Raw genomic sequence first — 72,089 nt, 5'->3', positions numbered from 1 at the left:
CACCACTTTGTCAACAAATGCGAGAGCAAATTGTTGAACAGTTTAAGAAAAACCTTTCTTAACCAGCTATTGCAAGGAATTTAGGGATTTCACCATCTACGGTCTGTAATATCATCAAAAGGTTCAGAGAATCTGGAGAAATCTCTGCACGTAACATTGAATGCCATGACCTTCGATCCCTCAGACGATACTGCATCAAAAATCGACATCAGTGGGTAAAGGATATCACCACATGGGCTCAGGAACACTTCAGAAAACCATTGTCAGTAACTACGGTTGGTCGCCACATCTGTAAGTGCAAGTTAAAACTCTCCTATGCAAAGCAAAAGCCGTTTATCAACAACATCCAGAAACGCCATGGGCTTCTCTGGGCCTGAGATCATCTAAGATGGACTGATGCAAAGTGGAAAAGTGTTTTGTGGTCTGACGAGTCCACATTTCAAATTGTTTTTGGAAACTGTGGATGTCGTGTCCTCCTGAACAAAGAGGAAAAGAACCATCTACCATCTGTATTGTTATAGGCCCAAAGTTGAAAAGCCAGCATCTGTGATGGTATGGGGGTGTATTAGTGCCCAAGACATGGGTAACTTACACATCTGTGAAGGCACCATTAATGCTGAAAAGTACATACAGGTTTTGGAGCAACATATGTTGCCATCCAGGCAACGTTACCATGGACACCCCCCCCTGCTTATTTCAGCAAGACAATGCCAAGCCACGTGTTACAACAGCGTGGCTTCATAGTAAAAGAGTGTGGGTACTAGACTGGCCTGCCTGTAGTCCAGACCTGTCTCCCATTGAAAATGTGTGGCGCATTATGAAGCCTAAAATACCACAACGGAGACCCCCGGACTGTTGAACAACTTAAGCTGTACATCAAGCAAGAATGGGAAAGAATTCCACCTGCAAAGCTTCAAAAATGTGTCTCCTCAGTTCCCAAACATTTACTGAGTGTTTTTAAAAGGAAAGGCCATGTAACACAGTGGTGAACATGCCCCTGTGCTAACTTTTTTGCAATGTGTTGCTGCCATTAAATTCTAAGTTAATGATTATTTGCAAAACAAAATTAAGTTTCTCAGTTCGAACATTAAATATCTTGTCTTTGCAGTGTATTCAATTGAATGTAAGTTGAAAAGGATTTGCAAATCATTGTATTCTGTTTTTATTTACGAATTACACAACGTGCCAACTTCACTGGTTTTGGGTTTTGTACCAGGCCATCTGCTAAAACCTCTTTTACCGGGTCACATCATCCGCTGCTAAAAACCTTTTACCAAGTCACGTCATCCGATGTTGAAACCTTTTACCAGGTCACATCATCCGCTGCCACAAACCTCTTTTACCAGGTCATCTGCTAAAAACTTCTTCTACCAGGTCATCTGCTAAAAACCTCTTTTACCAGGTCATTTGCTAAAAACTTATTCTACCAGGTCATCTGCTAAAAACCTCTTCTACCAGGTCATCTGCTAAAAACCTCTTGTACCAGGCCATCTGCTAAAAACCTCTTCTACCAGGCCATCTGCTAAAAACCTCTTCTATCAGGCAATCAGCTAAAAACCTATTTTACCGGGTTGCATCAAACGCTGCTAAAAACCTTTTACCAGGTCACATAATCCGCTGCTATAAACCTCTTTTACCATGTCATCTGCTAAAAACCTCTTTTACCAGGTCATCTGCTAAAAACCTCTTCTACCAGGCCATCTGCTAAAAACCTCTTCTACCAGGCCATCTGCTAAAAACCTCTTCTACCAGGCCATTTGCTAAAAACCTCTTCTACCAGGCCATCTGCTAAAAACCTTTTTTCCCAGGCCATCTGCTAAAAACCTCTTCTACCAGGCCATCTGCTAAAAACCTCTTCTACCAGGCAATCAGCTAAAAACCTATTTTACCGGGTTGCATCAACCGCTGCTAAAAACCTTTTACCAGGTCACATAATCCGCTGCTATAAACCTCTTTTACCATGTCATCTGCTAAAAACCTCTTTTACCAGGTCATCTGCTAAAAACCTCTTCTACCAGGCCATCTGCTAAAAACCTCTTCTACCAGGCAATCAGTTAAAAACCTATTTTACCGGATTGCATCAACCGCTGCTAAAAACCTTTTACCAGGTCACATAATCCGCTGCTATAAACCTCTTTTACTATGTCATCTGCTAAAAACCTCTTTTACCAGGTCATCTGCTAAAAACCTCTTCTACCAGGCCATCTGCTAAAAACCTCTTCTACCAGGCCATCTGCTAAAAACCTCTTTTACCGGGTTACATCATCCGCTGTTAAAAACCTTTTAGCAGGTCACATCATCCACTTATAAAACCTTTTACCAGGTCACATCATCTGCTGTTAAAACCTAAGACTTAAATACCTCCGCCCGTATGGTCCACGCCAACTAATGAGCTCTTTCAAATTCAGGTGCTGCTTTTATATAGGATATAGATTGTTTGCTCCTCCATGTGTACATCATTGATTATTTTTATTGTAATCAATATTTGGTCGTAATCTCGACACTGAAGAATCCCTGATGTTCTCCAGCTGGTGTGTCAATACAATTATTGAGTGTGGCACACACTCCCTTGGTGATGACTCATGATTTGTTGCGACTGCAGGTGGACGCCTGGATCAGCGAGGAGTTGCGTCACGCCCCGGCCGGCCTCAGTCACGGCTGGTTTGTCAGCAACTTGGACTTCTTCGACCTGCAGGACAGTCTGTCCGACGGCACCTTGGTCGCCATGGCACTGTCTGTGGGCGTGGCCTTTAGCGTGATGCTGCTGACCACCTGGAACGTCATCATCAGTCTGTACGCCATCTTGTCCATCGCCGGCACCATCTTCGTCACCGTGGGCTCCTTGGTGCTCCTAGGCTGGGAGTTGAATGTCTTGGAGTCAGTCACCATTTCCGTGGCCGTGGGACTGGCGGTGGACTTCGCCGTCCATTACGGCGTGGCCTACAGGCTGGCGCCGGAGTCAGAGCGCGAGGGAAAGGTGATCTTCTCCCTCAGCCGGATGGGCTCCGCCATTGCCATGGCGGCCCTCACCACCTTCATTGCGGGCGCCATGATGATGCCCTCCACCGTCCTGGCGTACACGCAGCTGGGCACCTTCATGATGCTCATCATGTGCATCAGCTGGGCCTTCGCCACCTTCTTTTTCCAGTCTTTGTGTCGCTGCCTGGGACCTCAGGGCGCCTGGGGGCAGATCCCGCTGCCTGCCAAGTGCCGGCCTTTCTCCCGGGGCACCGAGGCGGGTGCCCGAGGGAAGTATCGGCTGGACGCCGGTCACGCGGCTGCGCAACATTATGAGCTGGCGCCGCTGGCGTCCAGTCGGAACGCTGAAGAGGATGAAGAACTTTGGAATAGATTACTTTCCCAGCAGCAAAGTACTCCCGCTTGTGATAGATTACTTTCACAGCAGCCAAATAGTCACACTTGTAATAGATTACTGTCACAGCAGCAAAGTACTCCTGCTTGTGATAGATTACTTACACAACAGCCAAGTAGTCACATTTGTAACAGATTACTTTCACAGCAGCCAAGTAGTCACACTTGTAATAGATTACTTTCCCAGCAGCAAAGTAATACCATTTATGATAGATTACTTTCACAGCAGCCAAGTAGTCACACTTGTGATAGATTATTTTCCCAGCAGCAAAGTTGTCACACTTGTAATAGAATACTTTCCCAGCAGCAAAGTACTCCCACTTGTAATAGATTATTTTCACAGCAGCAATGTAGTCACACTTGTAATAGATTACTCTCAGATCCGCAAAGTAGTTCCACTTGTAATAGATTACTCTCAGAGCAGCATTGTAGTCCCACTTGTAAAAGATTACTGTCAGAGCAGCAAAGTAGTCAGACTTGTAATACCTTACTCTCAGAGCAGCAAAATAGTCAGACTTGTAATAGATTACTCTCAGAGCATCAAAGTAGTCAGACTTGTAATACCTTACTCTCAGAGCAGCAAAATAGTCAGACTTGTAATAGATTACTTTCAGAGCAGCAAAGTAGTCAGACTTGTAATAGATTACTGTCAGCGCAGAAAAGTAGTCAAACTTGTAAAAGATTACTCTCAGAGCAGCAAAGTAGTCAGACTTGTAATGAATTACTGTCCCAGCAGCAAAGTACTCCCACTCAGGTGAAGGAGAGCACCTGCTGGTCGGGTCCTGAACAGCAGGCATACAACACAACACACAACACAAACTGCTCATGTGGGGAACGTCCTCCTCAGTGGACGCTCCTGGACTCAAACCCTCAACTGGTGCCGGAGGCAGCACAGCATTGGACGAAGGAGACCTTTTGCACGGAGGAGCTCCTCCCACATCCTCACGTGCACGGCTGTAGCCTGCCAGGAGGAGCGATGCACCCAGAACATGCACTCGCTGCAAACATGGCAGCTGCCTCAGAACCTTTGAGCAACCACCAAGTCCAACCTTGTCACGGTTTACGGTCCGATCAGATGCTCGAAAATCCAAGGACTCCAACGATGACTCGCACAGCTCATCGTCACGGTAACACACACGCACCAGCACAGGTGGACACACGCTGGGAAAGTGCAAATGAAAGTAAAAGTGAAAGTGTGGACAAGCAGAACTTGCCAAAGAAACTTTCCTGTTTGAAAGTGAACTCTGTTTCAGACTTGAATTTGCCAAAGAGTGAAAGGAGTTTTTCTCCAGTTGTAATAAATAGTCGCTCTTCTCAGAGCTTATGCTAATACACATCATTCATAGTAGTTCATCATAATATTTAATCATAGTACACATATTTCATCATAATACACATCATAGTATTTCATCATAATACACACAATTTTTCTTCATTATACATATCATAGTATTTCATCCTAATACACACAATATTTCATCATAATACACTAATGGTATTTCATCATATTACACATCATGCATAGTATTTAATAATAATAAACATCATTCATAATACTTCAACATAATACACATAATTCATAGTACTTCATCTTATTACACATAATTCATAATATTTCATCATAATACACATAGTATTTCATCATAATATACACAATATTTCATCAAAATACACATCCATAGTATTTCATAATACACACATTTCATCATATTACACATCCTTCATAGTATTTCATCATAATACACATTATACACAATATTTCATAATACACATTCATAGTATGTCATCATAATTCACATCATGAATAGTATTTCATCATAATACACATCATTCACAATACTTCATCATTATACACTTCATTCATAGTATTTCATCATAATACACATTCATTGCATCACAATAAAATAATTAAAACATGAACATACCGACTTCCTGTTGAGTGCAAAGTAAACGTCACAAAAGCATTCAACCATGCACATAACTTCCTGTTGAGTGCAAAGTGTCACAATAAAAACATTAAAATGTGCACACACTGACTTCCTGTTTTGTGCAAAGTAGACGTCACAATAAAAGCAATAACACATGCACACACTGACTTCCTGTTCAGTGCAAAGTAGGTGTCACAATTAAAGCAATAACACATGCACACGCTGACTTCCTGTTCAGTGCAAAGTAAGCATCACGATTAAAGCAATAACACATGCGCACACTGACTTCCTGTTCAGAGCAAAGTAGATGTCATAATAAAAGCATTAAAACACACACATACTGACTTCCTGCTGAATGCAAAGTAAGCGTCATAATAAAAGCATTAAAACATGCACATACTGACTTCCTGTTTAGTGCAAAGTATGCGTCATAATAAAAGCATTAAAACATGCACATACTGACTTCCTGTTGAGTGCAACGTATGTGTCATAATAAAAGCATTAAAACATGCACATACTGACTTCCTGTTTAGTGCAAAGTATGCGTCATAATAAAAGCATTAAAACATGCACATACTGACTTCCTGTTGAGTGCAACGTATGTGTCATAATAAAAGCATTAAAACATGCACACACTGACTTCCTGTTAGTGCAAAGTAAGCGTCATAATACAAGCCCCGTTTCAATATGAGTTGGGAAATTGTGTTAGATGTAAATATAAACGGAATACAATGATTTGCAAATCATTTTCAACCCATATTCAATTGAATGCACTACAAAGACAAGATATTTGATGTTCAAACTCATAAACTTTTTTTTTTTTTTTTTTGCAAATAATAATTAACTTAGAATTTCATGGCTGCAACACGTGCCAAAGTAGTTGGGAAAGGTCATGTTCACCACTGTGTTACATGGCCTTTCCTTTTAACAACACTCAGTAAACATTTGGGAACTGAGGAGACACATTTTTTAAGCTTCTCAGGTGGAATTCTTTCCCATTCTTGCTTGATGTACAGCTTAAGTTGTTCAACAGTCCGAGGGTCTCCGGTGTGGTATTTTAGGCTTCATAATGCGCCACACATTTTCAATGGGAGACAGGTCTGGACTACTCGCAGGCCAGTCTAGTACCCGCACTCTTTTACTATGAAGCCACGTTGATGTAACATGTGGCTTGGCATTGTCTTGCTGAAATAAGCAGGGGCGTCCATGGTAACGTTGCTTGGATGGCAACATATGTTGCTCCAAAACCTGTATGTACCTTTCAGCATTAATGGCACCTTCACAGATGTGTAAGTTACTCATGTCTTGGGCACTAATACACCCCCATACCGTCACAGATGCTAGTTTTTCAACTTTGCGCCTATAACATTCCGGATGGTCCTTTTCCTCTTTGGTCCGGAGGACACGACGTCCACAGTTTCCAAAAACAATTTGAAATGTGGACTCGTCAGACCACAGAACACTTTTCCACTTTGTATCAGTCCATCCTAGATGAGCTCAGGCCCAGCGAAGCCGACGACGTTTCTGGGTGTTGTTGACAAACGGTTTTCGCCTTGCATAGGAGAGTTTTAACTTGCACTTACAGATGTAGCGACCAACTGTAGTTACTGACAGTGGGTTTCTGAAGTGTTCCTGAGCCCATGTGGTGATATCCTTTACACACTGATGTCGCTTGTTGATGCAGTACAGCCTGAGGGATCGAAGGTCACGGGCTTAGCTGCTTACGTGCAGTGATTTCTCCAGATTCTCTGAACCCTTTGATGATATTACGGACCGTAGATGGTGAAATCCCTAAATTCCTTGCAATAGCTGGTTGAGAAAGGTTTTTCTTAAACTGTTCAACAATTTGCTCACGCATTTGTTGACAAAGTGGTGACCCTCGCCCCATCCTTGTTTGTGAATGACTGAGCATTTCATGGAATCTACTTTTATACCCAATCATGGCACCCACCTGTTCCCAATTTGCCTGTTCACCTGTGGGATGTTCCAAATAAGTGTTTGATGAGCATTCCTCAACTTTATCAGTATTTATTGCCACCTTTCCCAACTTCTTTGTCACAAGTTGCTGGCATCAAATTATAAACTTAATGATTATTTGCACAAAAAAAAAGTGTATCAGTTTGAACATCAAATATGTTGTCTTTGTAGCATATTCAACTGAATATGGGTTGAAAATGATTTGCAAATCATTGTATTCCGTTTATATTTACATCTAACACAATTTCCCAACTCATATGGAAACGGGGTTTGTAAAAGCAGTAAAACAAGCACATACTGACTTCCTGTTGAGTGAAACGTAAGCGTCATAAGCATTAAAACATGTACATACTCACTCCGTTGAGTGCAAATTATGCGTAACATTAAAAGCATTCAAATATGTACACACTGACTTCCTGTTGAGTGCAAAGTAAGTGTCACAATAAAAGCATTAAAGCATGCACACACTGACTTCCTGTTGAGTGCAAAGTATGTGTCACAATAAAAGCATTAAAGCATGCACACACTGACTTCTTGTTGAGTGCAAAGTAAGCATCATAATCCATCCATCCATTTTCTACCGCTTGTGCCTTTCGGGGTCGCGGGTGGTGCTGGAGCCTATCTCAGCTGCATTCGGGCGGAAGGCGGCGTACACCCTGGACAAGTCGCCACCTCATCACAGGGCCAACACAGATAGACAGACAACGTTCACACTCACATTCACACACTAGGGACCATTTAGTGTTGCCAATCAACCTATCCCCAGGTGCGTGTCTTTGGAGGTGGGAGGAAGCCGGAGTACCCGGAGGGAACCCATGCAGTCACGGGGAGGACATGCAAACTCCACACAGAAAGATCCCGAGCGCAGCATTGAACTCACGACTACTCAGGACCTTCGTATTGTGAGGCACATGCACTAACCCCTGTTTCACCGTGCTACGTCATAATGAAAGCATTAAAACATGCACATACTGATTTCCTGTTAAGTGCAAAGTAAGCGTCACAATAAAAGTTTTCAAACATGCACACATTGACTACTGGTTTAGTGCAAAGTATGCCACAATAACAGCATTAAATTATTCACATACTGACTTCCTGTTGAATGCAAAGTAAGCGTCACAATAAAAGCATTAAAACATTCACACACTGACTTCTTGTTGAATGCAAAGTGTGCGTCACAATAAAAGCACGCCATTATTAATTTAGATTCTACCACAGCAGCTTTGTTAAAGTATAAAATATGAAAAATAAAAATATGTCAATAAACTAGCGTAGTTTGAACAATCCCCTTTCTTCTGCTCAAAATAACAATGTTGGTTATGTCGACAACCACTAATGTCAGCAAGTCTAAGGGCGTCAACTTAAACAGGTTCCATTTTGTTACCAATGATTGTTCAGCTTGTTTGCTATGAATGAAATAAAGATCAATAAAGATGTAACAATTACAAATATATCATGTGGCTAAAAATACATTGCACAATATATGTGATGTCATTGAGAGAAACAAGTACAGTATGTGATCCATAAAATATTATAATTTATATATATATATATATATATACTGTATATATATTTGATTATGATTGACGACACCTGTTGACTTCTCTGAGCCCATTTAAATAGGGCTCATGTGATGCAGTCATTAGACTCGGTTACAAATGCGACAATGGGAAAGTCAAAGGAACTCAGCACAGATCTGAAAAAACAAATCATTGACTTGAACAAGTCAGGAAAGTCACTTGGAGCCAATTAAAGCCGACAATGTTCGTAAGTATAAAGTGCATGGCACAGTTTTGTCACTGCCACGATCAGGAAGAAAACGCAAGCTATCACCTACTGCCGAGAAAAAATTGGTCAGGATGATCAAGAGTCAACCGAGAACCACCAAAAAGCAGGTCTGCAATGAATTGGAAGCTGCTGGAACACAGGTGTCAGTGTCCACAGTCAAGCGTGTTCTGCATCGCCATGGACTGAGAGGCTACCATGCAAGAAGGAAGCACTTGCTCCAGAAGCAACACCTTAAGGCTTGTCTCAAGTTTGCTGCTGATCACATGGACAAAGATAAGCCCTTCTGGAGGAAAGTTCTGTGGTCAGATGAAACTAAATGGAGCTGTTTGGCCACAATACCCAGCAATATGTTTGGAGGAGGAAAGATGAAGCCTTTCAATCAATCAATCAATCAATCAATGTTTATTTATATAGCCCTAAATCACAAGTGTCTCAAAGGGCTGCACAAGCCACAACGACATCCTCGGTACAAAGCCCACATAAGGGCAAGGAAAAACTCACCCCAGTGGGACGTCGATGTGAATGACTATGAGAAACCTTGGAGAGGACCGCATATGTGGGTAACCCCCCCTCTAAGGGAGACCGAAAGCAATGGATGTCGAGTGGGTCTGACATAATATTGTGAGAGTCCAGTCCATAGTGGATCCAACATAATAGTAAGAGTCCAGTCCATAGTGGGGCCAGCAGGACACCATCCCGAGCGGAGACGGGTCAGCAGCGCAGAGATGTTCCCAGCCAATGCACAGGCGAGCGGTCCACCCCGGGTCCCGACTCTGGACAGCCAGCACTTCATCCATGGCCACCTGACCTATGCCCACCCCTCCTCCACAAGGGATAGAGGGGAGCAGAGGAGAGAAGAAAAGAAACGGCAGATCAACTGGTCTAACAGGGGGGGCTATTTAAAGGCTAGAGTATACAAATGAGTTTTAAGATGGGACTTAAATGCTTCTACTGAGGTAGCATCTCTAATTGTTACCGGGAGGGCATTCCATAGTACTGGAGCCCGAATAGAAAACGCTCTACAGCCCGCAGACTTTTTTTGGGCTCTGGGAATCACTAATAAGCGGGAGTTCTTTGAACGCAGATTTCTTGCCGGGACATATGGTACAATGCAATCGACAAGATAGGATGGAGCTAGACCGTGTAGTATTTTATACGTAAGTAGTAAAACCTTAAAGTCACATCTTAAGTGCACAGGAAGCCAGTGCAGGTGAGCCAGTATAGGCGTAATATGATCAAACTTTCTTGTTCTTGTCAAAAGTCTAGCAGCCGCATTTTGTACCAACTGTAATCTTTTAATGCTAGACATAGGGAGACCCGAAAATAATACGTTACAGTAGTCGAGACGAGACGTAACGAACGCATGAATAATGATCTCAGCATCGCTAGTGGATAAAATAGAACGAATTTTAGCGATATTACGGAGATGAAAGAAGGCCGTTTTAGTAACACTCTTAATGTGTGACTCAAAGGAGAGAGTTTAATCCCAGGAACACCATTTCCTACCATCAAGCATGTTGGTGGTAGTATTATGCTCTGGGCCTGTTTTGTTGCCAAAGGAACTGGTGCTTTACAGAGAGTAAATGGGACAATTAAAGGAGAATTACCTTCAAATTCTTCAGACAACCTAAAATCATCAGCCCGGAGGTTGGGTCTTGGGCACAGTTGGGTGTTCCAACAGGACAATGACCCCAAACACATGTCAAAAGAAGTGGTAAAGGAATGTCTAAATCAGGCTAGAATTAAGGTTTTAGAATTACCTTCCCAAAGTCCTGACTTAAACCCCATTGAGAACATGCTGTATCTATACTTTTGACCCAGCAGATTTGGTCACATTTTCAGTAGACCCATAATAAATTCATAAAAGAACCAAACTTCATGAATGTTTTCTGTGACAAACAAGTATGTATGGAAGTAGAATTGTCTCACATCAACTTATATGTATCAATATGATATTAATACATATGAATATATTGATAAATATACAAATACAAATGTGATATACAAATAAATAAACAATTTGTATAAATAAACACATTTGTAAATATATTTTTGAGATTTGAAAATATATACAAATAAAATTTAGAAAATTAAAATCAATCAATCAATCTTTATTTATATAGCCCTAAATCACAAGTGTCTCAAAGGGCTGCACAAGCCACAACAACATCCTCGGTACAAAGCCCACATACGGGCAAGGAAAAACTCACCCCAGTGGGACGTTGATGTGAATGACTATGAGAAACCTTCGAGAGGACCGCATATGTGGGTAACCCCCCCCCCCCCCCCCCCTCTAGGGGAGACCGAAAGCAATGGATGTCGAGTGGGTCTGACATAATATAGTGAGAGTCCAGTCCATAGTGGATCCAACATAATAGTAAGAGTCCAGTCCATAGTGGGGCCAGCAGGACACCATCCCGAGCGGAGACGGGTCAGCAGCGCAGAGATGTTCCCAGCCGATGCATAGGCGAGCGGTGCACCCCGGGTCCCGACTCTGGACAGCCAGCACAAAAAATGTGACATACAAATAAATCAAGAATTTTTATAAATAAACGTATTTGTAAATATATTTTTTAGATTTGAATATAAATATGCTTGATTTTGTATTTGTATTTGTATTGAATTTGCATACATGGATCGCTTTTTTGCTTTTGTGTCGATGAGACATTCCTCCTACAAACCAGATGCACAAATAAATGGGACCTACACACTCCCCTGATCAATCAGCAGAGGGCACTGCAGCCTGATAAGAGATCAGTATCTACATCGGGACAAGGTCATTAAACAGCATTGATACAATAAAATAAGCAGCTCGCACGGTCTTTCAGATTAACTGGATAAATTAGCATTAGCTAATACAGCGCAAAGATTAGCTACCTCAGGCCCATTGTGCATTCTCTCTGTAAAGACGTGGATTGTTTTTGTGCAGAGATCTCCGGGCATTTTGCATATAATGCTCTGTGACCCAGACCGCTCTGGCTGCAGTGCCCTCTGCTGGTTGTTCAGGGGAGTGTGTAGGTCACATTTATTTGTGCATCTGGTTTGTGGAAGGAATGTTTCATCGACACAAAAGCAAAAAAAAAAGATCCACATATGCAAATTCAATACAAATACAAATACAAAATCAAGCATATTTATATTCAAATCTCAAAAATATATTTACAAATACACGTTTATTTATATAAATTCTTGATTTATTTGTACGTCACATTTTTATATTTATAAATTTTATTTGTATATATTTTCAAATCTCAAAAATATATTTTTTGAGATTTGAGTGTTTATACAAATTATTTATTTGTATATCACATTTGTATATTTTATTAATATATGCATATGTATTAATATCATATTAATGTATATAATTAAATGTGAGATAATTCTACTTCCATAAGTATGTGCTCCAAAAAAATAAGAGTTGTAGAAATTATTGAAAACTCAAGACAGCCATGACATGTTTTTACAAGTGTATGTAAACTTTTGACCACGACTGTATATATATATATATATATATATATATATATATATATATATATATATATATACAGTATATATATGTATATATATATATGTATATATATATATATACATATTTATATATATATATATATATATATATATATCCATCTCAGCTGCAATTGGGCAGAAGGCAGGGTACACCCTGGACAAGTCGCCACCTCATCACAGGGCCAACACAGATAGACAGACAACATTCGCACTCACATTCACAGGGAGAACATGCAAACTCCACACAGAAAGATCCCGAGCCAGGGATTGAACTCAGGACCTTCGTATTGTGAGGCACATACACTAACCCCTCATCCCACCGTGCTGCCCTATAGATAGTACAAGAACGTACAGTATATATATATGTTTATATGTATGTATATGTACATATATGCAGCTCTATACATGTGTGTGTGTGTATTAGAGATGCGCGGATAGGCAATTATTTCATCCGCAACCGCATCAGAAAGTCGTCAACCATCCGCCATCCACCCGATGTAACATTTGATCAGAACCGCACCCGCCCGTTGTTATATATCTAATATAGACGATGCAAGGCATTAGTGAGGCATGCCAACTACTCCAGTTTTCCCGTAATTCGTACGGTTTTCATCAACCTATTCCGGGTTACGGTTGCAGTGATAAAAAATACGGTTTTTCATTAATTAAAAAAAAAAAAGGTTGAAAACTACGCGAATTGCACCTTGTGCAGACAAGATTTTTCGATCAGACACGGAGGAATTAGCGATGTAAAAGACCATGTTGGGACAAAAAAACACAAGTCTAATGCCGTTGCTAGCGATACAAGTGGAAAACTTTCAACGTTTTTCGTCGCCCGAACAGATTCTTTGGATGTGATAAATGCCGAAGTTTTATTTACGGAGGCAATAATTGAGCATGGACTTCCAATCGCACTGGCTGATCACATGGGACAGTTAAATGTTTGTAATGCAACCTTTAAAAATCATTACGCGGTGATCGCGGTCCCAAAAATAAACTTTTCTTGCATGATAATGTCCAGAAAAACTCGCTTTATATTACTATAGAGTCCTTTTAACGAATGAGTTTGATGGTTTATCACAAACCTTAAATGAAAGAAGTCCTTTGTTCTCCTGCACGTGCATGCGCTTTGGCCTTGCTTCGTGTTTGGTGCGCAATCCTGTCGGCTGTATTTCACAGCACGTCTTTGACAACTTGAAGTGGCATAAAACATTTAAAACAAAGGGGTTATAGGAACAATCACTTTCAGTGTTTTATGCCACTTCAAGTTGTCAAAGACGGTATGCTGGTGCCCGACTGCCACAAGTGGAAGAAACATTTGAAACAAAGGGGTTATAGGAACAATCACTTTCAGTGTTTTATGCCACTTCAAGTAAACTTATCATAAAGTTACCATATCATTTTTGCAGTATGATCAATCTGATAGAATAAATTTGGATTTTAGCCACAAAAAGGTAATGACACCAATGTTATCTATTGGAATTGTTTAGTACTGTTATACTGTTAAAAGTGTTTATACTATTTATGCTTTCAAGTCCAAGTTGAAGAAATCTTGTTAAATGTTGACAGCATAACTACCAAAATACAGAAGTATGTCCTTAATATTTTTGCAGTGCTATTTCTGTTGAAAAGTTAAAATGATTACATTAGAGATGTGATGTGCCACTTTTCAAGTGTCTGATGGCTTAAATTAATTTTCATTAATTTTTCATATTTTGAATTCTTTTGAAAGGCTTACAAAAAAACTACATTTGAATTGTAATTCCAGGCTATTGACAGGACTATTAATTTTAATGAAGTTAGCTTACCATGTTTACAGTATGATAATTGTGATAGAAATGTGAATTTTAGGCACAGAATATTTTTTACAATTGAACAAGGCAGTAGATTATACAAGCTTGGACAGAAAGTTAATAATGACACCAATTTTTTTTTTTAATGGAATTGTTTAGTACTGTTTTACCATTTGTTTACTGTAAAAAGTGTTTATACTGTTTATACTTTCAATTAACAAATTGAAGTCTTGTGAAAGGTTGACAGGATAACTGGCATTAACTGTCAAAATAATTTCAAACTATTGAAGTTAGCTTACAGAATAAACATGTCAATCAACCCATATGATTTTTGCTGTAATATTTTTGTTTTGAAAAGTCACTGTGACTGATAGAAAAGTGATGGTTTTAGCAACATTTTAACCTGTCTGAATGCTAATAATCATTTTGCGTCGGGGGGCGAAGCCCTGAACCCTCCACCAGGACTTTGTCCTGGACCTACCGGGGCCTGCGGCCCTTGGACCCTGGCTACTAGGTTTTTCTGATTTCAAAAGTTGGCAGGTATGGTGAGGTTATAAAGCTTTTGCCTGTTAAAGAAAGGAGACTGATCCAATGCAGCACAGACATTCGCGTGCCACGCTGTCACGACCCAGACGCACACCAGTGCGCAATCATATGGGAGCCACGCTGAGCGCACCTCCAAGCGCGTCTCGCTGCCGGCGACGGCCGGGTATGGGCCCGACGCTCCAGCGCCATCCATTTTCAGGGCTAGTTGATTCGGCAGGTGGGTTTTTACACACTCCTTAGCGGGTTCCGACTTCCATGGCCACCGTCCTGCTCTCTATATCAACCAGGGTGAGCCCCACCCCTTTCGTGAGCGCACTGCGCGCGGAGTGACCCCTGTTACGCGCCCCCGGCAACAAGGGTGGCGGGCAGGTAAGCTGCGCGGGCGGAGCGCGCGGAGTGACCCCTGTTACGAGCCCCCGGCCACAGGGGTGGCGGGCAGGTAAGCTGCTTACCTGCTGCGCGTGACGCCGGCCGCGGCGAAGGCGGACGAGGCGGGGTGTCGGTGCGGTAGGCGCGGTGGTGACCCTGGACGTGCGTCGGGCCCTTCTCGCGGATCGCCTCAGCTACGGCTCCCGGTGGGGCCCTCTCGGGGGAAGGGGCCTCGGTCCCGGACCCCGGCGAGGCGTCCCTTCTCCGCTCCGTAAAAGTGTCCATCTCTTTTCTTTTTTTTTCTTCTGTTGTGGCATATGCAGCAGGTGCCTGCTCGTTTTTCGTATGTGGGTAACAACATTTAACTATGTATATATATTTCCGAATTGGTTTAACTGCCACCCGCCTGAATCTATTTAAAATCTAATTTTGTTTTATTTCAACCGCCCGACCCGACCCGCGGATAAAATCTAATTTTTTTAAATTTCATCCGCCCGATCCGCGGATAATCCGCGGACTCCGCGGTTGTGCCCGCAAACCGCGCATCTCTAGTGTGTATATATATATATATATATATATACGTATATATATATATAGTACAAGAACATATATATGCATATACTTTTGAATATGTATATGTTTATATTTACATATATGTATGTATATACATATATATATGTATATATGTGTGTGTCTCACGCTGCTGGTAGGGTGGGTGGCTGGTGATGATTGTTGTTTCTTACTATTTCAATACATACACACACACACACACACACGTATGTGTACTACTTTTCCAACACACATTGCATCTCAAAACCTTCATCCTGTCTCCTGATTAATAATTAAAATTATTCTTTTAGCGTCAACATTTACCTTATTTTCGTTAATAAAAGATGAAAGTTGCAGAAAAGTCGATCAAACTTCAGTGTTATGGTTTAACGGGAAGGTGACGGCAACTGACACCAGAGGTTTGTAATGTTCAATGATTTATTATATATATTAACTATACATATATAATAATCAAACAATACAAATAAACTATAGAATGGTGTGTGTCAAAAATCCGAGAGTGTGTATGGTCTAAGACTATGTGTAGAGTTTAGCTGAAGTGTGTGTTACCAAGTGTTGAACGAGAGAAGAGGAAGTCCAGGGGAAGAGACAGATCCAAGGGGCAGTCCGAGAAGCAGGGCAACGACGACGAAGAATGACGAGACACACAGCAACGTCAAACACGTGAACGGAGGTCTGCGGTAGGATGACACGACAATGAAACACGGAAGGGAAAACAGACAGAGAGAGCAAGACTGCATCAAGCAGGATGATCGCTTACTATACGCCAACAGAAGACTATACTCCGGCGAGCAATGGCAGGTTGTCCAGGCTTAAGAAGGCAGCTTGATCATCACAAGCAGGTGAGCTGAGGTGCTCTCACTGGAGCGCACAGACAGATAAGCGGCCGTAACATTCAGTCTATTAAGTACAATTGTTTCTGTTTTGATAATACCTTTCATCCTAATATCTACAATAAACACATGTTAAAAATAACTTGTATAACTAGTATAATTACAAGTACAGTATAAGTAGTATAATTACAATCATAAGTATAATAACTAGTATAATTACAATTATAAAGTTAAAAAAGATAAAGTACCAATGATTGTCACACACACACTAGGTGTGGCGAAATTATTCTTTGCATTTGACCCATCACCCCCTGGGAGGTGAGGGGAGCAGTGGGCAGCAGCGGTGGCCGCGCCCGGGATTCATTTTTGGTGATTTAACCCCCAATTCCAACCCCTGATGCTGAGTGTCAAGCAGGGAGGTAATGGGTCCCATTTTATAGTCTTTGGTATGACTCAGCCGGGATTTGAACTCAAAATATAAAACTAGTATAAGTAGTATATAAGTATAACTTGTATAAAAACTAGTATAATAAGTATAACTTGTATAGTTAGTATAATACGTAAAAGTATAAAAACTATCATTACAAGGATAATAACTAGTACAATAAGTATAATTACAAGTATAATAACTATAATTACAAGTATAATAACTATAATTGCAAGTATAATTACTAGTATAAGTATAATAACTAGTATAAAACGTATACTAACTAGTATAATAAGTGTAATAACTAGTATAATAAATGTAATAACTAGTATAATACCAAGGTAATTGCTCTCACAAGGCTGAAGTGTATTTGTGGTAAGTGTTATTCATACGTGTTCACTATAAAGTGCATTTATGTTCATATAAATACACTTTATATCAATTGTTAAGGCAAACTAGTCAAAACAGTAAACTATGTTAGTGCCAAATATTTGATAAGAAAATAACATTTGACAACCCATCAAAGCATTACAAATTGTTCCAAATGATCTTTGATGGCGAATATAATGTTAGGATTGAGTTCAAGGGTGGACCCCAGGATGCAGAGAATGGAGGCAAGGTATGCGATAAAAAATGAAAATATTTAATAAGTCCAAAATGGTAACTAAGGGTGATGGGGCAAAAGTGCACACCATGGGGAAATATAACAAAAGTAGTCTCTTTCAGAGGTTGGCGGAGCAAATGCACACAGCGTGGCAAAACTAGTCCTCTCAAAACAAGGCGGCTAGGAAAACAAAAACACAACGAGGTCAATATTACAGAAATATGCGAAGGCAACATACCAGGGAAGCAGAATCAAGGTAGCACATGTCAGAGCGGAGTTCAGGAACAATAACCGGCAGGGACCAGCTGGTGGAGACGCGCTTAAATGCTACCGGGAAGTGATTAGCAGCAGGTGTGCCTCGTTGGGGACAAAAGACTGGGGAAGAAACTGACAAACCAATAGAGAAGACAGGGAGAAGACAACAAACATAACATATAAATCTTTTATAAATTGGCTAACTTACCTAACACTTTGGGGACGTTATTTTGTAGTCACGTGATTGTCACCACCACCCGAATGTTTACTGTATCAATTCAGGAGTTAATGTACAAAACTGTCATATTAGGACCACACGCTAATCTTTATGGGTTTAAAAACATCTTGTTGTGGCTGCATCTTGCCAGTGATAGGAAGTAGATGCATCTTTTTAATGAGATACTAAATACATGTTCCATACACTTAATTTATCAGCACAGGACAAAAACCACCACGATCATTAAATAAATCATCATAAAGAAAAGAAAATATAATAACAATGCATGTGTTAGTAGTTAATTAGCAAGTATTTATTGTTCAAGTTGTAGATGTTATTGTCTTTTGGTCGCTTCGGGTTTGAATAGTATCAATTCATTTGCTTGTCAGAATGATGAGAGTTGATTTTGTGCACAGTATTCATTTATGTAAATGAAAGGAAAAGTATTTGGGTGGAGATCAATTATTCAACAAAGTACGATAAATGATGACAATAAAAGAAGATGAATTCTTCCAACAAATGAGGATGAATTATTCCAACAAACTAGAATTAATTATTCCAACAAATTAGAGTGATTTATTCCAACAAATTTGGGTAAAATATTCCAACAAATTAGAGTGATTTATTCCAACAAATTAGGATAAAATATTCCAAAACATTTGAGTGATTTATTCCCAAAAATTTGGGTAAAATATTCCAACAAATTACAGTGATTTATTCCAACAAATTAGGATAAAATATTCCAAAATATTTGAGTGATTTATTCCAAAAAATTAGGGTAAAATTGTCATGACGAGGACTATGAAGTGGTTTGTTTTCCCGAGATGCATAAGAATTGGACCGGACATGGCATGAAGGTAAATACATGATTTAATAATTGTCAGGTTCAAACACAGGACATCTGTTACACAAGACAAAAGGCAAGGAATCAAACAGAGTCAGAATTCAATTTGGACTCAATTGAGGAGAGACGGCTTCAACCTGTAACCTCTTACAGTGTCTTAGCACGCTCTGACGAAGAAGGTTCTCGTCTCCTCTTTTAATTCAGATGTTCCATGTTCACGCACCAACATATGTCACAATAGGAATGGGGAGGTATGTAAAACAGTCATTGTTTTTGGTCGCTTTGAAGTCCAAGAAGAGGACTTCTCGGGCTTGGCTCTTCCTGGATCCAGCTGGGGCAGGTGTTGGAGGACAATGGACAACCCCTCCCGTCTCCTGTCCACAGTGACTTCAAGAGGGCAGCGTGTCGTAAATAGCGTTGACCAAATAGTTGGAAGAGAGTTTGTGAATTACTTCAAAGAGAGTTCGTTTAACACTTCAAAGAGAGTTCCTCCAGGAGTTGAGCACATCCTGCCATCTGTCCGTGCTGAAATCACAGTGGCGTTTCACGAGCATTCATCCTTTTGTTAGGCCTCGAAATACAGCATTCATAATACAACATTTCTTTTGTGATAACTTACAAACAATTATTCCAACAATAATAGACTATAAAAAGTATAAACAAAAGGCGCGCACAAGGCGGGGAACAAACTTGGCTAATAAGACAAAACTAGCACAAAGGCAGAACTATGGGAAAAAAAGGAACAAACAAAAGGCGATCACAGCGGCGGTACAAAACAGTGGCTTGAATAAACAAAAAACTTGCGTGGTAAGAAAAGAGCAGCATGAACTATGACCTGGACAGAGTAAGCAGCGTGTCAAGAGTGCAGAGCATGAATGTGATGTCGCCAGGCCGACCAACAGAAAATGACAGGCTTAAATAGTCATGTGGTGATTGAAAACAGGTGCGTGAGTTCAAATGAATCAGGTGTGAGTCGTGAGGACAGGTGAACGGATTGGTAGTCATAGAAACAAAACAGGGAGTGAAAAAACAGGAACTGACAGAGTGCAAAAACCAAACAGAACATAGCCAAACTAAACATGATCACCAAGACATGACAAAAATATTCCAACAAATTAGAATTAATTATTCAAATAAAAGAGAATGAATTATTCCAATAAAAGATGAAATATTCCAATAAAAGAGGATGAATCATTCCAATAAAAGATGAAGTATTCCAATAAAAGATGAAGTATTACAATAAAAGATGAATTATTACAATAAAAAGGGATGAATTATTACAATAAAAGATGATTTATTACAAAAAGATGAATTATTACAATAAAAGAGGAGTAATTATTACATTAATATATGAATTATTACAATAAAATATGAATTATTACAATAAAAGATTATTATATAAAAAATATTAATTATCACAATAAAAGAGGATTAATTATTATAATAAAATATGAATCATCACAATAAAAGAGGATACATTATTACAATAAAAGATTAAATATTCTAATAAAAGAGGATGAATTGCATATGATTGGCCAGTCTGATTGGTTGTGGGGGCTCTGTGGGCGTGGTCTTTTCACTGCAGTAAATGCATTCACGGTGGTGCAGGTGTTATGGATCATGGTGAGCAGGGAAAACACTTTTTGCTGACTGCCATCTTTACAATCTTCTAAGCTCATGACTGTCTTTTTGGCATCTTGGTTCTTCAGTCGTCTTCATCTTCATCACTCAGTGTTTATTATCATCACCTGTGGAGCAACAAACCCCTGACCAGCACCCACCGTCAGTCTGACACGTTATCATCGAGGTCATTGACCCTGTATCAGCCTGCTGCGGCCTTTTGAAATTCATATGTCAATGTCCCACTGGGAGGAGACCCCGGGACATGCCAAGGACCAGATGGGGGGATTACATCTCCTCTCTGGCCTGGGAACGCTTCGGGGTCCCCCAGGAGGAAGTTGATAATGTTCCTCTGGAAAGGGAAGTGTGGGGGTCTCTTCTGGAGCTGTTGTCCCCGCGACCCAAGTGGTTGAAGATAGACGGATGGATGTTACTGTTAATAAATGGGGATCAATTATTGTGATCAATAAGGATCAATTATTAAAAAATCAATAAGGATCAATTATTACAATCAATAAGGATTCATTTTTACAATCAATGAGGATTAATTATTGCAATCAATAACAATTAATTATTACAATCAATGAGAATGAATTATTGCAATCAATGAGGGCCATTTATTACAATAAATAACAATTGTTATTACAATCAATGACAATTAATTATTACGATCAATGAGGGTAAAATATTGCGATCAATAGTGATGAATTATTACAATAAACAAGGATTAGTTATTACAATCAACAAGGATCAATTATTATGTCAAAAGAAGATGAATTATTGCAATAAAATGATGAATTATTGAGTTCAAAATGATTAATTATTGCAATAAAAAATTATTAATTATTACAATAAAAGAGGATGACTTATTACAATAAAAGATGAATTATTAAAACAAAAGGATGAATTATTACAATCAATGGATGAATTATTGAATTCAATAGGATGAATTATTACAATAAAATATGAATAATTACAATGAAAGATTAATCATCACAATAAAAGTTTCAATATTGTAATAAAAGATCAATTATCAGAATAAAAGATGAATTATTACAATAAAAGATGAATTACAATTAAAGATGAATTATTACAATAAAAGATTATTAATTATTACAATAAAAGATGAATTACTACAATAAAAGATGAATTATCACAATAAAAGATGATTAATTATTACAATAAAAGATTAATTATTTCAATAAAAGATTAATTATTACAATAAAATATGAGTCATTATTACAGTGAAAGATGATTAATTATTACAATAAAAGATGATTATTACAATAAAAGATGATGAATTGTTACAATAAAAACATGAATTATTACAATAAATGATGATGAATTCTCACAATAAAACATTAGTTATTACAATAAAACAGAATGTTGCTGTTCAATAAGATGTGTCAACTTTTATTGTTAACATCAATAATTAAGATATGTATGTCCCATTATCAACAACACACTTCATTATTTGAAAAGGACCATTCATAATTGTTAGGGTTAATTATTATTATTATTATTATTATTATTATTATTATTATTATTATTATCATTATGACATTATCATTCATCATAAAATATGTATATCTTGTATAAAATGTTGTTAATTGTTATTATTATTATCATGACATCATTCATCATGTAATATGTATAAAATGTTGTTTTGTGTGATAATATATTTTTCATTTGTGACCAAGACAAATTCTCTTTTACACTTTAGAAACAGAAAATATACAATTCTCATATTATAAATATGATATTTTGTATGTTATACTTTTATATCATATATATATATATATATATATATATATATATATATATATATATATATATATATATATATATATATATGTGTGTGTGTGTGTGTGTGTGTGTGTGTGTGTGTATATGTGTATATATGTAAATATATACTGTACATATATATGTATATTAAAATTGTTATGTATGTATATATATATATATATATATCCATATATATACATACATATATATGTATATAATTGCATATATATGTATACTGTATACTACTGTATACTATATAGTAACATAAATTAACTATATATATATATATATATATATATATATGTTAGGGCTGTGAATCTTTGGGTGTCCCACAATTCGATTCAATATCCATTCTTGGGGTCACGATTCGATTCAAAATCGATTTGTTTTCAATTCAACACGATTCTCAATTCAAAAACGATTTTTTCCCGATTCAAAAGGATTCTCTATTCATTCAATACATAGGATTTCAGCAGGATCTACCCCAGTCTGCTGACATGCAAGCAGAGTAGTAGATTTTTGTAAAAAGCTTTTATAATTGTAAAGGACAATGTTTTATCAACTGATTGCAATAATGTAAATTTGTTTTAACAATTAAATGAACCAAAAATATGACTTATTTTATCTCTGTGAACATATTGGACACAGTGTGTTGTCAAGCTTATGAGATGCGATGCAAGTGTAAGCCACTGTGACACTATTGTTCTTTTTTCTTTTCTTTTTTTTTTACAAATGTCTAATGATAAGGTCAATGAGGGATTTTTAATCACTGCTATGTTGAAATTGTAACTAATATTGATACTGTTGTTGATAATATTCATTTTTGTTTCACTACTTTTGGTTTGTTCTGTGTCGTGTTTGTGTCTCCTCTCAATTGCTCTGTTTATTGCAGTTCTGAGTGTTGCTGGGTCGGGTTTGGTTTTGGAATTGGATTGCATTGTTATGGTATTGCTGTGTATTGTTTTGTTGGATTTATTAATTAAAAAAAATAAATAAATTAATAAATAGATTTTTTTTAAATGAGAATTGATTCTGAATCGCACAACGTGAGAATCGCGATTCTAATTCGAATTGATTTTTTCCCACACCCCTAATAAATATATAGTTATTTGTTATTTATATATGTATATGTATATATATATATATATATATATATATATATATATATATATATATATATATATATATATATATATATATATATGCATATATTGTATATTGTATGTACAAATATATCTGTTGTTGTAGTGAAAACCTAAAAGCAGCTCAGATGGTTTGTTGTCTTTCTTTATCGTGCTGAGATGTTCTCGAGTTGAATGTCGTTCTGAGGCTGAACGTCAGCCATCTTGTTCAGGGCAGAATCTTTGAGGATGTGCGAAAGGAGGCGCTGGTAAAACCAGTCCAGGTCCTGAGGGTCCTCCGGCCAGACGAGGTATTCTCTCCTCTGGACGAAGGCTCTGACGGCGTTGTACTTCATCAGCTGGTAGTGCGCCACCTTCAGTCGGATCATCAAACGTGTATCAGCAATGCTATCTATCAAATCGATACAGAGTGTGCAGTATCCACCCGACTTTCCAAGTGCAATTTATTCTTTTTTACATTTATGTTATTTTGCTCTGTGATGCTTCGTTTTAAAAAGGAGCCGGACATTTTTATGTCTTTCATTACCGATCGTAATGTAAGACAAGGAACACAAATGATTTTCTATTTTCTATGCATTCTAAATCATAAATGAACACTAGCAAGGGACGGCTAACAATGATGCCGATTGAGAGTCACTCAATTCTGCCTATAAAGTGCTCTAAAAAACCTCCATCAAGGTTTTATATACACACTGTAGGTATATATGTAATGTAATAACATTCATAATAACATGTAATATTTACTGATTTTGACCCTTTGAAACATACGGTGGCGTGTTGTTTTCACAGATCATCAGAATGTTCACTTTCCCTTCAACAACAACAAGACTACTAATCATGGCAGTCTTGGTGAGAGACAAAGACTACTTTGGGACAAATAATGATCCAGAAACGTCTATTTTTGAGCCTGAATATAAGGAGGATGAGGATTAGCTGTGTGTTAAACAGATGCAGCTTTAGTCAAACAGTAAGCATCATATAGCAGTATTGCTAAGTGCTAAACAAGATCCATCCATCCATTTTCTACCGCTTATTCCCTTCGGGGTTGCGGGGGGCGCTAAAGCCTATCTCAGCTACAATCGGGCGGAAGGCGGTGTACACCCTGGACAAGTCGCCACCTCATCGCAGGGCCAACACAGATAGACAGACAACATTCACACTCACATTCACACACTAGGGACCATTTCGTGTTGCCAATCAACCTATCCCCAGGTGCATGTCTTTGGAGGTGGGAGGAAGCCGAAGTACCCGGAGGGAACCCACGCAGTCACGGGGAGAACATGCAAACTCCACACAGAAAGATCCTGAGCCCGGGATTTAACCCAGGACTACTCAGGACCTTCGTATTGTGAGGCACATGCACTAACCCCTGTTCCACTGTGCTGCCCGCTAAACAAAATATACAAACATAATAAAACAATCACTTACTGTACAATGTCTGCTCTCACCGGGATAAAGACTGATGGGATGTTTATATCTTCACCTTTACATAAAGGGTTAAAAAATGAGCATCTTTTCATGTCTTTCTGGCCATCTCTGGGTCTAAGTTGGATGTCAGTGTTGACCAACTTGTGGGTTTATGTCCACAACCTTCTACTATCCAGGTGAGAGGCATGATGTATATTCTAGAATTAACTTTCGCCAACTCAGAGGTGATGCAGCAGCACAACATGTCAATATAGCAGCATAAGCTAGTTAGCTTTCTGTGATCTAAAAGTAGTTCGTCTGTGTTAGCAATTATAATAACAATATCTCTAATAATTGTTAATATTCAAGTCACCACATGTAAATGGAGTATTGTTGGCACTTTTTGGATGTTTTTTAGAGGGTTTTATGAACGCAATAGAGTACTCCTATTAGATGCATGGTTAGCCACCTCTTACTTGCCATATTTTACCATTTAGAATGCATTAAAAAAGCAAAAAAAAAAAAACAAAACAAAAAAAAAAAAACATGTGTTCTTGTCTTACATTAGGACTGTGAATGATAGTTCTCCTTTGAGTAACATATCCAGAAGAAATATGAGCTAAGAAGAAGGTACCTTTCCAACCACCAGCATGATGAGAACATTTTGGAGCTCATTCAGCATGCGACCCTGAGCCAAAGTAAACGCCTCCAAGCACCAGCCGTCTGAAAAGGAAACATTTGGCATGTTTGGCAGCAGTCAGGTTTCCTCAAAACATGTCATTTGATTACAGGGAGTAACACATTACTTTTACTCAGTTACATTTACTTAAGAAACTTGTTGGATACATTGTACTTGTCAGAGTAGTTTTAATGTCACATACTTTTACTTGAGTATTTCTGTGAAGAAGAAACACTGCTTTGACTTTGTTACACCGACTTTCATTCCAATCGTTACATTTATTTACATCACAATGATTTACAATACATTGATTGAGGTTTGGAGAGACATATTCATTAGTCAGCGAGCCTTCTTCTGGAAGGCTCTGTCCATACTTGCCAACCTTGAGACCTCCGATTTCGGGAGGTGGGGGGTGGGGGCGTGGTCGGTGGTGGGGCGGGGCGTGGTTGGGGGCGTGGTTAAGAGGGGGGGGAGTATATTGACAGCTAGAGTTCACCAAGTCAAGTATTTCATATATATATATATATATATATATATATATATATATATATATATATATATATATATATATATATATATATACAGGTAAAAGCCAGTAAATTAGAATATTTTGAAAAACTTGATTTATTTCAGTAATTGCATTCAAAAGGTGTAACTTGTACATTATATTTATTCATTGCACACAGACTGATGCATTCAAATGTTTATTTCTGTTAATTTTGATGATTTGAAGTGGCAACAAATGAAAATCCAAAATTCCGTGTGTCACAAAATTAGAATATTACTTAAGGCTAATACAAAAAAGGGATTTTTAGAAATGTTGGCCAACTGAAAAGTATGAAAATGAAAAATATGAGCATGTACAATACTCAATACTTGGTTGGAGCTCCTTTTGCCTCAATTACTGCGTTAATGCGGCGTGGCATGGAGTCGATGAGTTTCTGGCACTGCTCAGGTGTTATGAGAGCCCAGGTTGCTCTGATAGTGGCCTTCAACTCTTCTGCGTTTTTGGGTCTGGCATTCTGCATCTTCCTTTTCACAATACCCCACAGATTTTCTATGGGGCTAAGGTCAGGGGAGTTGGCGGGCCAATTTAGAACAGAAATACCATGGTCCGTAAACCAGGCACGGGTAGATTTTGCGCTGTGTGCAGGCGCCAAGTCCTGTTGGAACTTGAAATCTCCATCTCCATAGAGCAGGTCAGCAGCAGGAAGCATGAAGTGCTCTAAAACTTGCTGGTAGACGGCTGCGTTGACCCTGGATCTCAGGAAACAGAGTGGACCGACACCAGCAGATGACATGGCACCCCAAACCATCACCCAACCATGCAAATTTTGCATTTCCTTTGGAAATCGAGGTCCCAGAGTCTGGAGGAAGACAGGAGAGGCACAGGATCCACGTTGCCTGAAGTCTAGTGTAAAGTTTCCACCATCAGTGATGGTTTGGGGTGCCATGTCATCTGCTGGTGTCGGTCCACTCTGTTTCCTGAGATCCAGGGTCAACGCAGCCGTCTACCAGCAAGTTTTAGAGCACTTCATGCTTCCTGCTGCTGACCTGCTCTATGGAGATGGAGATTTCAAGTTCCAACAGGACTTGGCGCCTGCACACAGTGCAAAATCTACCCGTGCCTGGTTTACGGACCATGGTATTTCTGTTCTAAATTGGCCCGCCAACTCCCCTGACCTTAGCCCCATAGAAAATCTGTGGGGTATTGTGAAAAGGAAGATGCAGAATGCCAGACCCAAAAACGCAGAAGAGTTGAAGGCCACTATCAGAGCAACCTGGGCTCTCATAACACCTGAGCAGTGCCAGAAACTCATCGACTCCATGCCACGCCGCATTAACGCAGTAATTAAGGCAAAAGGAGCCCCAACCAAGTATTGAGTATTGTACATGCTCATATTTTTCATTTTCATACTTTTCAGTTGGCCAACATTTCTAAAAATCCCTTTTTTGTATTAGCCTTAAGTAATATTCTAATTTTGTGACACACGGAATTTTGGATTTTCATTTGTTGCCACTTCAAATCATCAAAATTAAATGAAATAAACATTTGAATGCATCAGTCTGTGTGCAATGAATAAATATAATGTACAAGTTACACCTTTTGAATGCAATTACTGAAATAAATCAAGTTTTTCAAAATATTCTAATTTACTGGCTTTTACCTGTATATATATATATATATATATAGATATCTACATCCTGAAAATATGCAAACAAACTGTGTTTAGATAATTGATACTTCAAACTTGCATACATAAATATTAAGGAATATAACATAACTTGGCTTCTGAGAGTTTCAAAATGTAATGAATAAAATGCTAAAGTTGTTGATAAACAAGCAATTATTTTAATAATTAAATATGGTCATTTTAAATGAATTATTATGATCATTTAAAATCAATTATTTCAAATATGTTTATTTTAATGTATAATTCTATGGCTGGATGTAATAAGGAGTCACGAAAAAATACAAATAAAAATACAATTAATTTTGATGTTTTTAGCAAAATATAGTAAAAATGTATTTAGTTTATTTTTATTTGTATTAATAAATATATTTATTTTTAGGTAAGATAAACATAATAATACAATTTATTTCGAGTCTGGATGATTTAGTCCTTGTCACCCTGTTGTCCCTCCCGCCATGAAAAAAGGCTGTCCTCACTCAGGTCCGCATGGAGGTAGAGGGGGCGTGGCTTCCAGCTCCGGCTGAAAATCGGGAGATTTTCGGGAGAATATTTGTCCCGGGAGGTTTTCGGGAGAGGCACTGCATTTCGGGAGTCTCCCGGAAAATTCGGGAGGGTTGGCAAGTATGGCTCTGTCACATGACTGGTCTTAACCAATCCAACGTAAGCACTAGTGATGTTTGACTACAGTCCACCAATCAAACACAGTCTGGTGTTCACATGACTGGTCTTGACCAATCCAATGTAAGCACTAGTGATGTTTGACTACAGTCCACCAATCAAACACAGTCTGGTGTTCACATGACTGGTCTTGACCAATCCAACGTAAGCACTAGTGATGTTTGACTACAGTCCACCAATCAAACACAGTCTGGTGTTCACATGACTGGTCTTGACCAATCCAACGTAAGCACTAGTGATGTTTGACTACAGTCCACCAATCAAACACAGTCTGGTGTTCACATGACTGGTCTTGACCAATCCAACGTAAGCACTAGTGATGTTTGACTACAGTCCACCAATCAAACACAGTCTGGTAGTCACATGATTGGTCTTGACCAATCCAACGTAAGCACTGGTGATGTTTGACTACAGTCCACCAATCAAACACAGCCTGGTAGTCACATGACTGGTCTTGACCAATCCAACGTAAGCACTCGTGATGTTTGACTACAGTCCACCAATCAAACACAGCCTGGTAGTCACATGACTGGTCTTGACCAATCCAACGTAAGCACTAGTGATGTTTGACTACAGTCCACCAATTAAACACAGTCTGGCAGTCTACCTGGCGAGGAACAACAAGCCAAGTGCCAGAATGTTCTCAAAGAAGACCCTTTAATAAATGACGCCAGCACATCCCAGCCATTTGAGACAACTAAGCAAAAACTTCCTTAAATAGTTGACTCAAAAAGCAAGTGTCATTTATACACATTAAAACATCACCAACAACACCAAAGAGCCGTGAAAATGTGTAGCCTGAAGGAGTCACCCAAACAAAGTCTCCCTGTGAAAACTGTTGGACATATCAACAAGGAATGTGTGCGCTGCAAGCAAGGATTTCTTTCCCTGGGAAGCGAAAAAGAACATGATGAGACACTCCCAGTGGAATCTAAAGGTAAGAAGTCATAATTTCCTTTCGGATCAAAGGCTGAAAAAACTGTTACACACAGCCTGAAGCTTACCGTGTCTTTCCCAAGACTCTGTAAAGACACCTGCAATGGACTTGATGCTAAACCAAAACCAAGTCAGAACGTTAGTACCCATGGCCAATCACCCGGAATAAACAGATTGTTGCCACTGTCGCAGCCAAATGTGACTGGATATAACAATGAGAAATAAGTTAGTACAAAGCGTCAGACGGACTGTTCCAAGTACCAAGGTCAAAAATGCACTGCTGCTTGGAGTCGGCGTCATATTTAATGTAAACAAACAGAATGGTTACATGCAGCTCTCCAAGTGCCACCGTTTCAGACATCACAAAGCAGCTACCTGAGGTCTTGGCTAAACACCAAGGGATCAAACAGCTGATTCTGCACATGGGTGCCAGAAACCACCAGTCTGAAATCCTGAAGAAAGACTTTAATAAACTTTTAGAGAGTGTTGACAAAGTAGAAATATTTACACTCCTCAATGGACCTCTTCCAGACATCGACAGGAGGATAAACAAATTCAGCTTCAGTTTAATACTTCGCTGTTCAAAGTCTATGAGTCCAGAAGACTGCATTTTATTGACATCTTCAATCTCTTCTGGCAAAGAGAGGATCTGCTTCAAAGGAAAGGCCCAAACCTGAACAGAGGTGGAGTAAGATGACTGATGGATAACCTCCTCCACCCTCTGAGGCATCAGAATAGGCCTGGACCGGATCCTATGCTGTCACAGAGGAGAGAGAATGGGAGCGGAAGAAGAGCTCCTCCTCCCGCTGCCACCTCGGAATGCAGCAATGGAATCAGCCTCAACAACCACAGCACCTCCAGAATCCCTAATACAAGATTGTAATGCAGCAACTTCTCCATCATCATCACCCTCACCACAAACCTGGATCCAACCTGCTGCATCTACACCCTCCAGAGATGCTTAACTGTCTTTCTCCTCGCCACTGTCACCCATGAGACTTTTGTTGTAATGCAGTAGTTTTTCCAATAGATGGCACTGTTGTACTGTTGATTCATTTAATTCCACTTTGTATATGCACTTGCTATATTACCTGTGTGTGCATGCCAGTCAATAAAAACTCTGCCAAAAAAGTTAAAGTTAAAGTTAAAGTACCAATGATTGTCACACACACACTAGGTGTGGCGAGATTATTCTCTGCATTTGACCCATCACCCTTGATCACCCCCTGGGAGGTGAGGGGAGCAGTGGGCAGCAGCGGTGGCTGCGCCCGGGAATCAAAAGAACAGGTTATGGGCCCAGATTGTCGCTAAAAAGCTGTTGTGCACGAACTTTGTGTGAAGACAAACAGTATTGTAGTAACTCACAATGTAGGATAAGCTGTTTATTGACAGACTGAGCGGACCAGAGAACTGGGCAACATGGAAGTTTCAGATGGAACACTTGCTAAAGGCTAAAAGACTATGGGGCATGCTAATGGAGACGGAGACGCTAGCCGCAGATGCTAACGCAGCAGCACAGGCGGAATTCACAAGACAGAGAGAGAAAGTGTTCTCTATGTTAGTGCTAAATGTAAGTACACCCCAGTTGTACCTGATAACAAGTTGTCAAACTCCCAAAGAGGCGTGGACCAGGCTGACAGCCCATTTTGAGAGGGATACTTTGGCTAATAAACTGTTCCTGAAGAAAATATATTTCAGATGTGAAATGTAGGAAGGAGAGGCTTTAACTGATCATTTAAAACAAATGAACGAGCTAACTGATCAGCTATCAGCAATTGGATCTGTAATTGAAAAGGAAGACCAAATTGTAACACTGTTGGGTAGCTTGCCACCAAGTTATGCTACAATTGTCACTGCACTAGAAACAAAGATTGACAACCTGACACTGAAGTTTGTTCAGCAAGCATTTATTAAATGAAGAGCAAAAGCGAGTGAATGCTAATGATTCCAGTGGTGCTACGTCAGGTGGTGCATCAGCCATATCATCACAATTTCGGGGAAATGTGCAGGATAGCTCCAAGACAGTGGGAGCAGCAGACAGTGGGAGCAGCAGACAAAAGCACGCGGAGAGGTTACAAATGTGGTAGAGAAGGCCATATCAAGCGCGAATGTCCAACCTTGAAAAATAAACCACGAAAGAAAATCCACAAAGCTAAGCACATGATGTGTGAGGATGAAGAAGATTCCTCTGAAAGTGCCTTTGTGATCAGGGATACAAAGAGTGACAGACCACAACAGGATGAGTGGTTAATTGATTCTGGAGCATCAAAACACATGACGTGTGATAAAGACATTATTCAAGAATACCAGCAGTTCACAAAATCACAGTCTGTGAAACTGGGTGACGGCAGAGTGGTTGACGCCCTAGGAATTGGAAATGTCAACCTGAAAATGACTTTCAAATTAAGTGATGTAAAAAATGTCACAATGTATGATGTGCTGTATGTTCCAAAGCTGTCTGGGAATTTACTCTCAGTGGGAGCTGCAACCAAGAAAGGGAATACAGTGCAGTTCAGAAAGTGTCGCTGCTACATATGTGGAAAAAAGTGGAACACTTCAAGGAATGGGAACACAAAGAGCTGATGGACTATATCAGCTGGATATTGAAGGAAGTGAAACTGTATGTCACAGTGCTTCTGTAGCGGCCAACCTGTGGCACCAACGCCTTGGTCACACTACCAAGCTTAAGGAACTCAAAGATCTGGTGAACGGAGTGAACTTTTCTGCAGAAAAAGAGATTCCCTTCTGTGAAGGATGTGTGGAAGGCAAGTTGGCTAAGAAGCCATTCAAGTCGATTGGAGGAATCCGTTCCAAACACAAGATGCAGCTGATTCACAGTGATGTCTGTGGTCCCATGCAGACTGAACCTATAGGTGGAGCAAAATATGTTGTGATTTTCATTGATGATTACACAAGATGCTGCAAGGCATACTTTTTGAAACAGAAAAATTAGGTGCTAATTAAATTCAAGAAATTTGAGAGAACATTCTCAAATGAGTCTGGTCTGAGCGTCACAAGGCTGAGGACAGATAATGGTGGTGAGTACACATCAAAGGAGTTTCAAGAATATTTGAAGTCTCAAGGCATCCACCATGAAATTACTGTACCTCACTCACCACAGCAAAATGGTGTTGCAGAAAGAAAAAACAGGACATTAGTTGAAGCAATTGGAAGCATGCTGTCACATGCAAAGTTGTCAAAGATGTTCTGGGCAGAGGCTGTAGCCACCGCAGCTTACATACAGAACAGGCTGTCCACAGCTGTTCTGAAGGAAGAGACACCCTATGAGAAATGGTGTGGGAAGAAACCTGCCATGAGTCACATGAAGATGTTTGGCTGTATTGCTTATGCACATATCCCAGATGAAGAAAGAAGGAAACTGTACAAAAAGGCTGTGAAGCTTCGTTTTGTGGGATATGCAAACAATGCCAAGGTATATCGCCTGTATGATGAAGAGAAGAGGAGGACTCTTAATCCACCGTGATCTGAACTTCAGCTGGAAGCAGGAAATGAAAGTACTCTGTTCAGAAAACGAGATAACCATACAAACAGATGAGAATGAAACACAACATGATGAAGTCACAGTTGACAGCACTGTCAGAACAAGTGGCAGAATCAAAAATGCTCCAAGGAGATTTGGATATGATGAGTTTGTCGATATAGTGACTGTTGATCATCATGCCAATATGTGTCGTGTCAAACTGAAAGAAGCGTGGGTGAGTCCTAATGCAAAAGAATGGCAGAAGGCGGCTGACTTGGAATATGAGTCACTGCTGGAAAATGAGACATGGGACTTGGTGAATTTACCAAGAGAAAGAAAGGCAGTAGGATCGAGATGGGTGTTTAGAGTCAAGCATCATAGTGATGGAAGAGTGGAGAGATAAAAGTGCAGGGTCGTTGCCAAGGGCTACTCACAGTTGTATGGTGCTGACTTTGATGAAACATTTTCACCTGTGGTACGTTTCAGCTCTATTCGTACATTATTGTCCTTTGCCATTCAAAACAATCTACATGTACACCAGATGGATGTTGTAACTGCATTCCTTAATGGGCACCTGAAAGAAGAAATCTACATGGAGCAGCCAGAGGGCTACATCAAACCAGGGCAGGAACACCTAGTATGCAAACTGAAAAAAATCAATCTATAAACTGAAACAGACTCCTCGCAGCTGGAGCAAGACTTTCACAAAGTTCATGATGGAAATCGGATTCAAGCAGAGCACATCAGACCCCTGTGTGTTCGTGGAATCAAGAAAAGAGCCTGAGATACTCACAGTTTACGTCGATGATTTGATTCTGATAACAAAGTCAACTCAGAGCATGAACGAGCTCAAAGTGGCTCTCAAGGAGCGCTACAAGATGAAAGACATGGGAGAGCTGTCCTATATCCTGGGCATCTCTGTGATCCAAGATGAAGAGAAGAACCGTGCAATTCTTCATCAGAAGCATTACATTGAAGCCATACTTCAGAAATATGGAATGGATAATGCAAATCCAGTGGTAACTCCTGCAGATGTCAAATTGAGAAAGAGCGATGGTGTCAGTAAGCAAGTGGACCAGCATGCCTATCAGTCAATGATGGGAAGTCTACTGTATGCTGCAATGGCCACACGACCAGACATAGCTCAAGCAGTGAGTGCTGTGTCAAAGTTCAACGCAAATCCAGATGCTGCACATCTGACCGCTGTGAAGAGGATACTTCGATACTTGAAAGGGACGGTGAACTTTGCTCTCAAGTATGAGCAGTCAGACTCTGGAGCTTTGATTGGATTCTCAGATGCTGACTGGGCTGGAGATCAGGATGACCGACGCTCAACAACAGGCAACGTTTTTTCTACTGAGTGGAGGAGCAGTAAGCTGGCTCAGCAAGAAACAAGCAACAGTTGCACTTTCAACAGCAGATGATGCTTGACATCGCACTCAGTCAAGCCGCTCAAGAAGGAATCTGGCTGAAAAGATTACTGAGTGATCTCGGAGTGGAAACTATGTCCACAGTGATCCTGGAAGACAACCAAGGAGCCATCGCAATTGCGAAGAATCCTGTGAACCACTCCAGAACCAAACACAAAGACATTCGCTATCACTACATCTGTGAATGTGTGCAGAATGGACAAATAGAACTGCAATATTGTCCAACAAATGACACGAAAGCAGATATTTTTACCAAACCACTGCCTAGACAGAAGTTCTAATATCTCAGGGGTGAGATTGGACTTTTCCCTATTTAGATAAAGTGGTGAGTTGTGCTTGACAGGTGTACGCTGAACGCTGCCTGATCAAAGCAAGTCTAAAAAGAAAAAAAAATGTGAAAAAGAGTTCCAGTGAAGTTATTGTAAACAAACTAAAAGAGTTCCAGTGAAAACAATGTAAAAAGATATTTTGTTGTAGTTGTTTGACATATTATTGTGAAGGAGAGCATGGCTCTGTAATATTATTTAAAGGGACTTGATGTCATTGAAAAAAACTAAGTGGGAGTGTTGTAATGCAGTAATTTTTCCAATAGATGGTACTGTTGTACTGTTGATTCATTTCATTCCACTTTGTATATGCACTTGTTATATAGAATAGAATAGAATAGAATAGAAAGTACTTTTTGATCCCTGGGGGAAATTCAGCACCACAGTTCGCTCACAATAGACAATAATAATAATAAATAATATAATATATATCGTATATTATATATAATATATAATACATGAATAATATAAATATATTCTACATTTAGGTGCAGTCAAGAAGGAACATATGCATTTTGCAGTCTGATGGCTGTTGGTATGATAGACCTCCTGTGTCGTTCCGTGTTGCATTTTGGGAGTCTGAGCCTTCCACTGAACGTGCTATATTACCTGTGTCTGCATGCCAGTCAATAAAAACTCTGCCAAAGAACAACTTTGTGACCATCTTGAAAGCTTGGCGAAATCAGGCATTAAAATGATTCCCCCTACATGGCGCAATCAAGGAGTCTGTCATCAAAAAAATACTGTGTCCCTCTTCCTCTTCAACCTATTCAATTACCCAATGCTTCCCCAGCTTGGCCCCTCCCAGCGGTGCCCGTAGCTGTTATTCCCAACAGCGTCAATGCTATTGTCTAGGGTGTTAAGGTCCTTTATGCTGACTAACATCACAACAACCAGAGGCCCAATTAGGAAGTGCTCTCTTCTAAAACAGTAACGACTATCAAAGTCCATAAATGAGTTAAGACACAGATTATCTGATCAGAGAAATGTAATCCACGTTCATTTGAAGAACACAATGTCTAGTGCAAGTCTGGCTAATCTCAAACACGCAGTACTCAGTGTCAGATCTTTGAGTAATACATTATTTTTTATACATTTTATTTCCTCTAACAATCTTGATTTTATGTTTTTAATTGAGACATGGCTCCATATAAACACAGCAAATGCAGCCCTGATTGATATGAGCCCACCTCACTTTAACTATGTGTTTGAGACACGACAAAACCAGAATGGTGAGGGCATTTGTTTTTTTTCACCATTTATGTATGTGTCATTCAAAATGGACATAAAACTATTCTCCATACTTTTTATCACTATCTACAAACAACCACACAAATCAAATTCATTTATTGAGGATTTTATGAAATTATTGACTTTGACTGTTTGGTCATCACAGGAGACTTTAATGTACAAGTAGATGTAGTCAGTGACAGACTTAAATGTACATGTAGATGTAGTCAATGGCATACTTAATTGTACATGTAGATGTAGTCAATGTCATACTTAAATGTACATGTAGATGTAGTCAATGACAGACTTAAAAGTACATGTATATGTAGTCAATGACAGACTTAAATGTACATGTAGATGTAGTCAATGATAGACTTAAATGTACATGTAGATGTAGTCAATGGCAGACTTAAATGTACATGTAGATGTAGTCAATGACAGACTCAAATGTACATGTAGATGTAGTCAATGACAGATCTAAATGTACATGTAGATGTAGTCAATGAGAGACTTAAATGTGCATATGGATGTAGTCAATGACAGACTTAAATGTACATGTAGATGTAGTCAATGACAGACTTAAAAGTACATGTAGATGTAGTCAATGACAGACTTAAATGTACATGTAGATGTAGTCAATGTCATACTTAAATGTACATGTAGATGTAGTCAATGACAGACTTAAAAGTACATGTATATGTAGTCAATGACAGACTTAAATGTACATGTAGATGTAGTTAACGACAGACTTAAATGTGCATGTAGATGTAGTCAATGACAGACTTAAAAGTACATGTAGATGTAGTCAATGATAGACTTAAATGTACATGTAGATGTAGTCAATGATAGACTTAAATGTACATGTAGATGTAGTCAATGACAGACTTAAATGTACATGTAGATGTAGTCAATGACAGACTTAAATGTACATGTAGATGTAGTCAATGACAGATCTAAATGTACATGTAGATGTAGTCAATGAGAGACTTAAATGTGCATATAGATGTAGTCAATGACAGACTTAAATGTACATGTAGATGTAGTCAATGACAGATCTAAATGTACATGTAGATGTAGTCAATGAGAGACTTAAATGTGCATATAGATGTAGTCAATGACAGACTTAAATGTACATGTAGATGTAGTCAATGACAGACTTAAATGTACATGTAGATGTAGTCAATGATAGACTTAAATGTACATGTAAATGTAGTCAATGACATACTAAATTGTATATGTAGATGTAGTCAATGATAGACTTAAATGTACATGTAGATGTAGTCAATGACAGATCTAAATGTACATGTAGATGTAGTCAATGAGAGACTTAATTGTGCATATAGATGTAGTCAATGACAGACTTAAATGTACATGTAGATGTAGTCAGTGACAGATTTAAATGTACATGTAGATGTAGTTAACGACAGACTTAAATGTGCATGTAGATGTAGTCAATGACAGACTTAAATGTGCATGTAGATGTAGTCAATGACAGACTTAAACGTACATGTAGATGTAGTCAATGACAGACTTAAATGTACATTTATATGTAGTCAATGACAGACTTAAATATACATGTAATTTTAATTATATATATATATAATTAAATGTAATGCAGATGTAGCCAATTATATACTTAATGTGCATATAGATGTAATCAATGACAGACTTAAATGTCATGTAGATGTAGTCAATGACAGACTTAAATGTCATGTAGATGTAGTCAATGACAGACTTAAACGTACATGTAGATGTAGTCAATGACAGACTTAAATGTACATGTAGATGTAGTCAATGACAGACTTAAATGTGCATGTAAATGTAGTCAATGACAAACTTAAACGTACATAGTCGATGATATACTTAAATGTCTATGTGATATAGTCAATGACAGACGTAAATGTCATGTAGATGTAGACAATGACTAACTTAAATGTACATGTAGATATAGTCAATGACAGACTTAAATGTGGATGTAGATGTAGTCAATGACAGACTTAAATGTCATGTAGATGTAGCCAATGACAAACTTAAATGTACATGTAGATGTAGTCAATGACAGACTTAAATGTGGATGTAGACGTAGTCAATGACAGACTTAAATGTACATGTAGATGTACTCAATGACAGACCTAAATATACATGTAGATGTAGTCAAAGACAGACTTTAATGTACATGTAGATGTTGTCAAAGACAGACTTAAAATGTACATGCAGATGTAGTCAATGACAGACTTTAATGTCATGTAGATGTAGTTGATGACAAACTTAAATGTACATGTAGATGTAGTCAAGTATATACTAAATAAAATGTGCATGTAACAGTAGCCAATGACAGACTTAAACGTATATGGTGATGTAGCCAATGCTAGACTTAAAGGACATGTAGATGTAGTCAATGACGGACTTAAATGTACATGTAGATGTAGTCAATGACAGACTTTAATGTACATGTAGATTTAGTCAGTGACATATTTAAATGACACATAGATGTAGTCAATGACAGACTTAAATGTCCATGTAGATGTAGTCAATGACAGACTTAAATGTCCATGTAGATGTAGTCAATGACAGACTTAAATGTACATGTAGATGTAGTCAGTGACATATTTAAATTACATGTAGATGTAGTCAATGACAGACTTAAATGTCCATGTAGATGTAGTCAATGACAGACTTAAATGTACATGTAGATGTAGTCAATGACAGACTTAAACGTACATAGTCGATGATAGACTTAAATGTCTATGTGATATAGTCAATGACAGACTTAAATGTCATGTAGATGTAGCCAATGACAAACTTAAATGTACATGTAGATGTAGTCAATGACAGACTTAAATATACATGTAGATGTAGTCAATGACACTTAAATGTAATGCAGATGTAGCCAAGTATATATTTAATGTGTATATAGATGTAATCAATGACAGACTTAAATGAACATGTAGATGTAGTCAATGACAGACTTAAATGTATATGGTGATGTAGCCAATGCTAGACTTAAAGGACATGTAGATGTAGTCAATGACGGACTTAATTGTACATGTAGATGTAGTCAATGACAGACTTTAATGTACATGTAGATGTAGTCAGTGACATATTTAAATGACAAGTAGATGTAGTCAATGACAGACTTAAATGTACATGTAGATGTAGTCAATGACAGACTTAAATATACATGTAGATGTAGTCAATGACACTTAAATGTAATGCAGATGTAGCCAATTAAATATTTATTGTGTATATAGATGTAATCAATGACAGACTTAAATGAACATGTAGATGTAGTCAATGACAGATTAAATGTACATGTAGATGTAGTCAATGATAGACCTAAATGTACATGTAGATGTAGTCAATGACTGACTTAAATGTACATGTAGATGTTGTCAATGACAGACTTATATGTACATGTATATGTAGTCAGTGGCAGATTTAAATGGCATGTAGATGTAGTCAATGACAGACTTAAATGTGCATGTAGATTTAGTCAATGACAGACTTAAATGTACATGTAGATGTCGTCAATGACAGACCTAAATGTACATTTATATGTATTCAATGATAGACCTAAATGTACATGTAGCCAACTTGTACATTTAAGTCTACAAGTACTTAAATGTACTTGTAGACTTAAATATGCATATCGATATAGTCAATGACAGACTTAAATGTCATGTAGATGTAGTCAATGATAGACTTAAATGTACATGTAAATGTAGTCAATGACAAACTTAAATGTACATAGTCGATGATAGACTTAAGTGTCTATGTAGATGTAGTCAATGACAGACTTAAATGTCATGTAGATGTAGCCAATGACAAACCTAAATGTACATGTAGATGTAGTCAATGACAGACTTAAATGTGGATGTAGACATAGTCAATGACAGACTTAAATGTACATGTAGATGTACTCGAAGACAGACCTAAATATACATGTAGACGTAGTCAAAGACAGACTTAAATGTGGATGTAGACATAGTCAATGACAGACTTAAATGTACATGTAGATGTACTCGAAGACAGACCTAAATATACATGTAGACGTAGTCAAAGACAGACTTGAATGTACATGTAGATGTTGTCAATGACAGACTTAAATGTACATGTAGATGTAGTCAGTGACGTATTTAAATGATCTGTAGATGTAGTCAATGACAGACTTAAATGTGCATGTAGATGTAGTCAATGACAGACTTAAATGTGCATGTAGATGTAGTCAATGACAGACTTAAATATACATGTAGATGTAGTCAAAGACACTTAAATGTAATGCAGATGTAGCCAATTATATACTTAATGTGCATATTGATGTAATCAATGACAGACTTAAATGAACATGTCGATGTAGTCAATGACAGACTTAAATGAACATGTCGATGTAGTCAATGATAGACCTAAATGTACATGTAGATGTAGTCAATGACTGACTTAAATGTTTTTGTAGATGTAGCCAATGACACACTTGAATGTAAATGTCGATATAGTCAATGACAGACTAAAATATCATGTAGATGTAGTCAATGACAAACTTAAATGTACATAGTCAATGACAGACTTAAATGTCATGTAGATGTAGCTAATTAAAAACTTAAATGTACATGTACATGTACATGTAGTCAATGACAGACTTAAATATACATGTAGATGTGGTTGATGACATACTTAAATGTACATGTAGACGTAGTCAAGTACAAACTTAAATGTGCATGTAGAAGTAGCCAATGACAGACTTAAATGTACATATAGATGTAGCCAATGCCAGACTTGAATGTACATGTCGATGTAGTCAATGACCGACTTAAATGTACATGTAGATGTAGTCAATGATAGACCTAAATGTACATGTAGATGTAGCCTATGACAGACTTAAATGTACATGTAGATGTAGCCAATGACAGACTTGAATGTACATGTCGATATAGTCAGTGACAAACATAAATGTCTTGTAGATGTAGTCAATGACAGACTTAAATGTACATGTAGATGTGGTCAATGACAGAATTAAATGTACATGTAGATGTAGTCAATAACCGACCTAAATATACATGTCGATGTAGTCAATGACAGACTTAAACGTACATGTAGATGTAGTCAATGACAGACTTAAATGTACATGTTGATGTAGTCAATGATATACCTAAATGTACATGTAGATGTGGTCAATGACAGAATTAAATGTACATGTAGATGTAGTCAATGACAAACTTAAATATACATGTACATTTAATTATATATATATAATTAAATGTACTTACATGAGTTAAATGTAAACTCCTCTCTGAGTTGCCACCTTAACGTGGTAGAGGAGTTTGTGTGTCCCAATGATCCTAGGAGCTATGTTGTCCAGGGTTCTTTATGCCCCCTGGTAGGGTCTCCCAAGACAAACTGGTCCTAGGTGAGGGATCAGACAAAGAGCAGCTCGAAGACCTTAATGAAAAATAAAAACCAAGGACCCAGATTTTCCTCGCCCGGACGCGGGTCACCGGGGCCACCCTCTGGAGCCAGGCCCGGAGGTGGGGCACGATGGCGAGCGCCTGGTGGCCGGGCCTGTCCCCATGGGGCCCGGCCGGGCACAGCCCGAAGAGGCAACGTGGGTCCCCCCTCCAATGGGCTCACCACCCATAGCAGGGGTCATAGAGGTCGGGTGCGATGTGAGCTGGGCGGCAGCCGAAGGCAGGGCACTTGGCGGTCCGATCCTCGGCTACAGAAGCTAGCTCTTGGGACGTGGAACGTCACCTCGCTGGGGGGGAAGGAGCCTGAGCTAGTGCGCGAGGTGGAGAAGTTCCGGCTAGATATAGTCGGACTCACTTCGACGCACAGCAAGGGCTCTGGAACCAGTTCTCTCGAGAGGGGCTAGACTCTCTTCCACTCTGGCGTTGCCGGCAGTGAGAGGCGACGGGCTGGGGTGGCAATTCTTGTTTCCCCCCGGCTCAGAGCCTGTACGTTGGAGTTCAACCCGGTGGACGAGAGGGTAGCTTCCCTCCGCTTTCGGGTGGGGTAACGGGTCCTGACTGTGGTTTGCGCTTACGCGCCAAGCCGCAGCTCAGAGTACCCACCCTTTTTGGATTCACTCGATGGAGTACTTGAGAGTGCTCCCCCGGGTGATTCCCTCGTTCTACTGGGGGACTTCAATGCTCGTGTTGGCAACGACAGTGAAACCTGGAGAGGCGTGATTGGGAAGAATGGCTGCCCGGATCTGAACCCGAGCGGTGTTTTGTTATTGGACTTTTGTGCCCGTCACAGATTGACCATAACAGATTGTCCATATGTGCACTTGGCACCAGGACACCCTAGGCCGCAGTTCCATGATCGACTTTGTAGTTGTGTCATCGGATTTGCGGCCTCATGTTTTGGACACTCGGGTGAAGAGAGGGGTGGAGCTTTCTACCGATCACCACCTGGTGGTGAGTTGGCTGCGATGGTGGGGGAGGATGCCGGACAGACCTGGCAGGCCCAAACGCATTGTGAGGGTTTGCTGGGAACGTCTGGCAGAGTCTCCTGTCAGAGAGAGTTTGGATTGGCAGACTGGAGTGGTGGTTCCTCTCTTTAAGAAGGGGAACCGGAGGGTGTGCTCTAACTATCGTGGGATCACACTCCTCAGCCTTCCCGGTAAGGTCTATTCAGGTGTACTGGAGAGGAGGCTACGCCGGATAGTCAAACCTCGGATTCAGGAGGAACAGTGTGGTTTTCGTCCTGGTCGTGGAACTGTGGACCAGCTCTATACTCTCGGCAGGGTCCTTGAGGGTGCATGGGAGTTTGCCCAACCAGTCTACATGTGTTTTGTGGACTTGGAGAAGGCATTCGACCGTGTCCCTCGAGAAGTCCTGTGGGGAGTGCTCAGAGAGTATGGGGTATCGGACTGTCTGATTGTGGCAGTCCGCTCCCTGTATGCTCAGTGCCAGAGCTTGGTCCGCATTGCCGGCAGTAAGTCGGACACGTTTCCAGTGAGGGTTGGACTCCACCAAGGCTGCCCTTTGTCACCGATTCTGTTCATAACTTTTATGGACAGAATTTCTAGGCGCAGTCAAGGCGTTGAGGGGATCTGGTTTGGTGGCTGCAGGATTAAGTCTCTGCTTTTTGCAGATGATGTGGTCCTGATGGCTTCATCTGGCCAGGATCTTCAGCTCTCACTGGATCGGTTCGCAGCCGAGTGTGAAGCGACTGGGATGAGAATCAGCACCTCCAAGTCCGAGTCCATGGTTCTCGCCCGGAAAAGGGTGGAGTGCCATCTCCGGGTTGGGGAGGAGATCTTGCCCCAAGTGGAGGAGTTCAAGTACCTCGGAGTCTTGTTCACGAGTGAGGGAAGAGTGGATCGTGAGATCGACAGGCGGATCGGTGCGGCGTCTTCAGTAATGCGGACGCTGTATCGATCCGTTGTGGTGAAGAAGGAGCTGAGCCGGAAGGCAAAGCTCTCAATTTACCGGTCGATCTACATTCCCATCCTCACCTATGGTCATGAGCTTTGGGTTATGACCGAAAGGACAAGATCACGGGTACAAGCGGCCGAAATTAGTTTCCTCCGCCGGGTGGCGGGGCTCTCCCTTAGAGATAGGGTGAGAAGCTCTGCCATCCGGGAGGATCTCAAAGTAAAGCCGCTGCTCCTCCACATCGAGAGGAGCCAGATGAGGTGGTTCGGGCATCTGGTCAGGATGCCACCCGAACGCCTCCCTAGGGAGGTGTTTAGGGCACGTCCGATCGGTAGGAGGCTGCGGGGAAGACCCAGGACACGTTGGGAAGACTATGTCTCCCGGCTGGCCTGGGAACGCCTCGGGGTCCCACCGGAAGAGCTGGACGAAGTGGCTGGGGAGAGGTAAGTCTGGGCTTCCCTGCTTAGGCTGCTGCCCCCGCGACCCGACCTCGGATAAGCGGAAGAAGATGGATCGATGGATCGATAGATAATTAAATGTAATGCAGATGTAGCCAATTATATACTTAATGTGCATATAGATGTAATTAATGACAGACTTAAATGAACATGTCGATGTAGTCAATGACAGACTTAAATGTACATGTAGATGTAGTCAATGATAGACCTAAATGTACATATTGATATAGTCAATGACAGACCTAAATGTCATGTAGATGTAGTCAATGACAGACTTAAATGTGCATGTTGATGTCGTCAATGACAGACTTAGATGTCATGTAGATGTAGCCAATGACAGACTTAAATGTGCATGTAGATAGAGTCAATGACAAACTTAAATGTACATAGTCGATGATAGACTTAAATGTCTATGTAGATATAGTCAATGACAGACTTAAATGTCATGTAGATGTAGCCAATGACAAACTTAAATGTACATGTAGATGTAGTCAATGACAGACTTAAATGTGGATGTAGACGTAGTCAATGACAGACTTAAATTTACATGTAGATGTACTCAATGACAGACCTAAATATACATGTAGATGTAGTCAATGACAGACTTAAATGTCATGTAGATGTAGCCAATGACAAACTTAAATGTACATGTAGATGTAGTCAATGACAGACTTAAATGTGGATGTAGACGTAGTCAATGACAGACTTAAATTTACATGTAGATGTACTCAATGACAGACCTAAATATACATGTAGATGTAGTCAAAGACAGACTTAAATGTACGTGTAGATGTTGTTAATGACATACTTAAATGTACATTTAGATGTACTCAAAGACAGACTTAAAATGTCTATGTAGATATAGTCAATGACAGACTTTAATGTCATATAGATGTAGCCAATGACAAACTTAAATGTACATGTAGATGTAGTCAATGACAGACTTAAATGTACATGTAGATGTAGTCAATGACAGACTTAAATGTACATGTAGATGTAGTCAAGTACAGACTAAAATGTGCATGTAGAAGTAGTCAATGATAGACTTAAACATACATGGTGATGTAGCCAATGCTAGACTTAAAAGGACATGTAGATGTAGTCAATGACAGACTTAAATGTCCATGTAGATGTAGTCAATGACAGACTTTAATGTCATGTAGATGTAGTCAATGACAGACTTTAATGTCCATGTAGATGTAGTCAAGTACAGACTAAAATGTGCATGTAGATGTAGTCAATGACAGACTTAAACGTACATGGTGATGTAGCCAATGCTAGACTTAAAAGAACATGTAGATGTAGTCAATGACAGACTTAAACGTACATGGTGATGTAGCCAATGCTAGACTTAAAAGGACATGTAGATGTAGTCAATGACAGACTTAAATGTCCATGTAGATGTAGTCAATGACAGACTTAAATGTCATGTAGATGTAGTCAATGACAGACATAAATGTCACGTAGATGTAGTCAATGACAGACTTAAATGAACATGTAGATTCAGTCAATGGCAGACTTAAATGTACATGTAAATGTTGTCAATGACAGACTTAAATGTACATTTATATGTAGTCAATGACAGACTGAAATCTACATGTAGATGTAGTCAATGACACTAAAATTTTATGCAGATGTGGCCAATTATATACTTAATGTGCATGTTAGATGTAGTCAATTACAAACTTAAATGTGTATGTAGAAGTAGCCAATGACAGAATTAAATGTATATGTAGATGTACATGATGACAGACTTAAATGTACATGTAGATGTAGTCAAGTACGGACTAAAATGTGCATGTAGAAGTAGCCAATGACAGACTTAAATGTGCATGTAGATGTAGTCAATGCCAGACTTTAAAGTACATGTATATTTAGTCACTGACAGACTTAAATGTACATGTAGATGGAGTCAATGATAGACCTAAATGTGCATGTAGATGTAGTCAATGACAGACTTTAATGTACATGTAGATGAAGTCAATGACAGACTTAAATGAACATGTTGATGTAGTCAATGACGGACATAAATGTAATTCAGATGTGGTCAATGACAGACTTCAATGTACATGTAAATGTAGTCAATGACAGAATTAAATGTACATGTAAATGTAGTCAATGACAGAATTAAATGTACATGTAAATGTCGTCAATGACAGACTTAAATGTACATGTAGATGTAGTCAATGACAGATTTAAATGGCATGTACATGTAGTCAATGACAGACTTTAAAGTACATGTATATTTAGTCAATGACAGACTTAAATGTACATGTAGATGGAGTCAATGATAGACCTAAATGTACATGTAAATGTAGTCAATGACAGAATTAAATGTACATGTAAATGTAGTCAATGACAGACTTAAATGAACATGTAGATGTAGTCAGTGACAGATTTAAATGGCATGTAGGTGTAGCCAATGACAGACTTAAATGTACATGTATGTGTAGTCAATGACAGACTTAAATGAACATGTCGATGTAGTCAATGACAGACTTAAATGTACATGTAAATGGAGTCAATGATAGACCTAAATGTACATGTAGATGTAGTCAATGACCTACTTAAATGTACATGTAGAATTAGTCAATGACAGACAAAAATGTACATGTAAATGTAGTCAATGACAGACTTAAATGTAAATTTTTATGTAGTCAATGACATACCTAAATATACATTTAGATGTAGTCAATGACAGACTTAAATGTACATGTCGATGTAGTCAATGACAGACTTAAATGTGCATGTAGCTGTAGTCAATGATAGACCTAAATTTACATGTAGATGTAGTCAATGACAGACTTAAATTTACATGTAGATGTAGTCAATGACAGACTTAAATGTCATGTAGATGTAACCAATGATATACTTAAACGTGTATATATATATATAAGTAGTCAATGACAGACTTAAATGTTTATGTTGATGTTGTAAATGGCAGACTTAAATGTACATATAGATGTAGCCAATGACAGACTTAAATGCGGATGCAGATTTAGTCAATGACTTAAATGTACGTCCAAAATGTATGTGCAATGTTCAAATCTAGCCTGAAAATACTTATTTATTTGTGCATATGACAACTGAAAGTATTTTATTTGCAACATTTCAATTTTAATTAATTCTGAATCATTTGACAAAGCAGACTCATTAACTGCATAGAAACATATGGGCAGCACGGAAACAACTCTCAGAAGGCCTAGCGAGTATCAACAAGAGCCAGCTCCCCGGAAAGTACAAGTTGTGATGCTACAACTTCACACTGTACCAAAGGGTTATGTGGCCACTGAAGATGTGCGAGATTCCATCCTCAACAGCCAATGGGTTGGACAGACTAGCCAACTCCTATTCCTCGGGTGGTATAGATCGGTTGGTAGAGTGGCCGTGCAAGCAACTTGAGGGTTGCAGGTTCGATCCCCGCTTCCGCCATCCTAGTCACTGCCGTTGTGTCCTTGGGCAAGACATTTTACCCACCTGCTCCCAGTGCCACCCACACTGGTTTAAATATAACTTAGATATTGGGTTTCACTATGTAAAAACGCTTTGAGTCACTAGAGAAAAGTGCTATATAAATATAATTCACTTCACTTCACTTCACTACATCCGAAAGTGGCTGGGCCTACCGCGTTGCTTCTCCGACACTGGCTTATTTGGGGCAACTTCGCTGCATCTGCCGATCCAGTCCATCACCCTGGGCTATAAGCAGGAGAAGGCCAGATTAGTTCTTGAGCTGGAAGAATCCTCAGATCATACAGTGAGGAATGCACGTGCACCCACCCGAACAGGCCGGAAGTGGCAAGAAGGGCCAGAGGTTGCCAAGACCATTGGCAGGCTCCAACACCAGGAGATAGTTGGCAGGGTGCAAGTAAGGAGAGCGGGGCTTGGCTGGGGAGATTCTCCATGCCTCTGGTCCAAGGCCACAAAGAGGGAACACAGAGCTATGGTTGTGAGGAGGTCTCAAGGGCAAACCAGGAGCAATATACCATCAAGGCCGTGTCTCAAGGTCGCCAAGGAAGATGGACCACTTGGGAAGGTACCATCAGCAGACCTATCAGCTTGGCCGACCTATGGAAGATGCCACAAGCCAGACTCAGCTTCCTACTCAGGGCAACCTATGACACCTTGCCATGCCCTAGAAACCTCCACCAGTGGTTCGGCCAGGAGGAGAGCTGTCCCCTCTGTGGTGCTCCCAATGCCAGCCTGCAGCACTTGCTGTCAGGCTGCAAGATCGCGCTGACACAGGGTCGCTACAGATGGCGGCATGATCAAGTCCTGATGAAACTGGTCGAAGTCCTGGAGGGCTTCGGCCAACTTTCTGTCATGTTTGTGAGGCCAGGGAAAGGGAAAGGAGACACCAGCCGACGAGGCCCCCGCAGTGTCCTCTCTCTGGCAAGGGACTGGAGTATGAGGGCTGACATCGGCAAACAGCTCCAGTTCCCCCGTGAGATCACCACCACTTCACTCCGCCCAGACATCGTGCTGTGGTCTGCTGTTACCAACTCTGCCATGCTGATTGAGCTCACCATCCCCTGGGAGGAGGGAATCCAGGCAGCCTACGAGCGCAAAGCAGCCAAGTATGCAGATCTGGCTGCTGAGTGCAGAGAGGCCGGCTGGTCCACTACCATCTACCCTGTGGAAGTAGGCTGTTGGGGCTTCGTCGGTACATCAACTATAAGGCTGCTCCGAGATGTGGGAACGACTTGGGGCTAAGCTCCAAAGGGAAACCAAAGCCCTTGCTGAGGAAGCAGAAAAGGGAAGCTTCTGGTTGTGGCTGAGGAGGAGGGATAAGTACTGGGGGTCGGGGCAATAAGATGGATCAGCTGCAGGGGGTGGCAGGGAGACGTCCCTGCCACCGCTCCACCACCAGGAGGCGTTCCGGGGTTAAAGAGAGCGAAACTCCAATGAGCGGTGGTTTCCGGCTGATGACCCTGCAAATGACCCAAGGCGCTGTAGGAGGCGTGTCAGGCATACTTGCCCAGCAGAAACAACACCATATCTGTACAATCAATTCACTGTAAAAAGTGACTGCACAAATTTTCAATAATTACTATATAACTGGTAAAGAGAACATTAAATCATGTGCTGTCATCTGTGTCAGTAGAAATGCACACATTTTTATTTAGCCTATAAAAAAATTACACTTCCAACGAGAGAAAAAAATGTTGCAGTAATTTATATATCATTTTTATGTTTTACACGCACACACACGCTCACAAGCACACAGATGCGCGCACCTACACACACACACACACACACACACACACACACACACACACACACACACACACACACACACACACACACACACACACACACACTCAACTACAGTTGTAGTCCAAGAACCATTAAAATAGCTACTAAATAAATCAGAAATTACTCACAAATTACTAAATACTTGAATAGTATTTTTCACAGAATACTTATTTACTCGAGTAATTATTTTTGCCGACAATTTTTTACTTTCACTTGTGTCATATTATTCTAAAATAACAGTACTCTTATTTGAGTAAAACTTGTGTGTACTCTACCCACCTCTGGTTGCTAACATGTATGCTACATGTATGCTAACTAGAGCACAGTTAATGGGAATCACCACAAGTAAATGCTAAAAAGCTGAAAAACTCAAACCCAGCAGAGATCGGATTGTTTAGTAAGGTTCTCGGTCTACTCTGGCGGATAGCAGAGAATTCGATCAAACTTGGCTATCTACTATCGACTATTTGGAAGAATTACAAGTCTTAGCATGGTGAACCTGTAGAAGGATCATTACTGGAGCAGTGAGGGAGTCTTCCTGCCCATGTGATCTAGTTGTAGCTCCACCTGGCAGTCGACTCGTTAAATAGTCGACTATTCTAGGACACCTTAGACATTTTCATTTAGATTTTCATGTCTTCATACGATATTTTGTACTGTTATTCAACCGAGAACCAATAATTTTCTCGGAGGATTTGGGAAAAATATTCTAAGCACTTCTTTAAAACTTAGCCAGCTCACTGACAAACTGTTTTTACTTTTACAATTTTAGGAGCTCAACAGCACATATCAAGTCAATATAAATGGTATAAATCTTAGACATCTGGTAGGAGTCTGTGGAATTGCAATAAAAATACCTTTAAGAAACTCTTTGGAGACCACACAAACAGTCTTGCGACTGCTCCAGATGGCATCCCTGATGTTGGAGATATGGTCCTCGCCAGGCAGGAAGTCTCTGGCCTCAAAACAACAGCGCAGGATGTTCTCCTCAGAAAACTTGTTGTCCAGTTTCTTGAGTAAAGCAGCCTCCACCCACCTGTAGTCGGTGTTGCTGAAGCAGAGGTAGGCATCAAACTGGACGTCCACCAAAGCAGGCAACGTTTTAGGACCTTCAAGAACCCTATCGACAACCTTTTTGTAGATGATGTAGATGCGCCCACGGAGACGGGCGTAGGCGATCCCACAGTTGGTGACAAAAAGGATGAGGAGGACAGAGACGATGAACAGCGCAAACTTTAGGTCTTGGACGGCCAGCTCGTCATCGACCTCACATGGCTCGACAATCTGGGAGTAGTTCAGCAGCGGAAGATCGTAGTGAACAGCTGGAAACTCGCATCGGTATTCCTCGACCGAACTAAAGAAGGTTACATTTGTCACGTTCATCCACTTCAAGAAATCCTGAAGATTACAGTCACAGTGAAACCGGTTTTCCATCAGACTGAGGAACAAAAGGGATTTAAAGGTCTCGGGATCCGGGGAGGCCAAAAAGTTCCTGGAGAGGTCAAGTCTTTTAAGGCTGTCGGGAAAAAGATTGGGCTGGAGATAAGTCAAGGCATTGGATGACAGGTCAATCTCTATGATAGAACTAAGACCGTTGAAAATGGATTGTGGGAGACTCATGAGGGAGTTGAAGCTTAAATTCAGAGCGACCAGATTGTTTAGATGATGAAACACATCAAGGCATGTATCCTGAGCCCAAACTACCTGCAAGGAACTATCATGAAGATCCAGTACTTGTAAGCTATGATTAAAAGGCATCGAGACATTTGGACCGAGTGTACACCACTTGATGAAGTTACCACCGAAGAAGAATTGCCGAAGATGCGTAAAAGTAGTTAATGTGCGATAAACATCCTCCAGGTTAGTTAATCGGTTATTTGTCACGTCCATGTGGATCGAGTTGATGCTGAGTTTATCTATATTGTAAAGATCTACCAAGCGATTGTCACCCAGAAGGAGAAATTCCAGGTTTGGTAAAGATGCGGGAAAACCCAAGTTCCTCAGAGAGTTTCCTGTCAGATATAACGCTCGTAATTTGGGAAGACCTTTGAAGACCTGATCCCCCAATACTCCAATGTTATTAAAAGACAAATCCAGAACTCGAAGTTCTGTCAGACTACTAAATGTGTGAGAATACACCTCTCCAAGAATGTTGAAGGACAAGTTCACCATTCTTACATTCCCCTGGAGACCACTGAAGGCGTTGCCGTTAATTTGATTGATTTTGTTTTGCGACACGTCAATTATTATTGCAGTTGTCAGACGACTAAAGACTGCCCTCTGTAAGGCAAATATTCGATTGTTTGACAAATCGAAAATACTTAATGAGCTGTTTGCCAGACCTTCAAATGTGTGCCTGTCTGGATCTGGTTGGTTGTCATGTGAGAACCCTTTGCCCAAGAATCCGGAGAATATGAGATGAGCAATAGGGGTCCCTTGGATGGCCTTGAAGAACAGTTCAGTTGTGTTGACGTTGAACCCGCTGGTGGATAAGTCAAGAACATTGAAGGCCATTCCTCGAAACGGGTTTCCGCATTTTTTCCAATCGAAACCGATAGAGGCCATTTTGTACAAGTGATTGGAGTCTAAGTTGAAGTGTGTGAAGTACTTCCCGCTGAAACCAACGAGATCCCCCTCGCATAGTCGTTCAATCTTATTCAGCATGAGGTCCACCTGTGTCAACTTTGACAGACCGAGAAAGAAAAGTCCAGGTTTTAGTCTTCGTATCATGTTTCCAAAAAGATTGAGCAATTCTAAGGACAAAAGTGGCTCCAAATATCTGTCCGACATTATGGAGTCTGTCAAGCGGCAGTGGTCCATAAAAAGGTGTTTCAAATGGACCAGCCCTGCAAAAGCTCGGAGCTCCAGTTTCAGGCCAAGATTGTTACCCAGAACCAAACGTGTCAACTTTGTCTGATTGAAAAAAGAGTTGTTTCGAATTATAAGCGGCACAAACTGCTTCCCAAGGTCTAGTTCCAGCAGCTGCTCCAAATTTTCCAGTGATGTGCTGTTAATCTCGCTGATGTAGTTGAGCTCTAAGTAGAGGTGGCTGATGTTTGAGGGCAGAGCCGGCACCCACAGGTGGTTCTGTCCGTGACAAGCAGCTACAGGGCCGTAGATCTGACATCCTGAGGAGCATGCTAGAACCTGTGGACGAGAAACAAATGGCATTATTGGAACCTGTTTATGTCAACGCCCATCTGATTTGCTGACTGATGTCGAAATAAGAGGTTGTCAACAAAACCGAAACGGATTGTTGGCACATTTACTTAAGAGAAACTTAAAATAATACATGAAAATCAAGCATTCAAGAGCATACAGCAGTTGGTATGTTATACACATATCAAACAAAGCTGCTCCCCTCTATTCCATTTTCTCTTTCTCTCTACCTCTCCTCTGTCCTTCTACTCTGTTCTTTTATGCCATCCCTTTGACACTGTCCCTCTACTCTGTTGTTTTACTGTCCTTTTACTCTGTCCCAATCGATCTACTCTGTGCTTTTACTCTATCCTTCTACTGTGTCTCTCTACTCTGTCCCTCTACTCTGTGTCCCTCTACTCCAGGCCTGGGCAATTATTTCGCCTCGGGGGGGGGGGGGGGCAAATTTTGAGAGAAAAATGTGTCTGGGGGCTGGTATATCTGATTTTTAGAACACTAACACAAAACCTCACAATAATGTCTGATTGAAAGCTAAAAACGTTATGACAGACCACCTTAAAAAACAGAATGGAATTTTAAATGTTTTTACTGAGTGAGACACCTAGAATGTACATGAAAATAAAGAATATGGGATTTACAATATTAACTATGAACGATAAAACACTGAATATTGCCAACATATGAACGTCACACCCTCTCTCGATCAACATATTTTACAATCAAGCGAAACGCAACAAAATGCAACAAACAGCGAAATATGAATGTGAAGGCTAAAAGACAAAAAAGACCCACAATTTGATACATCTGATATATAATAATAATAATAATAATGGATTAGATATAGCACTTTTTCAAGACACCCAAAGCACTTCACAGAAAAGTGAGAACCCATCATTTATTCACTTTACATTCACTCCACATTGTAGCCACAGCTGCCCTGGGGTAGACTGACGGAATTGTAGCTGCCAGTTTCTGCCTACGGCCCCTCCGACCACCACCCATCATTCATTCACTAGTGTGAGCGGCACTGCGGGCAAGGGTGAAGTGATTTGGATGGCAAGAGGCGGGGAGCGAACCTGCAACCCTCAAGTTTCTGGCACGGCTGCTCTACCCACCACGCCAAGTTTAACGGGCCACATGTGGCCCCCAGGCCTTAATTTGCCCAGGTCTGCTCTACTCTGTCTTTGTACTCTGTACTTCTACTGTCCATATCTCCTTAGTCTCTCTACTCTGTCCCTCTACTGTCCCTCTCCTCTGTTTTTTTACTCTGTCCTTGTACTCTGTCCCTGTCTCCTCTGTTCATCTACTCTGTCTCTACTCTATCCCTCTACTCTGTCCTTTTACTCTGACCCTATCTCTTCTGTCACTCTACTCTGTCTTTCCACTTTGTCCTTCTTCGCTGTGTCCATCTCTTCTGTCTCTCTACTCTGTCCCTCTACCCTGTGTCCGTCATCGAGATCAATCGATCGATCTCAATGACCTCTCACTTGTGCTGTAGCACAGTGGTAAAGTGGTAAAGTGGTAACCCTAACTCCTTGGAGGAGGTTTGTGAGCAACTAAAAGACAGAAAACAACTCAAGTTTGTTTCTTAGCACAAAATAAATTAATATTTGTTATTTTTGAACGAACAGGTCACTTTTTGCATTGTATAAATTTATTAATGATGAAATTATCACCACATTCTACAGAGGCACTATAGAGAGCCTGCTGACCAACAGCATCTCTGTCTGGACTGGAGCCTGCAATGCCTCAGACTGGAAGTCTCTCCAGAGAGTGGTGAGGACGGCGGAAAAGATCATCAGGACTCCTCTTCCTCCTATCCAGGAGATCGCAAAAAGCCGCTGCCTGACCAGGGCTCAGAAAATCTGCAAAGACTCCTCCCACACCCACCAAGGACTGTTTTCACTGCTGGACTCTAGAGAGAGGTTCCGCAGCCTCCGAAGCAGAACCTCCAGGTTCTGTAACAGCTTCTTCCCTCAGGCCGTAAGACTCTTGAACGCATCATAATTAAATTATCCCCTCAACTCCCCCCAAAATGGATTAACTCGCTGGAATAAAAAAGACAATATAACATACATCCATAAACGTGGACGCATGTGAAAAAGTGCAATATATTTATCTGTACAGTAATCTATTTATTTATTTATATATATTTATATATATTTATTTATTTTATATATATATTATATATATTATTTATATATATTTATTTATTTATTTATGCACCTTATTGCTTTTTTATCCTGCACTACCATGAGCTTATGTAACGAAATGTCGTTCTTATCTGTACTGTAAAGTTCAAATCTGAATGACAATAAAAAGGAAGTCAAAGTCTAAGTCTCAGTCTAAGTCTATTATTACGCTTCTTTTCCATGACAGGACTCTTCATTAGGTACACCTGCACAATGTAACGATACATTTTGAATACAATCTTTAGTGACATAATTAGCATTGAGCTAACGTACCTGCACAAACACGCTAATAGAAGCCAGCTGAAGAATCCACTTGCTGCCTTTCAACATCCTGCTGACACCAAAGATGAAATATGAAGTGATGCAGTCGCTGCATGTTGACGATCAAACACCATAAGGAAATTGTGTAATACTGTTTGCGTCATGGTTCATAGTTCACTGCAGCGGATAATAAAACTTCATTTCATATGTTTGTGCTTAGCAATGTATAATAATTAAAATTAATTTTGTCTACAAATACATATTTGTAGATATTACTTTGTTTTTTTTTGCTCTTTCTTTCTATTTTTGGGGGGGGGGGGGGGGGGGGGGGGTGGTATGGTTGGGATATAAACCAAAAATATGTTGACATTTAGGGCAGACAACAGATATATGATGTATGTGAATATGATTTAATAGATAGGAATGTCTGATGCTGGATGTCAATAAAAATTTAGTAAAAAAAAAAAAAATGATGACTACTTTTGTCCAGCTGCCTCAACATTAATCATGTCCTCTGATGAGAACATGACAGGACTTATACTGCAACAGTTGAGAGATGGATGATCAGAGTATATTGTACTCAAGTGAGAGTACAAGTAAAAAATGCATAATTTAATGCAACTAACAAAACATAAATGCGATCTAAAAGTATTTCTATACTGCAACATCCTGCAGTGATAAAAATCATTTTACAAATCACAAGCAACATAAAAAATAACGCCATAACTTTATGAAATAATGAATAACAAAATAAATGAATAACATAATTGTCCAGCAAGAGAGAAAGTGACTCGGTTATGTTTATCAGCTGTATGACTTCTGGACAAACATAAGTAGAATTTTTTTTCTCCATAATTCATAAACACTAAATACAATCTGCAAATGATAAAATATGAAATACTCACACACAGCTGACTAAAAGTGACATTTATAGACACGTGTTGATGATGTACCTCTGGTAGTGTACACAATTCCTATTAAGTAATTATTGTAGCGTGCAACAACACCCATGGGTTTCATCTAAAAACAGATCACATAATAGAAATATCATAATCAATAGAAAAAAAACATCTTATGGCGGAATAAGATTATAAGTGTTTAATAATCTCTTCCTCATGAATAAATAATATATAATAAAATACATAATGCACATTTTTGTCTCTTTAACATAACAATGTTACACAAACTTGATGGCTGTTTCCTATCATAACTATTTCATATTCTTCTTTCATATCTGTTTTTTCAACAGATGCGGCTTTAGTCGAACACTAAGCATCATGTAGCAGTATTGCTAAGTGCTAAACAACATATATAAACCATCAACATAATAAAACAGTCACTTACTGTATACTATCTGCTCTCACTGGGATAAAGAATGATGGCATGTTTATTTCTTCCCCCTTACATGTAGAGTTAAAAAAAACAACGTCTTTTTGTGTCTTTCTCGCCATCTCCGGGTCTAAGTTGGATGTCAAAGTTGACCTTCTACTATCCAGGTGAGAGGCATGATTTATAATCTAGAATTAACTTTCACCAACTCAGAGGCGATGCAGCAGCTCAATATGTCAACATAGCAGCATAAGCTTGTTAGCTCTCTGTGATCACAGTGCCGCTAAAAGTATTTCCTCTGCATTAGGGCTTATTATAACAAAATTGCTAATACTTGGTTAATATTCAGGTCACGACATGTAAATGGAGTATTGTTGGTGCTTTTTGGATGTTACTTATTGGCTTTCATAGGTGCAATAGTGTACTCCTATTAGCTGCATTGTTAGCTGACTTTTGCTAACGTTTATTTATTATTTAGAATGCATAAAAAAAGAAACGTATATGTTTTTGCCTTACATAATATTGTGAATGACAGACACAATTTAAAACCTGCGTTAAATAGGTATGGGTTCTTTACAGGACAACAACAATATTTGATCACAACTCTGGTCTCATAATTGCGTCATTTAGCCACAATGTTTGTCAACGATTTAGTTTGTCTTCATGTAAAGTTATCACGTACTTAGGAACATTTCTTAATGTAAAAAGTACTCACATGTAAATATGAAGTAGAAGTACTTATTGGTAAGTATAAAGTATAAGTACTTACTGGTAAATATACAATATTTATAGGTAGGTATAAAGTAAAAGTACTCACTTATAAATATAAAGTAAAAGTACTTAGGTATTTGAAATAGAAGTACTTATTGGTAAATAGAGAGTAAAAACAGTACTGGTAAATACAGGTAAAAGCCAGTAAATTAGAATATTTTGAAAAACTTGATTTATTTCAGTAATTGCATTCAAAAGGTGTAACTTGTACATTATATTTATTCATTGCACACAGACTGATGCATTCAAATGTTTATTTCATTTAATTTTGATGATTTGAAGTGGCAACAAATGAAAATCCAAAATTCCGTGTGTCACAAAATTAGAATATTACTTAAGGCTAATACAAAAAAGGGATTTTTAGAAATGTTGGCCAACTGAAAAGTATGAAAATGAAAAATATGAGCATGTACAATACTCAATACTTGGTTGGAGCTCCTTTTGCCTCAATTACTGCGTTAATGCGGCGTGGCATGGAGTCGATGAGTTTCTGGCACTGCTCAGGTGTTATGAGAGGCCAGGTTGCTCTGATAGTGGCCTTCAACTCTTCTGTGTTTTTGGGTCTGGCATTCTGCATCTTCCTTTTCACAATACCCCACAGATTTTCTATGGGGCTAAGGTCAGGGGAGTTGGCGGGCCAATTTAGAACAGAAATACCATGGTCCGTAAACCAGGCACGGGTAGATTTTGCGCTGTGTGCAGGCGCCAAGTCCTGTTGGAACTTGAAATCTCCATCTCCATAGAGCAGGTCAGCAGCAAGAAGCATGAAGTGCTCTAAAACTTGCTGGTAGACGGCTGCGTTGACCCTGGATCTCAGGAAACAGAGTGGACCGACACCAGCAGATGACATGGCACCCCAAACCATCACCCAACCATGCAAATTTTGCATTTCCTTTGGAAATCGAGGTCCCAGAGTCTGGAGGAAGACAGGAGAGGCACAGGATCCACGTTGCCTGAAGTCTAGTGTAAAGTTTCCACCATCAGTGATGGTTTGGGGTGCCATGTCATCTGCTGGTGTCGGTCCACTCTGTTTCCTGAGATCCAGGGTCAACGCAGCCGTCTACCAGCAAGTTTTAGAGCACTTCATGCTTCCTGCTGCTGACCTGCTCTATGGAGATGGAGATTTCAAGTTCCAACAGGACTTGGCGCCTGCACACAGCGCAAAATCTACCCGTGCCTGGTTTACGGACCATGGTATTTCTGTTCTAAATTGGCCCGCCAACTCCCCTGACCTTAGCCCCATAGAAAATCTGTGGGGTATTGTGAAAAGGAAGATGCAGAATGCCAGACCCAAAAACACAGAAGAGTTGAAGGCCACTATCAGAGCAACCTGGGCTCTCATAACACCTGAGCAGTGCCAGAAACTCATCGACTCCATGCCACGCCGCATTAACGCAGTAATTGAGGCAAAAGGAGCTCCAACCAAGTATTGAGTATTGTACATGCTCATATTTTTCATTTTCATACTTTTCAGTTGGCCAACATTTCTAAAAATCCCTTTTTTGTATTAGCCTTAAGTAATATTCTAATTTTGTGACACACGGAATTTTGGATTTTCATTTGTTGCCACTTCAAATCATCAAAATTAAATGAAATAAACATTTGAATGCATCAGTCTGTGTGCAATGAATAAATATAATGTACAAGTTACACCTTTTGAATGCAATTACTGAAATAAATCAAGTTTTTCAAAATATTCTAATTTACTGGCTTTTACCTGTATTTACCAGTACTGTTTTTACTCTCTATTTACCAATAAGTACTTCTATTTCAAATACCTAAGTACTTTTACTTTATATTTATAAGTGAGTACTTTTACTTTATACCTACCTATAAATATTGTATATTTACCAGTAAGTACTTATACTTTATACTTACCAATAAGTACTTCTACTTCATATTTACATGTGAGTACTTTTTACATTAAGAAATGTTCCTAAGTACGTGATAACTTTACATGAAGACAAACTAAATCGTTGACAAACATTGTGGCTAAATGACGCAATTATGAGACCAGAGTTGTGATCAAATATTGTTACACCTTTTGAATGCAATTATTGAAATAAATCACGTTTTTCAAAATATTCTAATTTACTGGCTTTTACCTGTAGCTTGTAGAAGTAGAAGTTCATTCGGTCAATAATAAATAAAAGTACTTATTGGTAAATAAGAAGTAAAAGTACAAGTTGGTAAACATGAAGTAAAAGTGCAAGTTGGTAAATGTGAAGTAAGCATAGATATTGTTAAGTGTCGAATACAAGTACTTTGAAGTAGGTATAAAGTAAAAGTACTTACTAGTAAATGTAAAGTCTAAGTAGGAGCAGTATTTCCTTGGCACTGGACTTTGAGTCCAACACACTTTTGTTACACAACACTTTTGCAACATCCTGCTACACAACACAACAACACACTTCCCAGTTTTGTCACAAACTTGACACTCAATGAAATATTTTATTCTCACATTTACACGCTTTGTTATTCATATCTAATGATAGAAATCATCATATTCATTTTGGATATGATTGTGCGTACTTGCAGTATGTACTATCCATATCCAGATATGATGGTTATTAATGTTGTACAATGAATATGGTAATATATGTATTTGTCATTCATATGCATAATGATGAAAAAAACATTTCATTTTAATGTACATGTCAGTACAGTACATGTTATGTACAGTACTGTTTTTTCACTTTGGTTTATATTCCCTCCTGTCGAACGCTCTTACTTTTCTTCCACTTCCTGTGTTGGTTTGTTCTGTGCAAACTTTACTTGTGCTTTTCTGCAGGCCAATCAGGAGGCCTTATATTGATATTTCTGTTGTATGTTCATATTATTGTGTTACGTGTGTGTGTGTGTGTGTGTGTGTGTGTGTGTGTGTGTGTGTGTGTGTGTGTGTGTGTGTGTGTGTGTGTGTGTGTGTGTGTGTGTGTGTGTGTGTGTGTGTGTGTGTGTATTAGGGTTGTCAAAGTTAACACGATAATAACGCGTTAACTATAAATTTAAATATTGGCACTAATTTTTTTAACGGACAATTAACGCGAACACTTCCTTTTTGACCCTCGGGCTGTGCCGTAGAGGGGGAACTTGGCTGCAGTTCATTTGCTGGTGATGAGCCACAAGCGAGCAGAAATGGACAAAAGAAAGTCTACTTTATGGAAATATAAGGTTCAAAGCCATGACAAGTTGTTCTCCCGACAAGAAAGGACTATTTTCCGCTGTGAGGAGACCACATCCCTGCAGCAAACACCTGCTGCTCATGTCGTTCTAGAGGTGGTTGGTGCTTGACTTCCGTGTTCGGATTACGGTTAAGGTGCAGTGATAACATAACATTTAGATTGTTACTGTGACTGATTTAGTAAGTAAGATGACATAAGTGATAACATAACATTTAGATTGTTACTGTGACTGGTTTAGTAAGTAAGATGACATAAGTGACAACATAACTGTCATGTCTTGTGATCATGTCTAGTTTAGTTATGTTGTGTTTGGTTAAAACTCTGTCGTTCCTGTTTTTTACGCATCCTTGTTTGTTTTGTCACCATGACGACCATTAGTTTCACCTGTGTCACGTGTTGGACTCATGCACCTGTTTTCAATCATCACATGACTATTTAAGCCTGTAGTTGCCAGGTAGTCGGCCTGGCGTCATCACTCTGATTATGCTCATTCCATGCCATAGTTCCATGCTTTTCCAAGTAAGTTTTTGTTTATTCATGTTCAAGTTATGACAATAACATTTAGATTGTTACTGTGACTGATTAAGTAAGTAAGATGACTTAGTGATAATATAACATTTAGATTGTTACTGTGACTGATTTAGTAAGTAAGATGACATAAGTGATAACATAACATTTAGATTGTTACTGTGACTGATTTAGTAAGTAAGATGACATAAGTGATAACATAACATTTAGATTGTTACTGTGACTGATTTAGTAAGTAAGATGACATAAGTGATAACATAACATTTAGATTGTTACTGTGACTGGTTTAGTAAGTAAGATGACATAAGTGATAACAAAACATTTAGATTGTTACTGTGAATGATTTAGTAAGTAAGATGACATAAGTGATAACATAACATTTAGATTGTTACTGTGACCGATTTAGTAAGTAAGATGACATAAGTAATAACATAACATTTAGATTGTTACTGTGACTCATTGAGTAAGTAAGATGACATAAGTGGCAACATAACATTTAGATTTTTACTGTGACTGATTTAGTAAGTAAGATGACATAAGTGGCAACATAACATTTAGATTTTTACTGTGACTGATTTAGTAAGTAAGATGACATAAGTGATAACAAAACATTTAGATTGTTACTGTGACTGGTTTAGTAAGTAAGATGACATAAGTGGCAACATAACATTTAGATTTTTACTGTGACTGATTTAGTAAGTAAGATGACATAAGTGGCAACATAACATTTAGATTTTTACTGTGACTGATTTAGTAAGTAAGATGACATAAGTGGCAACATAACATTTAGATTTTTACTGTGACTGATTTAGTAAGTAAGATGACATAAGTGATAACAAAACATTTAGATTGTTACTGTGAATGATTAAGTCAGTAAGATGACATAAGTGATAACATAACATTTAGATTGTTACTGTGAATGATTTAGTAAGTAAGATGACATAAGTGATAACATAACATTTAGATTGTTACTGTGAATGATTTAGTAAGTAAGATGACATAAGTGACAACATAACTGTCATGTCTTGTGATCATGTCTAGTTTAGTTATGTTGTGTTTGGTTAAAACTCTGTCGTTCCTGTTTTTTTACGCATCCTTGTTTGTTTTGTCACCATGACGACCATTAGTTTCACCTGTGTCACGTGTTGGACTCATGCACCTGTTTTCAATCATCACATGACTATTTAAGCCTGTAGTTGCCAGGTAGTCGGCCTGGCGTCATCACTCTGATTATGCTCATTCCATGCCATAGTTCCATGCTTTTCCAAGTAAGTTTTTGTTTATTCATGTTCAAGTTATGACAATAACATTTAGATTGTTACTGTGACTGATTAAGTAAGTAAGATGACTTAGTGATAATATAACATTTAGATTGTTACTGTGACTGATTTAGTAAGTAAGATGACATAAGTGATAACATAACATTTAGATTGTTACTGTGACTGATTTAGTAAGTAAGATGACATAAGTGATAACATAACATTTAGATTGTTACTGTGACTGATTTAGTAAGTAAGATGACATAAGTGATAACATAACATTTAGATTGTTACTGTGAATGATTTAGTAAGTAAGATGACATAAGTGACAACATAACTGTCACGTCTTGTGATCATGTCTAGTTTAGTTATGTTGTGTTTGGTTAAAACTCTGTCGTTCCTGTTTTTTACGCATCCTTGTTTGTTTTGTCACCATGACGACCATTAGTTTCACCTGTGTCACGTGTTGGACTCATGCACCTGTTTTCAATCATCACATGACTATTTAAGCCTGTAGTTGCCAGGTAGTCGGCCTGGCGTCATCACTCTGATTATGCTCATTCCATGCCATAGTTCCATGCTTTTCCAAGTAAGTTTTTGTTTATTCATGTTCAAGTTATGACAATAACATTTAGATTGTTACTGTGACTGATTAAGTAAGTAAGATGACTTAGTGATAATATAACATTTAGATTGTTACTGTGACTGATTTAGTAAGTAAGATGACATAAGTGATAACATAACATTTAGATTGTTACTGTGACTGATTTAGTAAGTAAGATGACATAAGTGATAACATAACATTTAGATTGTTACTGTGACTGATTTAGTAAGTAAGATGACATAAGTGATAACATAACATTTAGATTGTTACTGTGACTGGTTTAGTAAGTAAGATGACATAAGTGATAACAAAACATTTAGATTGTTACTGTGAATGATTAAGTCAGTAAGATGACATAAGTGGCAACATAACATTTAGATTTTTACTGTGACTGATTTAGTAAGTAAGATGACATAAGTGATAACAAAACATTTAGATTGTTACTGTGAATGATTAAGTCAGTAAGATGACATAAGTGATAACATAACATTTAGATTGTTACTGTGAATGATTTAGTAAGTAAGATGACATAAGTGATAACATAACATTTAGATTGTTACTGTGAATGATTTAGTAAGTAAGATGACATAAGTGATAACATAACATTTAGATTGCTACTGTGAATGATTTAGTAAGTAAGATGACATAAGTGACAACATAACTGTCATGTCTTGTGATCATGTCTAGTTTAGTTATGTTGTGTTTGGTTAAAACTCTGTCGTTCCTGTTTTTTTACGCATCCTTGTTTGTTTTGTCACCATGACGACCATTAGTTTCACCTGTGTCACGTGTTGGACTCATGCACCTGTTTTCAATCATCACATGACTATTTAAGCCTGTAGTTGCCAGGTAGTCGGCCTGGCGTCATCACTCTGATTATGCTCATTCCATGCCATAGTTCCATGCTTTTCCAAGTAAGTTTTTGTTTATTCATGTTCAAGTTATGACAATAACATTTAGATTGTTACTGTGACTGATTTAGTAAGTAAGATGACATAAGTGATAACATAACATTTAGATTGTTACTGTGAATGATTTAGTAAGTAAGATGACATAAGTGATAACATAACATTTAGATTGTTACTGTGAATGATTTAGTAAGTAAGATGACATAAGTGACAACATAACTGTCATGTCTTGTGATCATGTCTAGTTTAGTTATGTTGTGTTTGGTTAAAACTCTGTCGTTCCTGTTTTTTTACGCATCCTTGTTTGTTTTGTCACCATGACGACCATTAGTTTCACCTGTGTCACGTGTTGGACTCATGCACCTGTTTTCAATCATCACATGACTATTTAAGCCTGTAGTTGCCAGGTAGTCGGCCTGGCGTCATCACTCTGATTATGCTCATTCCATGCCATAGTTCCATGCTTTTCCAAGTAAGTTTTTGTTTATTCATGTTCAAGTTATGACAATAACATTTAGATTGTTACTGTGACTGATTAAGTAAGTAAGATGACTTAGTGATAATATAACATTTAGATTGTTACTGTGACTGATTTAGTAAGTAAGATGACATAAGTGATAACATAACATTTAGATTGTTACTGTGACTGATTTAGTAAGTAAGATGACATAAGTGATAACATAACATTTAGATTGTTACTGTGACTGGTTTAGTAAGTAAGATGACATAAGTGATAACATAACATTTAGATCAGTGGTTCTTAACCTGGGTTCAATCGAACATAGGTCAAGACACATCTGACTTATCGTGTAAATAAGACCTTCTCCCTATCACCCTATTATGGATACCCCCAAAACAATGTTCCCTCTAATTTTCCATCTGATTTGCAGGTTGTTTGATTGATCGATTGAAACTTTTACTAGTAGATTGCAAAGGAAAAGAATACATTATATGAAACTGTACAGTTTGCACAGTACAGTACATATTCCGTACAATTAACCACTAAATGGTAACACTCCAATAAGTTTTTCCACTTGTTTAAGTCGGGGTCCACGTTAATCAATTCATGGTAATGTGTGTAAGGTGTGTAATTTGTTGTGAGTTCATGCACTGTGTTGGTTTTGTTCTTTGAACAATGTGATGTTCATGCACTGTTCATTTTGTGCACCAGTAAAAAAACATAACTTTGTCTTGAATTTGACCACCATAACACACTGACATACACATTAACACCAGCAGGAAGTTACAGTATTAGGGCTAAATATAGTTTATTATTTACGCATTTTTGACTAATGATGCACCAAAAATTTGTCCGGAGAAAGACGTACTTTAATCACCGGAACAGTGCTCCCAAACTTGATGTGATGACGTAAGCTACACGCACAGGGTTGTCTGGAGCGGAAGCAGCATGTCCGCGCTGTGGACATCATTTAATATATTGGAGATACACCCGCAGACAGACATCTTGACAATTTAAGATGACACTGGCGGCTTTTAATGAGAGAAAGGCTCCCAACAACGCCAAACAAGTGTGCTTTCCTCACGGACATGGTGCAACAGAATCTAAACAGTCTCCAAACACCAGTACAGTCTCCAATAAAGCCAGAATAGATGCTAGATTTGTTGACAATCGGTTTTATTAAAGAAAGGACTGAAAGAACTGAAAGGATTGGAGAAATCTCTAGAAAAAAAAAGTCTCAACATAGTACATTGTACAATAAGCAGCAACAATTTAAAAATAGAACAAAACGATATGTAAGAAAAAAATATATGTTAATTCATCTCCTAAGAGATTTCTTTTAAATGTATATTTATAACCCTTTTCAAAGAATATATGCATCATAGCAAATGGCATGTGATAACGTCATATTGACCATACCCCTAACCACGCCACCACCCCCACAGGTATTTTGGTAATTTAGGTGAAACTCTTTGACATGAAGAAAATAAAAATGTTTTCCATTACGATCATGCTTTGTCAGAGATGTTTTGTAATGTTAGTCTGTGATATTTGCACCTAAAGAAATGATAGTACATCAGTTTAGTAATATGAGGGCGGGTTGGGGGTGGGCGATTTTTCCGGCAGGCTGAAATATTATGTAAATTAATTTATAACATGTTCTGGTTGAGTCCTCAATTACAGAATGATTAGCAGGCTGAATATTACATTTTATTAATTTATAGAGAAGGTTTAAACATTGTCCTGCACCATTAACTTGTGCAACATGTAATGTACAGAATATAAATATAGCCCCCACCCCACATCCCCACTGTGTCCCCCCCCCCCCACACACACACATACATATATATATATATATATATATATATATATATATATATATATATATATATATATATATATATATATATATATATATATATATAATATATACATTATTAGGGACCAGACGGCACAGTTCCTTAGCCCCGCCCCCAGTGACTCTAGCCCCGTTCCCAGTGATTTTTTTTGTATAGTTTTTTTTTTTTACTATGTCTTTCGCATTCCACTCTGCTTTTAAAGATATTTTTTCACGCCCTCCTCAAAGAAATCATTATGGACTATTTAGTTTTCCCAGTGAGGAGGATGAATCTACCCGCCTCCCACCCTTTGTGACTGTTCCTGATTTGGCGGAAGCGTCTGGCATCCGCTTTCAGAGGGGTGGGGGGATGGTACTGGTGGCTGTGCTGGTGTGGTAGCACAGCTGCGCTCAGCCAAGCTACCCCCTGCTAGACCTCCACCACCTGTTCTCCGGCAGTCCAAGCCGCAACCACCGGCAAGCCCACTACCACCACTCTTTCAGTTTGCCTGGCCTCATCCACCAACCAGACTACCAGCACGCGCTCCTGGGCTGGTTCCCACGTCAGCACCCGCTCCTGGGCTGGTTCCCACGCCAGCACGCGCTCCTGGGGTGGTTCCCACGTAAGCACCCGCTCCTGGGCTGGTTCACACGCCAGCACCCGCTCCTGGGCTGGTTCCCACCTCAACACCCGCCCCTGGGCTGGTTCCCACCTCAGCACCCGCTCCTGGGCTGGTTCCCACGCCAGCACCCGCTCCTGGGCTGGTGCCCACGCCAGCACCCGCTCCTGGGCTGGTGCCCACGCCAGCTATCGCTCCTGGGCAGGTGCCCACGCCAGCACTAGATTCTAGACTGGTGCCTATGCCAGTACCAGCTCCCGCTCCTAGACTGGTGCCCATGCCAGTACCAGCTCCCGCTCCTAGACTGGTGCCCATACCAGTACCAGCACCCGGACTAGCCTTCAAACCAGTACCAGCTCCAAGACTGGCCCCTGTACCAGCACCTGCACCCAGGCTGGTTCCCGAGTCAGCACCACGGCCAGCGCCCGTTTCAGCGCCACGGCCAGTGCCCGCTTCAGCACCACAGCCAGCGCCCGCTTCTGCGCCACGGCTGGCCCATGCTTCAGCACCTTGGCCAGCTCCTCAACCGTTATCCACGTCTCTGGCTCTGATGACGTCGTCTTCCACGTCTCCGGCTGCGACGACGTCGTCTTCCACGTCTCCGGCTCCGACGACATTGTCTTCCATGTCTCCGGCTCCGTCGACGTCGTCTTCCACGTCTCCGGCTTCTACGATGTCGTCTTACACGTCTCCGGCTTCGACGACAACATCCTCCACGTCTCCGGCTTCGACGACATCATCCTCCTCGTCTCTGGCGGTCATCTCCACAGCGCCGCCAGCCTCCTCGTCTCCTGCATTGTCGCTCCCGTGACTTCCGACTGGCCGACCGCATGCGGTGCCCTCTGTGACGCTTTTTGCGCGAACAGCAGCGACACCCAGGACATGGCCGTGGTACTCGTGGGCTGCTGTGGTTATGGCGCCACTAGCGTCCGCCTTCCTGACTGCCTAGAAGGTGGCCGTTCCTTGGCCGTTCCTTGGCCGTTCGATTCGCCGGCTGCAGCGGCGGTCTATTCGCCGCCGCCACCAGACTTGTGCCGGATAGTTCCGGGGACAGCGACCCACCACCAGTTCCCCCTTGCGCCCTCCCTTGTCTTTTGATCTTGTTGTTCTGCTTTCAGTCCTAGGACATCTGGAATCTGTCCATAAAGAGGCAAAAGATCCAGGGCGAGAGAGAGAGGCATCAGAGTCCGTGTCCATGTGAGCGGGTCGAGATCCGGGAAGGCAGTCGAGATCCAGGGGGAGTACAAGGGAGCGAAACACACAGCTCGAAACCAAGGCGACGGAAGAAAACTCTGCGGCGCACAAAGGGAGAAGACAGTGGACAAATGAGCATGGAAGCGGGAGGACACTGAACGCGAGAATGTACAAGGAAAGCCAGATACAGGACAGCTTACTGTAACAGGGAACAGAAGATTAAGATCCGGCGAGGATCCTTGGGTCCACTGGTCTATATACAGCTCACCCTCATCAGTCCCAGTTGTGTTGATTGTTGATCGCCCACAGCCTTGCCGGCATGTGGGCGTGTCTCGGCGCGCTGTCAACGGAGGTGCTGGCAGACCCAGCTGCCGGAGAAAAGTAGGTTCAAGCCCGCACCGTGACAAGGAGTGATCAAAAATTCTGCCAGAAGCTTGTGGATGGCTACCAAAAGCGCCTTATTGCAGTGAAACTTGCCTAGGGACATGTAACCAAATATTAACATTGCTGTATGTATACTTTTGACCCAGCAGATTTGGTCACATTTTCAGTAGACCCATAATAAATTCATAAAAGAACCAAACTTCATGAATGTTTTTTGTGACCAACAAGTATGTGCTCCAATCACTCTATCACAAAAAAATAAGAGTTGTAGAAATTATTGGAAACTTAAGACAGCCATGACATTATGTTCTTTACAAGTGTATGTAAACTTTTGACCACGACTGTATGTATAAATATGTGTGTATATATGTATGTATATATGTGTGTGTGTTTATATAATCATTATATTGATTTATTGTTTTATTTATAAGCAAGGTCCTATAAAAGGGTTATTGAGTATTAATAATAATAATTTTCTTTCATCACAATTTTCGTCTTCCTGCCTGCAGTACACTTTCTTTCCACTTGGTAGCATAATCGGACTGAAAGATTGGTGAGCAGCAAAGGAAGCAGATTTATATTTCATTAGCAATTTTTATGTAACTAAGATAGAGCTGCTGAATCTGCATAAAGATGCATGTACTATGACACACATCAAATATTGTATGTATATACATGTTTTTACATGTATATACGTATAGGTAGATATATATGTGTAAATACATATTAAGTTAAGTTAAGTTAAAGTACCAATGATTGTCACACACACACTAGGTGTGGTGAAATTTGTCCTCTGCATTTGACCCATCACCCTTGATCACCCGCTGGGAGGTGAGGGGAGCAGTGGGCAGCAGCGGTGGCCGCGCCCGGGAATCATATTTGGTGATTTAACACCCAATTCCAACCCTTGATGCTGAGTGCCAAGCAGGGAGTTAATGGGTCACGTTTTTATAGTCTTTGGTATGACTTGGCCGGGGTTTGAACTTACAACCTACCGAGGCCACTGAGTATACAGTACGTGTGTATATATGTACAAATATATGTATATATATATATATATATATATATATATATACACACACAGGTAAAAGCCAGTAAATTAGAATATTTTGAAAAACTTGATTTATTTCAGTAATTGCATTCAAAAGGTGTAACTTGTACATTATATTTATTCATTGCACACAGACTAATGCATTCAAATGTTTATTTCATTTAATTTTGATGATTTGAAGTGGCAACAAATGAAAATCCAAAATTCCGTGTGTCACAAAATTAGAATATTACTTAAGGCTAATACAAAAAAGGGATTTTTAGAAATGTTGGCCAACTGAAAAGTATGAAAATGAAAAATATGAGCATGTCCAATACTCAATACTTGGTTGGAGCTCCTTTTGCCTCAATTACTGCGTTAATGCGGCGTGGCATGGAGTCGATGAGTTTTTGGCACTGCTCAGGTGTTATGAGAGGCCAGGTTGCTCTGATAGTGGCCTTCAACTCTTCTGCGTTTTTGGGTCTGGCATTCTGCATCTTCCTTTTCACAATACCCCACAGATTTTCTATGGGGCTAAGGTCAGGGGAGTTGGCGGGCCAATTTAGAACAGAAATACCATGGTCCGTAAACTAGGCACGGGTAGATTTTGCGCTGTGTGCAGGCGCCAAGTCCTGTTGGAACTTGAAATCTCCATCTCCATAGAGCAGGTCAGCAGCAGGAAGCATGAAGTGCTCTAAAACTTGCTGGTAGACGGCTGCGTTGACCCTGGATCTCAGGAAACAGAGTGGACCGACACCAGCAGATGACATGGCACCCCAAACCATCACTGATGGTGGAAACTTTACACTAGACTTCAGGCAACGTGGATCCTGTGCCTCTCCTGTCTTCCTCCAGACTCTGGGACCTCGATTTCCAAAGGAAATGCAAAATTTGCTTTCGTCAGAAAACATGACTTTGGACCACTCAGCAACAGTCCAGCTCTTTTTTTCCTTAGCCCAGGTGAGGCGCTTTGCGCGCTGTTTCTTGGTCAACAGTGGCTTGACACGAGGTATGCGGCAGTTGAAACCCATGTCTTTCAAGCGTCTCTTGATGGTGGATCTTGAAGCACTGACTCCAGCAGCTGTCCACTCCTTCTGAATCTCCCCCACATTTTTGAATGGGTTTTTTTTCACAATCTTGACCAGGGCGCGGTGATCCCTATCGCTTGTACACTTTTTCTGACCACAGTTTTTCCTTCCCTTTGCCTCTCCATTAATGTGTTTGGACACAGAGCTCTGAGAACAGCCAGCCTCTTCAGCAATAACCTTTTGTGTCTTTCCCTCCTTGTGCAATGTGTCGATGGTTGCCTTTTGGACAGCTGTCAAATCTGAAGTCTTCCCCATGTTTGTGTAGGCTTCAGAACTGGACTGAGAGACCATTTAAAGCCCTTTGCAGGTGTTCTGAGTTAATCAGCTGATTAGTTTGTGGCACCAGGTGTCTTCAAAATGTAACCCTTACACAATATTCTAATTTTGTGACACACGGAATTTTGGATTTTCATTTGTTGCCACTTCAAATCATCAAAATTAAATGAAATAAACATTTGAATGCATCAGTCTGTGTGCAATGAATAAATATAATGTACAAGTTACACCTTTTGAATGCAATTACTGAAATAAATCACGTTTTTCAAAATATTCTAATTTACTGGCTTTTACCTGTATATATACATACTGTATATGTATATATATATATATATGTTTGTGTGTGTGTATCTATCTATCTATATATCTATATATATACACGTGTGTGTGTATATATACGTGTGTATAAATGTGTGTGTGTATATATATGTGTGTGTGTCTATATGTATACATATGTGTATACATATATGTGTGTGTATATATATATATATATATATATGTATATATATATATATATATATATATATCATCACATATATATTGTGTGTGTGTGTGTATTCACACAATGACATATATGGGCAAATATATATTTAATTAAAGCTGCATAATTACAATTATATAAATGTTATTAATGACAAGCACATGTTGTATTCTTCTCAATCGACAATCCAAACTTTGTCTACGTGTTCCGTCTTGATTGAACCACTGAGGTCAGAAGTCAAATATTGATAAAGTCATGAAATGTTCATCATATTGCAATCTGTCTGCTCATTATTTGCTGTGTTCATAGACCCAATCAACATGCTTCTTTCTGGCTCCCTTATGGGATGTCCAATGTAAACGTTCACTCACACTTTGCGAGCAGATATTTCTCACATTTAGCTCATTTTCATCACACTTAAGTTTCAATCAAATGTTGACTCTAAATATTATATCTAAACTTAAATCTTAAATATAAATCTATGTTAAATCTAAACCTAAATCTTAAATGTAAATGTTAAATCTGAACCTCCATCTTAAATCTAAACCCAAAACCAAAATGTTAAATCTAAATGTAAATGTTGAATCTAAACGTAAATGTTAAATCTAAACCCAAATCCTATATCTAAACTTAAATGTTAAATCTAAACCCAAATTTCAATTATAATCTAAATGTTAAATCTAAACCTAAATTTCTAATATAAGTCTAAATGTTAAATCTAAAATCAAATGTTAAATCTTAATATAAATGTGAACGCTAAATGTTGAATTTCATACTAAATGTTTAATCTAAATTGAAGTGTTAAATCTAAACCCAAAGTAAGAGGGCAGCTAAATGATGAAAGACATACAAATAGGGTTGGGGTTAGGGTTAGGGTTAGCCCTAACCCAACAGCCTCCATCCCTCCGTGTCATTAGAATCAATTCCATTTGTTGTCAAATGCAGGAGTCGAAGTGTTTGAGTGTCCAATTGTCTTCATGGAACACACCTTGCACACTCACACATTTGTAGATAATATTTGTTTTTAAATATGTATCTGACATATTTCCTTCTTGCGCAGTAATAAAGGTGTAGGAGTGTCTGCACTGAGAGGCAGAGAAGTAGGCGGGGCTTTGTGCATACTTGACAACCTTGAGACCTCCGAATTCGGGAGATTGGGGGGGGGGGGGTAAGGAGGGAGGAGCATATTTATAGCTAGAATTCACTGAAATTGAAGTATTTCTTTTATATATATATATATATATATATATATATATATATATATATATATATATATATATATATATATATATATATACACATATATATAAATAAAATACTTGACTTTCAGTGAATCCTAGCTATAAATATATATTTATTTATTTTATTATATGTATATATATATATATATATATATATATATAAATAAAATAAATACTTGAACTTCAGTGTTCATTTATTTACACATATACACACATGACACACATAACCATACTTGCCAACCTTGAGACCTCCAAA

The 72,089-nt window shown here is 39.4% G+C and overlaps 2 protein-coding genes across 8 annotated transcripts in view; one reads left to right on the top strand and one right to left on the bottom strand.

Moving 5' to 3' along the window:
* The window catches only part of disp1 (dispatched homolog 1 (Drosophila)), a 114,521-nt gene extending 108,501 nt beyond the window's left edge, over nt 1-6,020 (top strand). For all 5 annotated transcript variants that reach the window (XM_061925084.2, XM_061925087.2, XM_061925086.2 and 2 more), the window contains one exon: nt 2,603-6,020. In XM_061925084.2, coding sequence (XP_061781068.1) covers nt 2,603-4,702 — 2,100 coding nt within the window. In that variant the 3' untranslated portion in view covers nt 4,703-6,020. The remainder of the gene's footprint in view (nt 1-2,602) is intronic.
* A 17,686-nt stretch (nt 6,021-23,706) lies between these two features.
* tlr5b (toll-like receptor 5b) lies at nt 23,707-59,107 on the bottom strand. Of its 3 annotated transcripts, XM_061925090.1 has the most exons (6): nt 59,037-59,107; nt 54,654-54,711; nt 50,066-52,176; nt 49,887-49,989; nt 25,619-25,707; nt 23,707-23,930 (listed from the first exon to the last, which is right to left on the bottom strand). In XM_061925090.1, exons 2-5 carry the CDS (start codon nt 54,708-54,710, stop codon nt 25,660-25,662), a joined length of 2,319 nt encoding a protein of 772 aa, XP_061781074.1. In that variant the 5' UTR covers nt 54,711; nt 59,037-59,107; the 3' UTR covers nt 23,707-23,930; nt 25,619-25,659. The 3 variants fall into 3 exon arrangements, with proteins under 3 accessions (XP_061781074.1, XP_061781072.1, XP_061781073.1); XM_061925088.1 differs by having other exon boundaries at nt 49,887-52,176; XM_061925089.1 differs by having other exon boundaries at nt 49,887-52,176; nt 54,654-54,714; nt 59,037-59,099.
* Between the last annotated feature and the right edge of the window lie 12,982 nt (nt 59,108-72,089).

This window comes from Nerophis lumbriciformis, linkage group LG29, assembly GCF_033978685.3.
Source record: "Nerophis lumbriciformis linkage group LG29, RoL_Nlum_v2.1, whole genome shotgun sequence".
NCBI classification, from domain to species: Eukaryota; Metazoa; Chordata; class Actinopteri; order Syngnathiformes; family Syngnathidae; genus Nerophis; species Nerophis lumbriciformis.
Note: the sequence above shows the minus strand (reverse complement) of the source record. Positions and strands in the feature narration are given on the sequence as shown.

Excerpts from the sequence above, each read along its gene's own strand:
- tlr5b (XM_061925088.1), bottom strand. The coding sequence starts at position 54,710 with ATGTTGAAAGGCAGCAAGTGGATTCTTCAGCTGGCTTCTATTAGCGTG. Across the intron at positions 52,177-54,653 it reads CTATTAGCGTGTTTGTGCAG|GTTCTAGCATGCTCCTCAGG; the intron begins GTACGTTAGCTC and ends TCTCGTCCACAG. Across the intron at positions 23,931-25,618 it reads TCATGCTGGTGGTTGGAAAG|GTGGCGCACTACCAGCTGAT; the intron begins GTACCTTCTTCT and ends ATCCGACTGAAG.